General features: G+C 37.9%; 1 protein-coding gene across 2 annotated transcripts; it reads left to right on the top strand.

The window, feature by feature from the left end:
- Positions 1-11,417: 11,417 nt before the first annotated feature.
- On the top strand, positions 11,418-69,871 carry LOC101675778 (solute carrier family 5 member 4). 2 transcript variants are annotated; one of them, XM_004766355.2, is made up of 15 exons: positions 11,418-11,552; positions 12,261-12,332; positions 13,983-14,087; positions 15,942-16,001; positions 17,763-17,867; positions 22,287-22,392; positions 45,753-45,833; positions 48,209-48,429; positions 51,378-51,513; positions 54,090-54,197; positions 57,291-57,441; positions 60,544-60,712; positions 61,461-61,676; positions 64,923-65,025; positions 69,107-69,871. In XM_004766355.2, exons 1-15 carry the CDS (start codon positions 11,418-11,420, stop codon positions 69,319-69,321), a joined length of 1,983 nt encoding a protein of 660 aa, XP_004766412.1. In that variant the 3' UTR covers positions 69,322-69,871. The 2 variants fall into 2 exon arrangements, with proteins under 2 accessions (XP_004766412.1, XP_004766413.1); XM_004766356.2 differs by having other exon boundaries at positions 11,490-11,552; positions 64,923-65,046.
- The last annotated feature ends 2,218 nt before the right edge of the window (positions 69,872-72,089 follow it).

Below are 72,089 nucleotides of genomic sequence, written 5' to 3'. Positions count from 1 at the left end.
TCATGGTACTGGCACAAAAACAGACACATAGATCAATGGAACAGAATAGAGAGCCCAGAAATAGACCCTCAACTCTACAGTCAACTAATCTTCGACAAAGCAGGAAAGAATGTCCAATGGAAAAAAGACAGCCTTTTCAATAAATGGTGCTGGGAAAATTGGACAGCCACATGCAGAAAAATGAAATTGGACCATTTCCTTACACCACACACAAAAATAGACTCAAAATGGATGAAGGACCTCAATGTGCGAAAGGAATCTATCAAAATCCTTGAGGAGAACACAGGCAGCAACCTCTTTGACCTCTGCCGCAGCAACATCTTCCTAGGAACAACGCCAAAGGCAAGGCAAGCAAGGGCAAAAATGAACTATTGGGATTTCATCAAGATCAAAAGCTTTTGCACAGCAAAGGAAACAGTTAACAAAATCAAAGACAACTGACACAATGGGAGAAGATATTTGCAAACGACATATCAGATAAAGGACTAGTGTCCAGAATCTATAAAGAACTTAGCAAACTCAACACCCAAAGAACAAATAATCCAATCAAGAAATGGGCAGAGGACATGAACAGACATTTCTGCAAAGAAGACATCCAGATGGCCAACAGACACATGAAAAAGTGCTCCATATCACTCGGCATCAGGGAAATACAAATCAAAACCACAATGAGATATCACTTCACACCAGTCAGAATGGCTAAAATCAACAAGTCAGGAAATGACAGATGCTGGCGAGGATGCGGAGAAAGGGGAACCCTCCTACACTGTTGGTGGGAATGCAAGCTGGTGCAGCCACTCTTGAAAACAGCATGGAGGTTCCCCAAAATAGAACTGCCCTATGACCCAGCAATTGCACTATTGGGTATTTACCCTAAAGATACAAACGTAGTGATCCAAAGGGGCACGTGCACCCAAATGTTTATAGTAGCAATGTCCACAATAGCCAAACTATGGAAAGAACCTAGATGTCCATCAACAGATGAATGGATCAAGAAGATGTGGTATATATACACAATGGAATACTATGCCGCCATCAAAAGAAATGAAATCTTGCCATTGGGACAACATGGATGAAACTAGAGCGTATCATGCTTAGTGAAATAAGTCAAGCAGAGAAAGACAACTATCATATGATCTCCCTGATATGAGGAAGTGGGGATGCAACATGGGGGCTTAAGTGGGTAGGAGAAGATAAATGAAACAAGATGGGATTGGGAGGCAGACAAACCATAAGTGACTCTTAATCTCACAAAACAAACTGAGGGTTGCTGGGGGGAGGGGGTTTGGGAGAAGGGGGTGGGATTATGGACATTGGGGAGGGTATGTGCTTTGGTGAGTGCTGTGAAGTGTGTAAACCTGGTGATTCACAGATCTGTACCCCTGGGGATAAAAATATATGTTTATAAAAAATAAAAAATTTAAAAAAACAGACTATTATATGTTAAGATTATAACAGTATGGCACTGGGTAATAAACTACTGGAAGATTAAAAAAAAAGGAGTTATCTGCAATCTCATATTCATAGAGCATTATTCACACAGCCAGAATATAAGAAGAGTCTAAGTGTCCAATCTTTAGCTATGAATGGATAAAGAAAATGTGGTTCATGCTCACACCTATGCACACTGGAGTATTATTCAGAATTAAAAAAGAAGAAAATTCTGCCATTTGAGATAACATGGATGAATCAAAAGGATGTTCTGCTAAGTGAAATAAGCCAAACACAGAAAGATAAATAGGCCATTCACAAAAAGATAAATATTGCATGATCTCACACGTGGAACCTAAAAAAAATCAATCTTAGAAGCAAGGAGGCTTGGGGTTGGGGAGGGAAATGGGAAATGATGGCCAGAACTAACGAAGTTTCAGTTCTGTAGTATGAATAAATTCTGGGGTCCAACATTACATCACGGTGACCATAGTTAATAAAACTGAATAATATACTTTAAACTTGCTAAGAGAGTAGACCTTAATTATTTTTTTATTTTTGTCTTTTTAATTTAATTTTATTTTTTCAGTGTTCTAAGATTCATTGTTTATGTACCACATTCAGTGCTCCATGCAATACATGCACTCCTTAATTTTTGGAGGACTCTCCACACTGTTTTCCTCCACCAGTCTCACCCATCTCCCCATCCACTCTCTTCCAAAACTCCAGTTTGTTTCTCAGAGTCCACAGTCTCTCATGCTTCATCACCCCTTCCAATTTCCCCCAATTCACTTTTCCTTTCCTTCATAATTTTATTAATTTGGATCCTCTCTCTTTTCTTTTGGATTAGTTTGGTCAATGGTTTATTGATCTTACTGATTCTTTCAAAAAACCAGCTTCTAGTATCATTGATGTGTTCTACTGTATCTCTAGTTTCTTTCTCATTGATCTCTGCTCTAATCTTGATTACTTCCCTTCTTGTGCATGGGGTTGCCTTAATTCATTGTTGATTTTCCAGTTCCTTAAGGTGCAGAGTGTAATTGGGGTTATTCAATTTTTTTTAGTGAGGCTTGGATGGTCTTGTATTTCCCCCTTAGGACAGCCTTTGTCTTTTCCCATAGGTTTTAGACTGATGTATCTTCATTCTCATTGGTTTCCATGACCAGTTTAAGCTCTTCTTTCATTTCCTGCTTAATCCAAACATTCTTTTTTTAAATTTTTTTATAAACATATAATGTATTTTTATCCCCAGGGGTACAGGTCTGTGAATCGCCAGGTTTACACACTTCACAGCACTCACCATAGCACATACCTTCCCCAATGTCCATAACTCTACCACCCTCTCCTAAACCCCCTCCCCCCAGCAACCCTCAGTTTGTTTTGTGAGATTAAAAGTCACTTATGGTTTGTCTCCCTCCTGATCCCATCTTGTTTCATTTATTCTTTTCCTACCTCCCAAACCCTCCACATTGCATCTCCACTTCCTCATATCAGGGAGATCATATGATAGTTGTCTTTCTCTGATTGACTTATTTTGCTAAGTATAATAACCTCTAGTTCCATCCATGTCATTGCAAATGGCAAGATTTCATTTCTTTTGATGGCTGCATTATATATATATATATATATATATATATATATATATATATATATATATATCACATCTGCTTTATCCATTCATCTGTTGATGGACATCTGATTCTTTCCATAGTTTGGCTATTGTGGACATTGCTGCTATAAACATTCAGGTGCATGTGCCCCTTTGGATCACTATGTTTGTTACCTGTATCTTTAAGGTAAATGTGATCCAAACATTCTTGAGCAGGTTGGTCTTTAACTTCCAAGTGTTTGAATTCCTTCCAACCTTTTTCTTGTGGTTGAGTTCCAGTTTTAAAGCACTGTGGTCTGAGAATATGCATAGAATAATCTCAGTCTTCTGGTATCAGTTGAGCCCCAACTTGTGACCCAGTATGTGATCTATTCTGGAGCACTTCCATGTGCCCTAGAGAAGAGTAAGTATTCTGTTGTTCTAGGGTGAAATGTTCTGTATGTATCTATGAGGTCAACTGGTCCAATGTGTCATTCAAAGTTCTTGTTTCCTTGTTGATTTTCTGCTTAGATGATCAGTCTATTGCTGAGAATGGTGTTTCCAGATTCCCTACAATTAATGTATTCATATCAATATGACTCTTTATTTTGTTTAACAATTGGCTTATGTAGTTGGCTGCTCCCATATTGGGGGCATAAATATTTACAGTTGTTAGAGATCTTCTTGGTGGATAGACCCTTTAAGGATGATGTAGTGTCCTTCTGTTTTCTGTCCACAGTCTTTAGCTTACAATCTAATTTATCTGATATGAGAATCCCTACCCCAGCTTTCTTTTGAGGTCCATTTGTATGAAAGATGGTTTTCCATCCCTTCACTTTCAGTCTGGCTGTATCTTTAGGCTCAAAATGTGTCTCTTGTAGACAGCATATGAATGGGTCCTGTCATTTTATCCAGTCTGAAACCCTGTGCCTTTTTATGGGAGCATTTAGGCCATTCACAATGAGAGTGAATATTGAAAGATAAGGGTTTTTTTTTTTAAGATTTTATTTATTTATTTATTTGAGAGAGAGACAGTGAGAGAGAACATGAGCGAGGAGGTCAGAGGGAGAAGCAGACTCCCCATGGAGCTGGGAGCCCGATGTGGGACTCAATCCCGGGACTCCGGGATCATGACCCGAGCCGAAGGCAGTCGTCCAACCAACTGAGCCACCCAGGCACCCGAAAGATAAGTTTTTATTGACATTATGTTGCCTGTGAAGTCCTTGTTTCTCTACACTGTCTCTAACTTTCTGTTCTATGTCACTCTTGGGTTCTTTCTTCTTTTATAGAAACTCCCCCCCCCCCACCATCCCGCTTAGTATTTCTTGTAGCACCAGCTTGGTGGTCACATAATTTTTAAGACCTTGCCAGTTATGGAAACTCTTTATCTCTCCATCATTTTTGGATGTCGTCCTTTCTGGTTAAAGTATTCTTGCCTGCATGTTCCTCTAATTCAGTGCCCTGATTATGTCTTGCCAGCCCTTTCTGGCTTGCTAGGTTTCTATGGACAGGTCTGACATTATTCTGATGGTCCTTCCTCTGTACATAAGGAATCTTTTCCCCTAGCTCCCCTTAGGACCTCTTGTCTGACATTATAATTCATGAATTTCACAAATGTCTGGATGTCTTTCTAGACTCATTGATCTTGGGAGGAGGGGGCTGTGTTCAGATTTCCAGATTATGGAAAATTTCATCCAGTATTTTCATCCAGTATATCTTCTAGTCTTCTCTCTTTCTCCACCACCCCAGAGATCCCAAAAATTCTTACATTGGAAATTTTCATGGTGTCATTTATTTCCCTAATTCTGTTTTCATGGCTTCTAAGTTGTTTGTTCCAGACCTCCTCCTGGTCCTGCTTTTCTATCAGTTTGTCTTCTAGATCAATAATCCAATCTTCTGCCTTGGTTACCCTAACTGTTAGAGTATTTAGATTAGATTGGATCCCATTAATAACATTTTTTACTTCTGCCAGATCCACTTTCACTTTTGCCCATAGAGATTCTATGTTGGTCTTCTCCCACCTAGACATTGTCTGGACATTTTTTACTCTGAATTCCTTTTCCGACATATTGTTTATGTCCATATCCAATAGTTCTGTGACAGAGGCCACAGTCTCTAAACTTTTCCTCTGTTGTGTGTTCCTCCTCATGGTCATTTTGGTGAGAGTTGGTTGAGGGGATGTATAGCTGAATATATCAACCTCGATCCAGTCAAGGTGCCTCTTGGAAAGTTTCAGAGCAATCAGAAGTCACCACCAAAAAGAGAAAAAGGAAAGAAAGAGAAAAAGAAAAAAATGAGCCAATCATGAGTTCCAAAAATAAGATTTATAAGGCATGTAAACCAAAAATGAACAAACAAAAAGACTGACGAAAGTAAAAGATAAGGGGGAAAAAAGGAAAAACCCAGTCAAAATGAACCCCAAGAATAAGATTTATGTAGTACAAAAATAAAAACAAATACACAGAAACACTGACAGAAGAATAAGAGGGGAAGGTGGTTATAAACCATTGATGTGGGTAAGAAAGTTTATTTCAGTACTTCCTAGGAAGTTATTTCAGTACTTACCTTATCTTTGTTAAGGGACTTAACTTTCTAGAGATACAGGTAAATTAAACCTGCCTTATATATAGGGGTAATATTGAATAGGGAAAAGGATTACCTTGACGTTCACATCTATATATTAAAAAAGAAGAAAGAAAAAGAAACCCAGGTATATGTATGAAAACAGTTCAAGTTAAATAGTAATTATGTAATATGTTGTATTAAATATCTAGTTGTAATGGCGAGTAGGTTAAAAAAATAAAAGAAGAATTGTGAGAGCTAATTTTAAAAAAAAAGTTGTATCTCTGAAATACGCAGGTTTGGGGCAATATATTGTTTTCCCCTGATGTTGGGGTCTTACAGGGTTTTTTTTGTTGTTGTTCAATTTTATTTTATTTTTTCAGTGTTCCAATATTCATTGTTTATGCACCACACTCAAGTGCTCCATGCAATATGTGATCTGGTGGTGGGTATTAAGGAGGGCACATATTGCATGGGGATTTACAGTTTTATGTGAACCCTGGGGTTATTGTCCTCTTGTTCTTTGGGCTTGTCTTCTCGGGGAGGAGCCTGCAACATTGTTTTCCAGTCAATCTTGCTTAGGCTGAGTTGCTCTGCCCCCTAGGAAGGGGCTGGACTCTGTGAAACTGATTTTTCAGGTTTTTGTTCTCTGGAGGCATTTGTTCTAGGGCAGCTTTTTGCAGCTTTCCAGAAGGCTAGCGCAAAAGGTAAGCTGTCTTCAATAAATGGTGCTGGGAAAACTGGGCAGCAATATGTAGAAGAATGAAACTCGACCATTCTCTTACACCGTACACAAAGATAAACTCAAAATGGATAAAAGACCTCAATGTGAGACAGGAATCCATCAGAATCCTAGAGGAGAACATAGGCAGTAACCTCTCCGATATCAGCCACAGCAACTTCTTTCAAGATATGTCTCCAAAGGCAAAGGAAACAAAAGCAAAAATAAACTTTTGGGACTTCATCAAAATCAAAAGTTTCTGCACAGCAAAGGAAACAGTCAACAAAACAAAGAGGCAACCCACGGAATGGGAGAAGATATTTGCAAATGACAGTACAGACAAAAGGTTGATATCCAGGATCTATAAAGAACTTCTCAAAGTCAACACACACAAAACAGACAATCATATCAAAAAATGGGCAGGAGATATGAACAGACACTTCTCCAATGAAGACATACAAATGGCTATCAGACACATGAAAAAATATTCATCATCACTAGCCCTCAGGGAGAGTCAAATTAAAACCACATTGAGATACCACCTTACACCAGTTAGAATGGCCAAAATTAGCAAGACAGGAAACAACATATGTTGGAGAGGATGTGGAGAAAGGGGAACCCTCTTACACTGTTGGTAGGAATGCAAGTTGGTGCAGCTTCTTTGGAGAACAGTGTGGAGATTCCTTAAGAAATTAAAAATAGAACTTCCCTATGACCCTGCCATTGCACTACTGGGTATTTACCCCAAAGATACAGATGTAGTGAAAAGAAGGGCCATCTGTACCCCAATGTTTATAGCAGCAATGGCCACAGTCACCAAACTGTGGAAAGAACCAAGATGCCCTTCAACAAACAAATGGATAAGGAAGAGGTGGTCCATGTACACTATGGAGTATTATGCCTCCATCAGAAAGGACGAATACCCAACTTTTGTAGCAACATGGACAGGACTGGAAGAGATTATGCAGAGTGAAATAAGTCAAGCAGAGTCAATTATCATATGGTTTTACTTATTTGTGGAGCATAACAAATAGCATGGAGGACATGGGGAGTTAGAGAGGAGAAGGGAGTTGGGGGAAATTTGAAGGGGAGGTGAACCATGAGAGACTATGGACACTGAAAAACAATCAGGGGTGGGTATTATAGAGGGCACGGATTGCATGGAGCACTGGGTGTGGTGCAAAAATAATGAATACTGTTATGCTGAAAATAAATAATTTTTTTAAAAAATTAAAAAAAAAAAGTAAGCTGTCTGCATCCAGTCCTTGGCCTCAGAGAGAAGCCTCAGTCTGCTCCCCACAGATGATCCAGAACACACAGACTCACCCTCCACAATCTCTGCTAAACACTGCAATTCCCACAGGAGTGCACATTTCCAACCATCACTTCAGTGGTCGCCCAAGGCCTCTGCTTGTCTATGCACTCCAGTGCCACTAAAAATGCAAGCAATATTGGTCTGGGGGAGCCCGATCCTGATGGCTTTTGTGACTGCTGCCTGAGGTCCATGTCCATGACCCAGCAGCAGTGTAGGTCACAGAAAGCTGTGGGTTCAGAGACCACTGGCTGGGACCCACACCAGGCTTTCTCGTGGGAAGGCGGGAGTGCACCCAGCCCAAGCAGTGGTGCAAGCAGGGGAAAGCTGCAGCCTGGTCTTTGGAGCCCCTGCCAGATTCTCTCAGGCATAGGTGATTGCCAGCTATGACCATCCTGGGACCATGGGTTTGGCCACCCAATTCCACTAGTTGCCCCTTAAGACCTTTTGCTCTTTTTGAGTGCTTTTAACCAGACTCTAAGTTAATGCTGGTCACCAAGCACAGGGCAATTTCATACTGGGTTATTACTTTCCAGTGAGTCACTTCTGATGCTTCCTCCCCTTCTGTTTATCCCCTAATATCAGTCCAAGCATTCCCACTCCATTTTACCTCTTCACAGATGATCTGGCCCTGTAGAGATCCAGAAGTGTATAATCTTACATCTCAGGCTGATTTCATGGGTGTTCAGAGTGTTCTTGCAGATATTTAACTCACTTCAGGGGACCATTTGAAACGGGGTCTCCTACTTCTCTGCCATCTTGCCCCTCTTTCCAGATGAAACCCTTGTTTTCAAAATGTCACTTGGCTATCTTCTGAATGGAGGTCTGCATAAGGGATGGGTCCTGGATGCTGCCACCAGCCCTCCAGAACCTTGCATGCAATGCTTTAGCCTCCAGACCAGCCCATTCTGAGGTAAAAAAAGAGCCTTACCACATTGCCTTAAATGTGAATTTATTTAGACACAAGCACTGGGAACATGGTCTGTGCATATGGAATGGGCTGGTTTTGACAGCAGATCCTGTCTGAAGTGGCCTTCTTCCTTCATGGTTTTCCCCTACCTGTTCTATGATTGAACCCCAGATGTGTTCTTACTAGCCAAGCTAATATGTCTGCCTAAAAACCCCACACAACTGTAGGGTCAAATCCAGCTTGAGTGATGGTGTTGGGCAAATTCACAAATAAATCAGATTTCTGGAAAAAAAATGATCTCAAATCCAATAACTAAATTTTACACCGTAAGGAATATTAAAGACTAGATCAGAGATAAACAAAATAACAAATAGGGAGGAAAAAAACCCAGAAAATCAACTGAAGGGGCACCTGGGTGGCTCAGTTGCTTAAAAATCCAACTCTTGATTTCTGCTCAGGTCATGATCTCAGGGTTGTGAGACTGAGCCCAGCTACAGACTCCATGCTGAACATGGAGCTAGTTTAAGATTCTCTCTCTCCCTCTGCCCCTCCCCTCTACCTACATATGCACTCTCTCTCTCTCTCTCTAAGAAAAAAAAGAATAAAAAAGAAAGTACAAATCAAAATCACAATGAGATAGTTCACACCTACAAGTGTGGTTATAATTTTTAAAAAACGAAAATAACACATGTTGGTGAGTACATGGAGAAATTGGAAATCTTGTGCATTGCTGGTAGTAAAGTGAAATGATGCAGTTACTGTTGAAAACAATGTGGTGATTCCTTAAAATGTTAAATATAAATTTATCATAAGAACTAGCAATTCTGTTTCTAGGTGGGTACTCAAAAAATTAGATGCAGGCACTCAAAGAGATACTTGTCTGCCGTGTTCATAGCTGTATTATTCATAAAAGCTAAAAGATACAAATAACCCAAAGGATCATGAGCAGATAAATGGATAAACAAAATGTGATATATCCATGCAATGGAATATTACTCACTTTGAAAAAGAATGCAATGAGGATATATGCTACGACATGAATGAATGTCGAAAATGTCACACTAAGTGAAAAAAAATTGGACCCATAGGGACAAATATTATATGATTCCACTTATTTGAGGTACCTAGAACAGGCTAATTCAGAGGGACAGAAAGTAGAATAGAGGTTACCAAACACTGGGAAGAGGAAGGAACACAGAATTATCATTTATTAGTCGGAGAACTTCTGTTAGGGATGATGACAAACTTCTGAAAATGGATCATGGTAATAGTTGCACAATATTGAAAATATTCTTAATGCCACTGAATTATAGACTTAAAGTATGACAATGGGGGTGCCTGGTAGCTCAGTCAGTGAAGCATGTGATCTTGATCTTGGGGTCATAAATTCAAGCACCACATTGGGTGTAGAGCTTACTTTTAAAAGTGCCAACTATCTGCTTGTCATCTCTCTCTGTCGAATAAATAAATAAAATCTTAAAAAAAAAAGAATTTTAAAAAAGTGCCAACTATGGCAAATTTGATGTTATATAAACTTTACCACATTATTTTACCAAAAAATGTGGAGGGAAGAAAAAAGTTAAGGCTTTACTTTTAACTTTAATCAGCTGGTGTGGTTTTGGGTCCCCAGATAAACAAAATGTATTATACACATGCAATGATATATTATTCTTCAGCTTTAAAAAGAAATTTTTTTGAATTTTTTTAAAAATTTTTACATTATTTTAAAATTTCTTTCCAGTGTTCCAGAATTCATTGTTTATGCACCACACCCAGTGCTCCATGTAATACGTACCCTCCCTAATACCCACCACCAGGCTCACCCAACCTCCCACATTCCCCCCATCCAAAAACCTCAGTTTGTTTCTCAGAATCCACAATCTCTCATGGTTCATCTCTTCCTTAATTTCCCCCAACTCACTTCTCCTCTCTAACTCCCCAAGTCCTCTGTGTTATTCCTTGTGCTTCACAAATAAGTGAAACCATATGATAAATGACTTTCTCTGCTTGACTTATTTCACTCAGCATAATCTCTTCCAGCCCTATCCATGTTGATACAAAAGTTGGGCATTCATCCTTTCTGATGGAGGCATAATACTCAATAATATATATGGACCACATCTTCTTTATCCACTCCGTTGAAGGGCATCTTGGTTCTTTCCACAGTTTGATGGCTGTGGCCATTGCTGCTATGAACAATGGGGTACAGATGGCCCTTCTTTTCAGCTTTGAAAAGGGATGCATTAGAAGTACAAATCAAAGAATCATTATTACATGCTTTTAGGTTGATTCACTCATTGTCAAAACCTCTGGTTCAGTCCCACAACAGCCTTGCTTGTAGAGCAATTTCCCTTTCCTGCATTGGCTACCACAGTCCTAATGTGTCATATAAAACCCACTTAGATTACTTGTTCCAGAGAAATATGAGACTCTGGAACCCATTAAATGCACAATCAGCCTCACCTTCAAGAGATATATTCCTCCGTGAAGAATATTATCTGTCCCATGAAGGACCCTCACCCCTGTCCCTCTTGGCTCTTTTCTTGCCCCTTCACTCTGTCCTTCTTCCTTCTTTGTCCCCATGATCTCTCTTTAATCTTCATAAAACCTGGTCAATCTTAAAAACCCATCTTTCCACTTAGTGAACCCCCCACTCTTTACCTGCCATTCTTATCCTGTTTCTTATCTTTCACTGCTCATTCCCACAATCCACTTAATTCAACACTGACTGCTGGAGAACCAGGGTCTCAGAGCTTCAAAGAAAATGTTTAAAGGTCCAAATACCCAGGAGCTGGCTCTGATAGTGTGCTCCACCTGCTCAAGGCTGATTATTAACCCAGAGCTTATAAAAGGAAAGGGCCATCCCTGGGATGGGAAAGTATCACCTGCAGCCATGGCCAGCACATTAAGCCCCAGCACTGTGACTGGGACCCTGGGTCCTCCTGAGATGTCAGAGCGCATCCAAAATGCTGCTGACATCTCTGTCATTGTCATCTATTTCATGGTGGTGATGGCTGTCGGGCTATGGGTATGTAGGAGTCCAATGGGGTATTCATGGTAGGCACCACGCTTATGGTTAAAATGTCTGAGGGAGGGAGGGGTGTGGTGCGACAATATGATAAAACTAAGGGAACATTAACAGCTGTCAGATTTCATTATCCTTCCTTCAGAATCATTGTCTTTTGTGTGACATAAATAATGTTTATTCAGTTAATATAGTCTCCTACCAAACCCATTTGAACAAAGCCAGCAGTGAGAAGTTTGGACTTACTCAGTTCAGCATCTCCAACTCCTGGTATAATGAATAAAGATGTTATTTTTATTATCTCACTACTTTTATTTTATTTTTTTCTTTTGCTCACTTTCTAAATGAGTCAGTTGGGTGCTTAATTAATTTATGCTCATTCTTAATTTTTAGCAATATAAGGCTGAAATTTATATCCAAGCACAGCTTTAGTGTCACCCCTCATTGCTTTCATAAATGAAAAGAAACAGGGCAATTGGGACAGAGTTAAGGAAGATGGTTTTTAAAGTCCTTCTATTTCTATGAAACTATGATTTTGTCTACTGTGTTTAAAAAATTTAAAAATTGATGCTATATCACAGTTTCTAGGAAAATGTTTCTCTTCAAGAGTGCTGGAAGAGTGACCACTATGAACACTCTAGCCAGATCATCTATAGCACCATGGGTGATCTTGTGGTGGTTTGGCCCTCACATGTCTTCCCTTCTGCTTAGGCAATGCTGAAGACCAACCGGGGCACCGTTGGAGGTTTCTTCTTGGCTGGTGGAGATATAGCCTGGTGGCCGGTGAGTGGGTCAGAGTTTCCCAGAGACAAATTTCCTGTGTTTCCATGGTTTAGAGTCAATAAAGAGAACACTGGGAATGCTGAGTTTCTTATGTGCATTTGTTGCCTACTTGCTGCTGTCTTTTCCTAAACCCCTGACCCCAAATGATAGTGTGTCACCCATTATGAGAGCAAGTGTAATGTGGCATTTGAGAATATTCAGTTCAGCTCTGTGTCATATTTTTCCCCTGGTCCTCATCAAGAATCTTCTGCCTTGGCTCCTTAGCATCCCCAACACATTCCTTCTTTGTTCCCAATCCTGAACCAGGGCTGCCCCTCTTGTTTGGATGAGCATCCCCCTTTCTGCTTTCCTCCTTCAATGTTCAGCTCCAGCCGTGCCTCATTTGTGATGTCTCACCCTGCATTCTAGCCTGACTGTCTAGTCCTTATGATCCATGCAGTTATGATAGTGGTTGTGTATTCCCTGTGATGTTGTAAATCATGATGCCTCTTTGATTCTTGCCCAGTTGATCATTTCCTTGCTGGGTTTTTAATGTCTGACCTCCTTGACAAGAGTCCCATTGCACCAGAAGGTCCATCTTCTTTTCTGAATCCATACAGAGTCAGCAGAGTGTTGGGTAAGACAGTGGGTGCACAGTACATTCTTCCTTCATGGATCCGCTGATTAAGTTGTAGGAATGAAAATGGAGAGTGGAAAGTGATTTGGCCAGAGTGGTTGAAGCAGACCAACTGCAAGCTTGAGATGAATTGTTACTGAAGTGTCCAATCAGACATTACCTTCTTAAGACTGTTTATGAAACATTCAAGTCTCAACCAATCCCATAGCCACCAATGAGCTCAATCCCATCCCCTGGATCCAAATGTCTGAATAGAAAATGTGGTTTTACAAAGGGTTGGAAAGATGGGAATGAGTGAATGAGCATTGCAGCAGTCCCACATTCCAATTCTGTTTTGTCAAGACTCGTGCTTGCTCCTGCCTACTCACAAGATTTCTCTTTATCTTTGATACTTAAACACAGTAGACATTGGGATGGAAGAAGAAGTAGGTGAGAAGAGAGTCCTTAGGGCTGGGAGAATGAAGAAAAACTTCCTCCTATCCACGTTTGTAGTCCTTGAGGATGAGTGAGGGGGCCAACAGGAGGTCTGGCAGTTCTTGTCCAGGAACAGTCTCAACCCAGAGTATCTGGGTGGATAAATTAATGTTCCCCTGCAAAGTTCTCTGTAATGTTCTCTGTAAAGTGCCAGACTGTAAGTATTTTAGAGTTTTGAGCCATACAGTCCATTGCAGTCACACAGTGTTGTTTCTGCTGTTGCAGGACAGAAACAGCCAGGGTGAATATGTAAAACCAATAAGCCCAGCTGTGTCCCCATAAAACTATTGATGAACATTGAAACTTGAGTTTCATATAATTTCAAAAATATGGGTCTTCATTCGTCTTTTTAAACCATTCAAAAATGTAAATAAAATAAAATAAAATAAAATAAAGCATTTTTAGCTTATCAACCACACAAAAACTGGTGAATGGTTGGATTCAGCCCACAGAACTCCTGCCCTAAGGAGGCATGATGGTAACATCTCAACACTTGCCTGTTGTGAAGGAATCTGATTTGGATCTCTTAACTCATACTCATCTGTTTTCTTGGATTCCAGATGGGGGCCTCTCTCTTCGCTAGTAACATTGGCAGTGGCCACTTTGTGGGGCTGGCTGGGACAGGGGCAACTTCAGGAATTGCCACTGCAGCATTTGAATGGAATGTAAGTGACATCATAGGCTTTTTCCTTTAAATCCAAACTCTGTCCAGATATGTTTTTCTGGGAGTCCGTATAGGATAAGCTTCTCTTTGATTTGATTTCTATTTTTTCATTGTAACCTACCCAGTGTTTGAAACTCAAGGCCTTGCCTGTGTGGCCTCGCTCTGCCTGCCTGACCCAGTCCGGTCCCATTATTCCCCACCTCTGAGATTTTGCTCAAGCAGTATTCCCATCAGGAATGTCATTTCTATATGATTTAATCCCCACTTTCACTTGACTTTCTTAACCATTTTTATCTCTCACTTTTTAATTTCCTCCCTAAGCTAATACCCTATATGTCCAGCTCTGAATTAGATGCAGAGAATAGAAAAATACAAAAAGCAATGGTCCCTTCTTTTGGGAAACTTACATCCCAGTGGGACAGACAGGTGCATGCTCACTGTGGTGCAGAAAGTACAAGGAGAGAATTATGCATGAAATGTTGAGAGAACTCACACAGGAGGGACAACCATCTCAGATGATTGGTGAGACTTGGCACATATCAAAGAAGCCTCCTGGAACTGGTACCAGATAGATAGATGGACAGAAACTGACCAAGTAGGACCTAGATAAGTAAGTGACAGCAGAGTAAGGAATGAATGATTTAGACATAGTAAGTAGAATCTTCAAGGCTTGTGATTGAGTTTCTAATTGCTCTACTACTTTTTTGCCAGTAGAAGCTGTGCCCCCTTAATTAGACACTAAATCCTTTAAGGAAGAGACCATCTCCTCTCATGTCATGCATATCACCCTGTCATCTAGCACTTGGCTGGGCACATGCATTAATAATTCTTGAGTTGCCTAAGCTTTTTCTGTTCTTGTATCCTTTCTGATTTGCATATATATATGTGTGTGCATTTCAGTCAGAAGGAGATGCTTATGTGGAAAAAAGTCAGATCACAGTGAACATGTAAATAGATCATGCATGGATGAGCTTAGAAAATTACCTTGAGTCATCAAAATTCTTGTACCTCTCCCTTGTTGAAGATTTTGTCCCTAGCTTTGATTTATTAGTTTTGGGGCCTCCAAACCAGACCAAGTCTCCAGACATGCCCTATGGCCCAAGTTTTGTTCTGATAGTGCCATAACTCCAGGATGGAGCCAGCTTCCAGAGATGTGAACAACATGCCCTATGGCCCCAGTGTATGTGATTATCAGGTTGCCAAGAGCCTGGCCCTTTTAGCCTGTGACCTTGGACTTCTTTAATCTCTGTGAGGCTCAGGTTCCCCTTCCATTAAACAGGAATAACTGCTTATCATATCTGCCCCACTAATTGCTGTGAGGGCAGCATGAGTGATATATTATATATATATATATATATATATATATATATATATATATAGTTGAATATATATATTGTTGAATTATATTTTTATATAATAACATATTATATATATATATATATATATATGATAATATATCACTTGGGGGACAGTGGGAATAGTCTATCACCAAGTTGTTTTCTCATTGCTTTGTCACTCTGTATAATTCCTTCCATTCAAGAATTAATCCTTTTAGCAAAGATTGTATGACCTTTCAGGGGTCCACTTGTGCTTTTGGATGTCTTATTTTCTGTCCACCTTATATCAAACATCTTTTTCCCCACCTTAAACCCCAGGAAGGTGTAGTATCTGAATCATGGAAACAGAGGAAAGGAATCCACAGTTGTCTTGGGCTCATAATTGGTTGAGTGGGACAAGATCCATGCAAACTTATTTTATTTTCAGACTCAGAACTGTTGAAGTGATAAGTCCCACAAGCCAAGCCTCTTGAACTTTGTACTCTTTTTTGAATTTTTTTTTTTTTTTTTTTTTGCAGGCTTTGCTGTTGTTGCTGGTTCTAGCTTGGGTCTTTGTCCCTATATACATTAAGGCAGATGTGAGTATCTCCAAGTGTTCTCATACATCTGTCAGCATTCATTTAATTACTCATTCTTTCTGCTTAGTCATGAAACCTGGGTAATATCCCTTGTTCCAGGATCTCTGGGCTTATGTAAATCCACTAAACTCTATCAGATTGCTCTTGGAAATGGCTGCAGTCACCTCTCCTTTTGCTGATCATTATTGTGAGGGTTCCCATTTCCCCACATCCTCACCAACACATGGTAATTTTCTTCACTCTAATTTTTGCCATTCTGAGATTTGTAGTTTCTTTTTTAAATTAAGTGTAGGATATTTAGATACTCAAAAGTAGTAGACAGTTTTCCAACTGAATATAACATTTCCAAATGTATAGAAATAGAGAAAACCTGTATTTTTAGATCTCAAAGATATAGCAGAATTCCAAGGGAAAAAAAAATTAAGTGTAGGAAATAACCACAGCTATGTTAGCTCCTCTTCAGAGCCGGTGTTGCCAACCACTTCTGTGCTTCTCTGATCCTACTACCCACATTTATTCTTCTGCTGCTTGTGCTCATACCATGAGGTGCTATAACCTAGAATAATTCCTGAGATGAGTGTGCTCAGTGGATAAGCCTTCTGGCTTGTACCTCTGCAGGTCACCATATATTGTCTCTTTGCTCATCTTGGGTCCTTTCAAGTACCAGGTTTGAACAATTTCTGTTTAAGTGTGCTCTCCTTGGTGTAAGAACAAACGCCACAGAACTCATGCATGTATTTTTGGATGTGGTTTGCCATGTTTGAGGGGGTTCCACAGAGTTTCTGAGCCACCAAGTGTTCCCTTTTTTGCTTTTGATGTTATATAAATATGTATTCTTTTATACTGAAGGAGATTAACTCATGAGCTTAACCTGCTCTGGTACTACTTACACATCACATAGTTAATCCCATATTTCAGTAATGATAACCTCAGACTTTTCTCTCAGTAGGGATTTAATGTAATTGTCTTTTTTTTTTTTTTAATTCATCTCTTTGGCAGAGAGAGAGAGAGCAAAGACTCACTCCTGAGCAGGAAGCCATACATGGGGCTCAATCCCAAGACTTTGACATCATGGCCCTTTCTGAAGGCAGACACCTAACCAACTGAGCCACCCAGTCACCCCTTAATCTCTTCTTTTCAATAAAGATAATCAAATAGATGTGTATTGAGGATGAGCACTGGGTGTTATATGCAACTAATAAATCATTGAACACTACATCAAAAACCAATGATATACTATATGCTGGCTAACTGAACATAACAATAATTTTAAAAAGATAATCACATAAATATATACCCAAGTATATATTTGCAATTTGTTTAATTATCAATTTATTATAACCATTCATTGTGGTTCATTATTTATAAATAATGTTTTTACTAGACAGCAAAATTATTTTAGTGAAAATAATGAAAAGTATTTGTTGAGCATTCACCATGCATTAGGTGTTGTTGTGGGTATTTTACATCTACTTTCATATTAAACTCCCACTTTACAAATGAAAAAAATGGAGGTTCAGAGAGATTGTTGATTGCCAAAGGTCGCATTTCTAGTAAATGTCCTATATGGATCCTAAGTTTTCAATGTCTGTGTTTATTCCAGGCTCACTGTTCTCCCAAGGGACTGTTTTTCTAACCTTTGCATTCCTAAGGTACCATGCACAGTAATCATGTGCAGGTATACAAGTGCTTAGTAAGTGTTGAATAATATGAATGTGCTGGGCTCTGAAGGTGAATCTTTGTTGATGTCTGTCTCTGCAGGTGATGACTATGCCAGAATATCTGAGGAAGAGGTTTGGTGGGAAGCGACTACAGATATATCTCTCTGTCCTCTCCCTCTTCATATCTGTGGCTTTGAGAATCTCAGTAAGTTCAGTGCTCCTGGCATTTTTGGTTCTTAAGATTATTTTGGTGGGGCTAGAATGATAGAATCAGAGAAATGAGTGTAGAGACTATCATTAGCCTTTACATATCTGGTCATACGGATGTCTTAAACTACCTAGGATCTTTCTACCAAGTTTTTATGGGGGGGAAAGGAGCTTTAGGAATCCTGCATGCATAGAATAAAATAACTACAAGTCAGGAGAGGTTCCAGAGTGTAAACCCACCTATTCATTAAGTATATATATAAAAAAAAAAAAAACAGATGTACAGAAGAAACAAAATGTCTCATTCAAGAAATACATTTAGTAGTAGAAAGGAGGAGGATTCTCTAGTCCCCTGCCTTTCCACTGCAAAATAACCTCTTTATTCCCTTAGTTGGAAACAATCTGGGCTTATATTTTCATTTTCAGCTTGATTATCTGGCACATGAACCAGAAGGAAAATGCTTCATATTATTAAACTGACTTCTTACATTTATTCTGTTTTATTTTCTAAGACTGTCCTTAGTATACAGATGTCACAAATAAGTCTTAGAAGAATTCTAAAGCTTTTGGAAAGCTAAATTCCTTGGAGATAATCATTGAGGAGAAAGAAATGAATTACAAGATTGAGCAAAACATGTAGAAAACAGAGTACTAGGTGATATACCTAACATGTTATATTTAATCATTGAACACTGCATCAAGGACTAATTATGTAATATACAGTGGTTAACTGAACATAATAAAAAAATTAAAGAAAAAGAAAAGAAAACAAAGAGTTACATTTGCTCCTCGTGTTTGGTGACTAATAAAATCATTTCCTCCAAGTTTATGGTCTAGGAGTTCACGAAAGAAGCTGACCCTCATATTTGTTCTTCTGTTGAATCCTTGTTGTAAGTTAACAACAGCTGATCAGATTAGAAGGCATGAGCTTCCTAATGCAACATGAGCACTTTCCAATACTCACTGTATATTGCTGAGTATCTGTGCTAAAGATAATAAAGATTCCTGTGCATTAGGAGTTCATGATACAGTTAAGAATATAAAAATTTTACTCATGAAATCATAAAAACTTTATGACAATACATGAAAGTATATTAAGATGTGAGCTGGAATAGGTTTTGTGGACAAGTATAGGAGACATGCTACAGACATCCAGGGAAAGGGGTGATCCCAGCTGGGTGGAATTGGACATCACCCTCATGGTGGAAGAAGGGGTTGCTTAAACAAAACCTCAGGATGGGAAATTTAGGAGAGGGCAAGAGAAGCAGAGGAGCCTGTATGTTGCACAAATGGGTGGGATTCAGTGATCTCCCTCTTCTTCTCTGGCTCTGACATCTACAGTTTGTAGTTTTAAAGAACATGAATAAGGTGCTAGAGCAAAATGACAGTAACCAAAGGGACCTGAGGGATGCACTTCTGGAAGTGGAAGGTTCCTGGTGGTAGGGAGGGCATGGATTCTTAAGGAGATGGATAGGCAAGCAGGAAAGGCCAAGAGCCTGGATATAACTATGCAAAGTCTGTGGTTGGCTCGAAAGACACAATGGGCAAGGGTCCATTCTTACCTACAAGGTTATGTTTAAAGTGATATTAATTGTGATTAATCTTACACATGACATTTTGTGTATTATTACCCTTTGATAACAGAGTCATTTTAGTTATTCATTAAACAGATCATTATGAGGAGTTAGGACAGTGCTGTTTTCAGTCTCCCCTGTCCCAGGTTTGAAAGACATAATCTTATTCACTGGTTTTCAACCTCCAGTAATACCTATATGGAGAATCATTGCAGAAATGATGCACCTTGAGCTCTAAATATTTCAGTCTGCATGTCTTTTTTTTTTTTTTTTTTTGACAGACAGAGATCACAAGTAGGCAGAGAGGCAGGCAGAGAGAGACAGGAGGAAGTAGACTCCCTGCTGAGCAGAGAGCCTGATGTGGGGCTCGATCCCAGGACTCTGAGATCATGACCTGAGCCGAAGGCAGAGGCTTTAACCCACTGAGCCACCCAGGCGCCCCTCAGTCTGCATGTCTTAAACACACTGATATTCTTTTAGAAAATGCACTGCAAATTTTAAAATCAGAAACTTAATCTTTATACAAACTAATATGTAACTTATAGACCTTATTCATATATGACAATTGTCCTAATACTATCTTTTTTTAAAGATTTTATTTATTTGACAGAGATCACAAGTAGGCAGAGAGGCAGGCAGAGAGAGAGGAGGGGAAGCAGGCTCCCAGCTGAGCAGAGAGCCGGATGTGGAGTTCAATCCCAGGACCCTGGGATCATGACCTGAGCCAAAGGCAGAGGCTTTAACCCACTGAGCCATCCAGGTGTCCCATTAGTAATATCTTTTAACGGGGGGGGGGGAGCTGTTTTTTTTTTTTTTCATAAGAAATATTCATTTATGAGAAATACTTTATAATCATTGTAAATTTAATTAATCCCATTGAATTATACATACTAAAATTGCAAGTTGCATGTTATTTATTTTACCTCAAAAAAAATCACTGGTAATAGAGGCTTGCATATGTCAAAACTATAAACTTAATGTTTTAACTGTCCTAGATAAGAGAAATTAAAGTCAAGAAATGCATAATATGATAATGTGTGTTTAACATATAAGTTATTCAATATGAATATACAAGGCCTAATGCTGTGGTTAAATAACTATCACCACTGTGTAAAGCAGTATGAATGTGACAGCTATAAATCCAGGCAGATGCAGGTATGTTTTATGGCAACTCAGATACAATGAGTGGCATCTCAGTAAGTGATATCTTTTTTGAAATGGTAAATAATTTTTTTCCAAATACCCAATTTTATAAAAAGTTAAATCTTGCCTCAATTTACACAGCAGTTTAATTCCTTGAAAACCCAGTGATAAAGTTGCAGAAAGCACTTTGTGTGTAATTCAGAATCAGGTTCTAAGTTCAAATAATCAAGAACAGGATTTTCACTGACACAAATGTCTAGTGGGATGATAAAGCATCAGGTTTTATTTCAAATTAGGGGGGAAAGTTAACCATACCCTGTGAAACCCCTTCCAAATTCAAGTTCTACAAAAAAAAATTTAACTTTAATTCTTCGATTCTGAATCCTGATATCTTATTCTTTCCGTCACCTCACTCATGCTTTCCTTTTTCTTAGATTCCATGATCCATCCTTATAATCACCCTTCTGTCTCAGTTTCGTTGTCTATCTTTCCCTTCACTGAACTCCCCAAGAAGAACTCCAAAACTGGTTGAATACAGCTTCCCACTTACTCTGTGCATTCACCCAGAGATTTTACTTCTGTATATCCAACTATCATTCTTATGTGATGTGTTGAGGGTTTTGGTTTGGTTTAGGGTTTTGATATGGAACCTGGGAGGATCAGAGTTGATGGGGTGGATCCAAGTGGGGCCAGTCCAAGTTTGTGTTGAAGAAAGATCCAAGAAGCTGGTAAGCACACTTTATAGGCACAAGCATCCAGGTAATGCAGGGTGGACATGATCTCTTCAGGAGACTCTGCTGGCCTCTAAGCTTCAACCAACAATCTTTTTATCTGTGTTTATTATTTTCTCTGGTACTCTAAATAACTATTCTAAATGATCCACAATTTTTTTTATCTACTAGACCTCTGCCTCTTATCTAAAACCCTCATCTCACACTTTATCTAGAAAATTTAAGCATGAAGCACTAATCCCCCACTTAATCTACATTTGCCTCATTCTTTCCACCAGTCTGAAGATAGAGTCTTCTTTTTGTCAAAGACCAACCCCTCAACCTGTGCCTACTCGTCATCCCATCTCTTCTCAAGGTTTCTGAAATTTGCTTCATAATTACCCCTCTATCATGTTTTCTTTTAATTTTCTACTACCTCAAATGTGCTCAACTATCCTCCTCCTTAAAAACCGTTGCTTTGGAGCACCTGGGTGGCTCAGTGGGTCAAAGCCTCTGCCTTCAGCTCAGGTCATGATCCCAGGGTCCTGGGATTGAACCCCACATCCGGCTCTCTGCTCAGCAGGGAGCCTGCTTCCCCTCCTCTCTCTCTGCCTGCCTCTCTGCCTACTTGTGATCTCTGTCTGTCAAATAAATAAATAAAATCTTTAAAAAAAAAACATTGCTTTACTGTGCCTTTTATATCTAATATTCTAGTTTTAATCATTGTTTCTCTGCAGACAATCATGAAAGAGTAGTCTATGCAAGCTATAGTGTAGACATTTCTTATTTTCTGTTCACTCACTCATTGTTCCTTTTTATGGCCTGTCCAATAACTAATCCTCTGAGGATGAGATCTGACTTCCAAGGAGTTCATATTTGGATTGCAGAAATGCCATGTATAGGTACAGCAAATACCAGTGGGAAGTCATCAATGAAGAGCTAAGTGATGCAGTTCATGTTTCTTTCCCATTCTGACTATTTCCTTTTTAGTCAGATATATTTTCTGGAGCCATATTCATCAAGCTGGCCTTGGGATTGGACCTTTACCTGGCAATCTTCATCCTCTTGGCTGTCACCGCTATTTACACAATCACCGGTAAGTTTTTTGCCTGTTTAGTTCAGTTCTGCTGACCTCATACCAATCTTCAATTAGCAATTTCAGCCTTGTCACCACTAAGCTTATGGTTATCATTTTGTTCCCAATATGAGAGTCAGGCACAGGCCCAGAAACACAACTAGAACAAAGCAAATAGAATCCTCAGTATTATAGGATGACAGGGTGACTAAAAAACCAAGACTCATCTCTATGTAGCCTGCAAGAGACTCAGATTGAAAGTGACGAGATGAAGAAACATTTATCATGCAAACAATGTCAAAAGAAAGCCAGAGCAGCAATATTTATATTGGACAAAATAAACTTTAAAACAAAGACTGTAAAAAGAAATTTAAAAAAAAAACACTGTGTAATAATAAAGGGCACAATCCAACAAGAAGATATAACAATTGTAAATATTTAGGCACCCAACATGGGAGCACCCAAACACCTAAAATAGGTAATAAAAATCATAAAGGAACTAACTAATCAATTGTAAAACAATAATAGTAGGGAACTTTAACACCCCACTTACATTGATGGACAGATCATTCAAACAAAAAACAACCAGGAAACAGTGGATGAGGATTTAACAGATATATTCAGAGCTAAAACATCCTAAAATAGCAGAACACTTTTCATGTACAAATGGAATGTTCTACAGAACAAATTGCATATCAGGCCACAAAATAAGCCTCAACAAATTCAAAAATTTCAGTCATACCATGCATCTTTCCTGACCACAAAGCTAAGAAACTAGAAATCAACCACAAGAAAAAAATCTGGAAAAAGTTCAAATACATGGAGGTTAAATAAAATGCTACTAAACAATAAATGGGCCAACCAAAAAATCAGAAAGTACAGGAAATAAACAAAATGAGAACACAGTTGGGATGCAGCAAAAGTGGTTCTAAGAGGGAAATTTACAGCAATATAGGCCTATCTCAAGAAGCAAGAAAAATATCAAACAACTTAACCTTACACCTACATGAGCTAGAAAAAGAACAACAAGCAAAACCCAAAACCAGCAGAAAGAAGGAAATGATAAAAGTTACAGCAGAAATAAATAATATAAAAACAAAAACAAAAATGAAACCCAAAAAACTATAGAACACATCAATGAAACCAAGATCTGGTTCTTTGAAAAAAAAATCAATAAAATTGATAAACTTCTTGATAGACTCATCAAAAGAGAGAGAAAGGGAGCATTCAAAAACCACAAATTAAAGATAAATAACAATCAACATCACAGAAACACAAACTTTGTAGGAGAACATTATAAAATACGACATGCTGTCAAATCAGGCAACCTAGAAGAAATGGATAAATTCCTAGAAACATATAAACTACCAAAACTGAACAGAAAGAAACAGAAAATTGAAACAGACTGATTACCAGAAATGAAATTGAGTCAGTAATCAAAAACACCCCAACAAACAGAAGTCCAGGACCAGATAGCTTCACAAGCAAACTCTATCAAACTTTTAAGAAGAGTTAATAACTGTGCTTTTCAAACTATTCCAAAAAATTTAAAAAAAAAAAGAAAAGAAGGAAAATTTCCAAATTCATGCTATAAGACCAGTATCAATGTGACACCAAAACCAAAAAAAAGTACTCCAAAAAAAAAAGAAAAAAAAAGAATTGTAGGCCAATGTCTCTGATTAACATAAATGTAAAAATCCTCAACACAATACTAACAAACCAATTTCAATAATACATTTTTTAAAAATCATTCAACACAGTCAAGTAGGATTTATTCCTGGGCTGCAAGTGTGGCTCAATATTCATTAAACAATCAACATGATACATCACACCAATAAGAGAAAATATTTTTTTAAATGACCATTTCAATAGATGCAGAAAAATCATTTGACAAATTACAACATCCATTCATGATAAAAACCCTCAACAAAGTACATTTAGAGGGCACATACCTAAACATAATAAAGGCTACATGTAGAAAAAATCCACAGCAAGCATCACACTCAATGGAGAAAAACTGAGACCTTTCCCCTAAGATCAGGAACAAAAGAAGAATGTCCGTTCTCATCACTTTCATTCAATAAAGTACTGAAAGTTCTAGCCACAGCAACAATGAAAAGATATGAAATGTATCTAAATCAATAAGGAAGAAATAAAACTTTCACTATTTGTAGGCGACATGATATTATACATGGAAAACCCTAAAGAATCCACCAAAAAAATACTAGAACTGAATTCAGTAAAGTCACAGGATACAAAATCAATGTACAGAAATCTGTTGCATTTCTTTTTTTTTTTAGTATAGTATATTTTTTTATTTTATTTTTCCAGTATTCCAAGATTCATTGTTTATACACAGTGCTCCAAGCAATATGTGCCCCCCTTATTACCCACCAGGCTCACCCATCCCCCCACACCCTTTTCCTCCAAAACCCTCAGTCATTTCTCAGAGTCCACAGTCTCTTATGGTTTGCCTCCCCTCTGATTTCCCCCAATTCACTTTTCCTATCCTTCCCCTAACGTCTTTCATGTTAATCTTTATGCTCCTGAAGTAAGTGAAACTATATGATAATTGACTTTCTCTGCTTGACTTATTTCACTCAGTATAATCTCCTCCAGTCCCATCCATGTTGATACAGAAGTTGGGAATTCATCTTTTCTGAAGGAGACACAATATTCGATTGTACATATGAACTATATCTTCTTTATCCATTCGTTTGTTGAAGGGCATCTTGGCTCCTTCTTTAGTTTGGCGACTGTAGCCATTGCTGCTTTGAAAATTGGGGTACTAATGGCCCTTCTTTTTTTTTTTAAGATTTTATTTATGTATTTATTTACAGACAGAGATCACAAGTAGGCAGAGAGGCAGGCAGAGAGAGCGAGAGGAGGAAGCAGGCTCCCTGTTGAGCAGAGAGTCCAATATGGGGTTCAATCCCAGGACCCTGAGATCACAACCCAAGCTGAAGGCAGAGGCTTTAACCCACTGAGCCACCCAGGAGCCCCGCAAATGGCCCTTCTTTTCACTACATCTGTGTCTCTGGGGTAAATACCCTGTAGTGCAATTGCAGGGTGATAAGGAAGCTCTATTTTTAATTTTTTGAGGAATCTCCACACTGTTTTCCAAAGTGGCTGCACCAACTTGCATTCCCATCAACAGTGTAAGAGGGTTCCCCTTTCTCCACATCCTCTCCAACACTTGTTGGTTCCTGTCTTGTTGATTTTGGCCATTCTCACTGGTGTAAGGTGATATCTCAATGTGATTTTATTTATTTTTTTTTAAAGGTTTTTTTTTTTTTTTAAGATTTTTATTTATTCTTCAGAGAGAGAGGGAGAGAGAGCAAGCACAGGCAGACAGAATGGCAGGCAGAGGCTGAGGGAGAAGCAGGCTCCCTGCTGAGCAAGGAGCCCCATGTGGGACTCGATCCCAGGACGCTGGGATCATGACCTGAGCTGAAGGCAGCTGCTTAACCAACTGAGCCACCCAGGCGTCCCCTCAATGTGATTTTAAATTGAATCTCCTTGATGGCTAATAATGATGAGCATGTTTTCATGTGTCTGTTAGCCATTTGTCTGTCTGTCTTTGAGGATGTGTCTCTTCATACCTTCTGCCCATTTTTTGATGTGGTTATCTGTTTTTTGAGTATTGAGTTTGAGAAGTTCTTTATAGATCTTGGATATCAGCCCTTTGTCTGTAGTGTCATTTGCGAATATCTTCTCCCATTCCGTGGGTTGCCTCTTTGTTTTGTTGACTGTTTCCTTTGCTGTGCAGAGCTTTTAATCTTGATGAAGTCCCAAAAGTTTATTATTGCTTTTGTTTCCTTTGCCTTTGGAGACATGTCTTGAAAGAAGTTGCTGTGGCCAGTTTCAAAGAGGTTACTGCCTATGTTCTCCTCTAGGATTTTGATAGATTCCTGCCTCACATTGAGGTCTTTTATCCATTTCGAGTTTATCTTTGTGTATGGTATAAGAGAAGGTCGAGTTTCATTCTTAGTTTTCCCAGCACCATTTATTGAAGAGACAGTCTTTTTTCCACTATTTTTTCCTGCTTTATCAAAGATTATTTGACCATAGAGTTGCAGGTCCATATCTGGGCTCTCTACCCTGTTCCACTGGTCTATGTGTTTATTTTTGTGTCAGTACCATCCTGTCTTGGTGATCACAGCTTTGAAGTAAAGCTTGAAATCAGGCAACGTGATGCCCCAGCTTTGTTTTCCTTTTTCAATGTTTCCTTAGCAATTCAGGGTCTTTTCCAGTTCCATACAAATTTTAGGATTGTTTGTTCCAGCACTTTGAAAAATGCCAGTGAAATTTTTTTTAATTTTTTAAAAGATTTTTATGTATTTGACAGAGATCACAAGTAGGCAGAGAGGCAGGCAGAGAGAGAGAAGGGGATAAGCGGGTTCCCTGCCCAGCGAAGAGTCCAATGTGGGGCTTGATTTCAGGACCATGAGATCATGACCTGAGCTGAAGGCAGAGGCTTTAACCCACTGAGCCACCCAGGTGCCCCAACAGTGGAATTTTGATCAGGATGACATTGAAAGTATAGATTGCTCTGGGGAGTATAGACATTTTAACAATATTTATTCTTCTGATCCATGAACATGGAATGCTTTTCCATCTTTTTGTGTCTTCTTCCATTTCTTTCATGAGTGTTCTGTAGCTCCTTGAGTATAGATCCCTTACCTCTTTGGTTAGATTTATTCCAAGGTATCTTATAGTTCTTGGTGTTATAGTAAATGGAATTGATTCTCTAATTTCCCTTTCTGTATTTTCATTGTTAGTGAATAAGAAAGCAACTGATTTCTGTGCCTTGATTTTGTATCCTGCCAGAGTACTGAATTGATGTTTGAATTCTAGTCATTTGGGGGTGGAGTCTTTTGGGTTTTCCATATAAAGTATCATGTCATCTGTGAAGAGAAAGAGTTTGACTTCTTTGCCAATTTGAATACCTTTTATTTCTTTTTGTTTTCTGATTTTCCTTGCTAGGACTTCTAGTACTATGTTGAACAAGAGTGGTGAAAGTGGGCATCCTTGTCGTGTTCCTGGTCTCAATGGGAAGGCTATCAGCTTTTCTCCATTGAGAATGATATTCACTGTGGGTTTTTCATAGATAGATTTTATGAAGTTGGGGAATGTTCCCTCTATCCCTATACTTTGAAGAGTTTTAATCAGGAACAGATGCTGTATTTTATCAAATGCTTTTTCTGCATCAGTTGAGAGAACCATATGGTTCTTCTGTCTTCTCTTATTGATTTTTTTCTATCACATTGATTGATTTGCGAATGTTGAACTGTCCTTGTATCCCAAGTACAAATCCCACCTGGCCATGGTGGATAATCTTTTTCATGTACCATTGGATCCTATTAGCTAGGATCTTATTGAGAAACTTGGCATCCATAATCATCAGAGGTATTGGTCTGAAATTCTCCTTTTGGATGGGGTCTTTGTCTGGTCTGGGGATCAGGGTAATGTTGGCTTCATTGAAAGAGTCTGGGAGTTTTCCCTCTGTTTCTATTTTTTGAAACAGCATCAGGAGAATATGTCTTATTTCTTCTTTGAATGTTTGGTAGAATTCCCCTAGGATTCCGTCATGTCCTGGACTCTTGTTTTTTGAAAAGTTTTTGGTAACTGCTCCAATCTCATTACTAGATATTTCTCTATTCAGGTTGTCATTTTCTTCCTGTTTCAATCTTGGAAGTTTCTAGGTTTCCAGGAATGCATCCATTTCTTCTAGGTTGCTTAACTTATTGGTATATAGCTGTTGCTAATAATTTCTGATGATTGTTTCTATTATCTTGGTGTTAGTCATGATCTCTCCCCTTTCATCCATAATTTTATTAATCTGGGTCCTCTCTCTTGTCTTTTGGATTAATTTGGCCAGTGGTTTATTGATCTAATTGATTCTTTCAAAGAATCAGCTTCTAGTTTTGTTGATGTGTTCTACTGTATCTCTTGTTTTAACTCATTGATCTCTCCTCTAATCTTGATTATTTCCCTTCTTGTGTGTGGGGTTGCCTTAATTTGTTGTTGATTTTCCAGTTCTTTAAGGTGCAAAGAGAACTGGTGTGTTTTGGATTTTTCAATTTTTTTTTAGGGAGGCTTGGATGGCCTTGTATTTCCCCCTTAGGTCTGCCTTTGCCTTATCCCATAGGTTTTAGACAGATGTGTCTTCATTCTCATTGGTATCCATGAATAGTTTAAGCTCTTCTTTCACTTCCTGGCTGATCCAATCATTCTTGATCAGGTTGGTCTTTAGCTTCCAAGTGTTTGAATTCCTTCCAACCTTTTTCTTGTGATTGAGTACCAGTTTTATGGTCTGAGAATATGCAGAGAATAATCCCAATCTTTTGTTATCAGTTGAGTCCTGATTTGTGACCCAGTATGTGGTCTATTCCGCAGAAAGTTCCATGAGTGCTTAAGAAGAATGAGTATTCTGTTGTTTTAGGATGGAATGTTCTGTATGTATCTATGAGGTCCATCTGGTCCAATGTGTCATTCAAAGCTCTTGTTTCTTTATTGATTTTCTGCTTGGATGATCTATTACTGAGAGTGGCATGTTAACATCCCCTACAATTAATGTATTCATACCAATATGACTATTTTGATTAACAGTTGGTTTATGTAGTTGACTGCTTCCATATTGGGAGCATAAATATTTTCAATTGTTTGATCTTCTTTGTGGATAGACCCTTGAATTACAATATAGTAATAGTGAAGCAGCAGAAAAAGAAATAATAAAAAAAAGAAATTATGGAATGAATCACATTCACATTGCACCAAAAAAATAATAAGATACCTAGGAATCAATCCAGTCAAAGAGGTAAAGATCTATTTTCAGAAAACTATAAAACATTGATGAAAGCAATGTAATGGACTGGAAGAATGAATATTATTAAAATTTCTATATTACCCACAGGAATCTACACATTTAATGTAATCTCTATCAAAATACCAACAGCATTTTTCACAGAACTATAACAAGCAATCCTAAATTTTATATGGAACTAAAAAGACCCTGAACAGCTAAAGCAATTTTTAAAAAGAAAAGAAAAACTGGTTACATCATAATCCCAGATTCAGTTTATATTACAAATCTGTATTTTCAAAACAGTATGATACTGGCACAAAAAAGACACATAGATCAATAGAACAGAATAGAAAACCCTGAAATAAACTCATAATTCTATGGTCAATTAATGTTTACCAAAGCAGCAATGAATATCCAATGGGAAAAAGATAGTCATTTCAAATGGTGTTGGTAAAACTTGTCAGATACATGCAAAAGAATGAGACTGGACCACTTTCTCACACTATATACAAAAATACTCTAAAAATGGATTAAATGTCTTCACTACAAGTGAAGATAATCAGGTTCACAGCAGATCAGTTCACAGCATATCAGTCCACAGACACTTGGCAGGTCAGAAGAAAGTGGCAGGATATATTCAACATGCTGAATGGGAAAAAATTACAGTCAGTAATTCTTTATCCAGCAACCCTGTCATTCAGAGTAGAAGGAGATATAAAGAGTTTCCCAAATAAACAAAAACTAAAGGAGCTCATAACAACTAAATCGGCCCTGCAAGAAATTTTAAGGGGACTCTTTGAGTGGATTAAAAAAAGACCAAAGCAACAAAGACACACCAACTCTACAGCTAACACAGTGACACTAAAATCATATGTTTCAGTAATCACTCTGAATATAAATGGCCTAAATGCTCCAATAAAAAGACTTAGGGTATCACAATGGATTAAAAAAAAAACAAGATCCATCTATATGTTGCCTATAAGACACTGAATTTAGACCTAAAGACACCTGCAGATGGGAAGTGAGGTGATGGAGAATCATTTATCATGCCAATGGATGTCAAAAGGAAGCTGGAGTAACCATACTTACACAGACAAGCTAGATTTTAAATCAAAGACTGTAACAAGAGGTGAAGAAGGACATTATACCATAATTAAGGGGTCTATCCATCAAGAAGATATAACAATTGTAAATATTTATGCCTACTTTGGAGCACACAAGTATATAAATCAATTAATAATAAAAATAAAAAATTAAAATAAAGAAATATAATAATAGGAGGAGGCTTTAACACCCCACTGACAAGAATGGACAGATCATCTAAGTGGAAAATCAACAAGAAAATAATGACTTTAATGATACACTGGGCCAGATGGACTTAACAGATATATTTAGAATATGTCATTCTAAAGCAGCAGAATACACATTCATTCTGAGTGCACACAGAATAAATTATATACTGATCAAAATTAGCCCTCAACAAATACAAAAATATTGAGATCATACCATACATATTTTCAGACCATGATGCTATGAAACTTGAAGTAATGACAAGAAAAATTTGGAAAGACCTCAAATACATGGAGGTTAAAGAGCATCACTAAAGAATGAATGAATTAACCAGGAAATTAAAGAACAAATTTAAAAAATACATGGAAGCAAATGAAAATAAAAATATGACTGTCCAAAACCTTTGGAAGGCAAAAAGGCAATCCTAACTGGGAAACATATTATAATAGAGGCCTACCTCAAAAGCCAAGAAAAGTCTCAAATCCACAACCTAACCTTACAACTAAAGGAGCTACAAAAAGAACAGCAAATAAAGCCTAAAGCCAGCAGAAGGAGAGAAATAGTAAAGATTAGATGATAAATAAATGACATAGAGACAAGCAAACAAAAAACAATAGAACAAATCAATGAAACTAAGAGCCAGTTCTTCAAAAACAATTAATAGAATTGATAAAACCCTAACCATACTTATCAAAAAGAGAAATGACCCAAATAGATAAAATCATGAAAAGAAATAGGAGAGCTCACAACCAACACCAAAGAAATACAAACAAAGAGAATACTATGAAAAATTATATGCCAACAAACTGGGCAACCAGGAAGAAATGGACAAATTCCTAGAAACATACAAAATACTAAACTGAAACAGGAAGGAATAGAAAATTTGAACAGACCCATAACCAGTAAAGAGATTGAATCAGTAATCAAAATCTCTCAACAAACAAAAGTCCAAATTTCTTAAGAAATTAAAAATAGACCTACCCTATGATCTTGTAATTGAAATATTGGGTATTTACCCCAAAGATACAGATGTAGTGAAAAGAAGGTCCATATGTACCCCAATGTTCATAGCAGCAATGGCCACAATTGGTCAAACTGTGGAGAGAGCTGAGATGCCCTCCAACAGACCAATGGATAAAGAAGATATGATCCATCAGAAAGGAGGAATACCCAACTTTTATATCAACATGGATGGGACTGGAGGAGATTATGCTGAGTGAAATAAGTCAGGCAGAGAAAGTCAATTGTCATATGGCTTCACTTACCTGTGGAGCATAAAAAATAACATGAAAGACAATAGGAGAAGGAAAGGAAAAGTGAATTGGGGGAAATTGGCAGGGGTGATGAAGTATGATGGACTGTGGACTCAGAAACAAACTGAGGGTATTGAAGGGGAGGAGGGTGGAGGGTGTCTGTGAGCCTGATGGTGGGTATTAAGGAGGGCATGTATTTCATGGAGCACTGGGTGTGGTGAATAAATAACAAATCTTGGAATACTGAAAAAATAAAATTAAATTTTAAAAAAATTCCAGGGCCAGATGGCTTCCCAGAGAAATTCTACAAGACATTTAGAGTTAATACATATTCCCAAACTGTTCCAAAAAAAAACGATATGGCCCAATACCTTCCATTTCCAATATGGAAGTGGAAGGAAATGTTCCAAACTCATTCTACAAGTTACCTTGATTCCAAAACCAGACATAGACCCCACTAAAAGTAGAATTACAGACGGTTATCCAATTGGCATCCAAATTGGCAAATAAGAAGTCAAACTTTCACTCTTTGCAGATGATACTCTATGTAGAAAACCCAATGACTCCACCAAAAATTGCTGGCACTGATGCAGAAATTCAGCAAAGTCTCAAGATATAAAAATCAACACACAGAAGTTGCATTTCTATACACTAACAAGAACACATAGAATACTTATGAAAGAAATTGAGGAAGATACAAAAAAATGGAAAAGTATTTCATGCTGATGGATTAGGAGAAAAAACATTGTTAAAATGTCTATGCTAGCCAAAGAAATCCACACATTTAATGCAATCCCTACCAAAATACCACCAGCATTTTTCACAGACCTGGCATAAACACTTCTAAAATTTGTATGAAACCAGAAAAGACCCCCAATAGGCAAGGTGATGTTGAAAAAGAAAAGCAAAGCTGGAATCATCACAATTCTGGACTTCAAGCTATATTGCAAAGCTGTAATTATCAAGACAGTATAACACTAGCACAAAAACAGACACACAGATCAATGAAACAGAATAGAGAACCTAGAAATGGACCCTCAATTCTATGGTCAACTAATCTTTGACAAAGCAGGAAAGAATATCCAATGGGAAAAAGACAGCATCTTCTACCAGTGGTGTCAGAAAAACTAAAAGATACATGCAGAAGAATGAAACTGGATCACTTTCTCACACCACACACAAAAATAAATTCAAAATGGATGAAAGACTTAAATGTAAGACAGGAAACCATCAAAATCCTATAGGAGAACACAGGCAACAACCTCTTTGACCTAAGCTAACAACAACCTCACACTAGACATATCTCCAAAGGAAAGGGAAACAAAAGCCGAAGGAACTATTGGGACTTCATCAGGATAAAATCTTTTTCACAGCAAAGGAAACAGTATGGAGTTTCCTCAAAAAGTTAAAACTAGATGAATGAGTCAAGATGGCAGAGAAGTAGCAGACTGAGATGACATCAGGTAGCAAGTGATCAGCTAGATAGCTTATCAAACCATTCCAAACACCTACAAATCCAACAAGATATCCAAGAGAAGAAGAGCAGCAATTCTAGAAACACAAAATCGACCACTTTCTGAAAGGTAGGATTGGCAGAGAAGTGAATCCAAAATGACAGGAAGATAAACTGTGGAGGGAGAGGCTGGCTCCTGGCAAGTGGCACAGCAATGAACACAAAATCAGAACTTTTGAAAGTCTGCTCCACTGAAGAACATTGCTCCAGAGGCAAAGCCAGGGTGAAGCCCACGTGGGGACAGCATGGCCTCAGGTCCCATGGGGTCACAGAAGGATTGGGGCTGAGTGTTGCAGAGCTCACAGGTATTAGAGCAGGGAAGCCAGCTACAGAGACAGAGCCAAGGAGTGAGTTCTCAACTCAGGGTTACCTTGAACCATAATCCATGGCACAGGTCACTGCTCAGTGAGTAGGGTCCCCACAAGATCCGGGGAGACCCCCCTGGAAGAGCTCAGGGATCTGCAGGGTTCAGAGACTCCAGGTGGAGCTGTGTGCCAGAGTCAGAGATGCTTGGTCTCAGACTGGGTGAGCTTGGAGAATCGCTGGAGGCCAGAGAGACAGGAGTGATTGAGTGCTTTTCTCTAAGGGTGCACTGAAGAGCGGGACCCCAAGCTCTCAGCTCCTCCAGGCTGGAAATTGGGAGGCTGCCATTTTCATTCCCGTCCTCTGGAGCTCTACAGAAAGCGTTCAGGGAACAAAAGCTCCTGAAAGCGAACTGAGAGAGCTCTAACCCTGAGAGTGGATTACTTAGTCTGGCCCCTGGTAAGGGTGGTGCAATTCTGCCTCGGGCAAAGACACTTGAGAATCACTACAACAGGCCTCTCCCCGAGAAGATCAGCAAGAAATCCAGCCAAGACCAACTTCACTTACCAAGGAGAACAGCGGAATCCAGAGGAGGAGAAAACAAAGCATGGAATTCATGGCTTTCTCCCCATGATTCTATAGTCTTGCAAGTTAACTAATTTTTTTTTTCTTCAGCTAAGATTTATTTAACTTTTACCCTTTCCTTTTTAATGTTTTTTAACTAGTTTATCTTAACAATACCTTTCATTTAAAATCATTTTTTAAACCTTCTTATTATATGCATATTTTATCCTTCATTGTATCTAACTTATTTTGTATACACATAGGGTTTTTTCTTCTAAAAAAATTTGGGGTACAACTTCTTCTAATAGATCAAAATATACCTAAAATCTAACACAGGGCTTTGTTCTAGTCTTTAGCATGAGCAAATTCTCTCCACTTTCTTTTTCTTAATGCTCCCAACCATCTTATATTATCAACTCCTTTTTTAGAAATTTTTAAAAATTTTTCATCTTTATTTTTATGCCAGTACCATGCTGTCTTGGTGATCACAGCTTTGTAGTAAAGCTTGAAATCAGGTAACGTGATGCCCCCAGTTTTATTTTTGTTTTTCAACATTTCCTTAGCGATTCAGGATCTATTCTGATTCCATACAAATTTTTGGATTATTTGCTCCAGCTCTTTGAAGAATACCGGTGGAATTTTGATCGGAATGGCATTAAAAGTATAGATTGCTCTAGGCAGTATAGACATTTTAACAATGTTTATTCTTCCGATCCAAGAGCATGGAATGGTCTTCCATCTTTTTGTGTCTTCAATTTCTTTCATGATTGTTCTGTAGTTCCTCGAGTATAGATCCTTTACCTCTTTGGTTAGGATTATTCATCTTTATAGTCATATTCCATCCCTTCATTGTGTTTACCCTTATATATGTTTTCCATTCTTTAAAATTTTGGGAGGCTGTTTCTTCTAAGAGACCAAAATATTCCCAGAATTAATTGGGTGACCATATTCTATTCACCAGTCTAATATATATTTTTTTCTTTTTATATTTTTTCTTTATTTGTTTTCTTTTTAAAATTTTTTCTGAACTTTTAAAAAAAGATTTTATTTATTTATTTGACAAACAGAGATCACAAGTAGGCAGAGAGGCAGGCAGAGAGAGAGAGGAGGAAGAAGGATCCCTGCTGAGCAGGGAGCCTGATGTGAGTCTCGATCCCAGGACCCCAGGATCATGACCTGAGCCAAAGGCAGAGGTTTTAAACCACTGAGCCACCCAGGTGCTCCTGAACTTCCCCCCACAATTTGGTTAAAGCATTTTCCTGGGATCCTTGCCACCCTTTTAGTATTTTATTTACTCTTTCATATATTCATATCTGGATAAAATGACAAGGCTGGAAAAACTCACCACAAAAAAAAAAAAAAAAAAAAAAAAAGAAGAGGCAGTACCGAAGCCTAGGGAACTAATCAATACGGAAATTGGTAATATGTCAGATCTAGAGTTCAGAGTAACAATTCTCAAGGTGATAGCTGGGCTTGAAAAAGGCATGGAAGATATTAGAGAAACCCTGTCTGGAGAAATAAAAGCCCTTTCTGGAGAAATAAAAGGACTGAAACCTAACCAAGTTGAAATCCAAAAAGCTATTAATGAGGTACAATTAAAAATGGAGACTCTTCCTGCTAGGATAAATGAGGCAGAAGAGAGAATTAGATATATAGAAGACCAAATGGCAGAGGATAAATAAGATAAGCAAAAGAGAGACAAACAACTACTGGACCATGAGGGGATAATTCAAGAGATAAGTGATACCATAAAATGAAACAACATTAGAATAATTGGAATTCCAGAAGAAGAAGAATGAGAGAGGGGAGCAGAAGGCATATTGGAGAGAATTATTGTAGAGAATTTCCCTAATATGGCAAAGGAAACAAACATCAAATTCTAGGAAGTGCAGAGAACCCACCTCAAAATCAATAAGAATAGGTCCACACCCTATAATCTAATGGTAAAATGTAGAGTCTTAGCGACAAAGAGAAAATACTGAAAGCAGTCCAGGACAAGAAGTCGGTAACATACAATGGTTAAAATATTAGATTGGCAGCAGGCTTATCCACAGAGACCTGGCAGGTCAGAAAGAACTGGAATGATATATTCAGAGCACTAAATGAGAAAAACATGCAGCCAAGAATACTATATGCAGCTAGGCTATCACTGAAAATAGAAGGAGAGATATAAAGCTTCCAAGACAAACAAAAATTAAAGAACTTGTAAACAACAAACCAGCCCAACAGGAAATACTGAAAGGGGTCCTCTAAGCAAAGAGAGAGCCTAGAAGTAGTAGATGAGGAAGTAACGGAGACAATATACAGTAACAGTTACCTTATAGGCAATACGATGGCACTAAATTCATATCTCTCAACAGTTACCCTGAATGTACATGGGCTAAATGTCCCAATCAAAAGACACAGGGATGTCAGAATGGATAAAAAAATACTAAACTCCTCAATATGCTATCTTCAAGAAGCTTGTTTTAGACCCAAAGACACCTCCAGATTTAAAATGAGGGGGTAGAAAACAACTTATCATGCCACTGACCATCAAAAGCAAGCTGGGGTGGCAATCCTTCTATCATATAAATTAGATTTTAAGCCAAAAACTATAATAAGAGATGAGAAGGGATACTGTATCATACTCAAAGGGTCTATCCAACATGAAGACCTAACAATTGTAAATATCTATGCCCCTAACATGGGAGCAGCCAATTATATAAACCAATTAATAACAAAATCAAAGAAACACATCCACAATAATACAATAATAGTAGAGGAGTTTAACACTCCCCTCCCTGAAATGGACAGATCATCCAAGCAAAAGATCAACAAGGAAATAAAGGCTTTAAATGACACACTGGACCAGATGGACATTACAGATATATTCAGAACATTCCATCCCAAAGCAACAGAATACACATTCTTCTCTGTTGCACGTGAAACATTCTCTGGAATAGATCACATCCTGAGGCAAAAATCAGGTCTCCACCAGTATCAAAAGACTGGAATCATTCCCTGCATATTTTTAGACCACAATGCTCTAAATCTAGAACTCAACCACAAGAGGAAATTTGGAAAGAACCCAAGTACATGGAGACTAAGGAGCATCCTTCTAAAGAATGAATGGGTCAACCAGGAAATTAAAGAAGAATTTAAGAAGAAGAAAAAACTCATAGAAACAAATGATAATGAAAACACATGTCAAAAATTGTGGGACACAGAAAAGGCAGTCCTGAGAGGAAAACAAACAAGCCTTTCTCAAGAACCAAAAGGGTTTCAAATACACAACCTAACCCTATACCTAAGGGAGCTGGAGAAAGAACAGCAAATAAAACCTAAACCCAGCAGGAGAAGATAAATAGTAAAGATCAGAGCAGAAATCAATGAAATAGAAACCAAAAAAAAAAAAAAAATAGAACAAATCAATGAAACTAGGAACTGGTTCTTTGAAAGAGTTAACGATTGATAAAACCCTTGCCAGACTTATCAAAAAGAAAAGAGAAAGGACCCAAATAAATAAAATCATGATTGAAAGAGGAGAGATCACAACTTACACCAAAGAAATGCAAACTATTATAAAAACATACGATGAGCAACTCTACGCCAACAAATTTGACAATCTGGAAGAAATGGATGCATTCCTAGAGACATATAAACTACCACAACTGAACCAGGAAGAAATAGAAAGCCTGAACAGAACCATAACCAGTAATGAGATTGAAACAGTCATCAAAAATCTCCAAACAAACAAAAGCCCAGGGCCAGACAGCTTCCCGGAGGAATTCTACCAATCATTTAAAGAAGAACTAATTCCTATTCTCCTGAAACTGTTCCAAAAAATAGAAATGGAAGGAAAACTTACAAACTAATTTTATGAGGCCAGCATCACCTTGATCTCAAAACCAGACAAGGACCCCATCAAAAGAGAGAACTACAGACCTATATCCTTAATGAACACAGAAAAATTCTCACCACATACCAGCCAATAGGATTCAACAGTACATTAAAAGGATTGTTCACCAGACCAAGTGGGATTTACTCCTGGGCTGCAAGGTTGGTTCAACATCCACAAGTCAATCAATGTGATAGAACACACTTATAAAAGAAAGAACAAGAACCACATGAGACTCTCAATAGGTGCTGAGAAAGCATTTGAAAAAGTACATCATCCCTTCCTGATCCAAACTCTTCAAAGTATAGGGATAGAGGGCACATACCTCAATATCATCAAAGCCATCTATGAAAAACCCACTGTGAATATGATTCTCAATGGAGAAAACTGAAAGCTTTTCGACTAAGGAACACAGCAGGGATGTCCATAATCACCATTGTTATTCAGCATAGTCCTAGAAGTCCTAGCCTCAGCAATCAGACAACAAAAAGAAATTAAAGGCATCCAAATCAGCAATGGAGAAGTCAAACTATCAGTCTTTGCAGATGATAAGATACTATATGTGGAAAACCCAAAAGACTCCACTCCAAAGCTGCTAGAACTTATACAGGAATTCAGTAAAGTGTCAGGATATAAAATCAATGCACAGAAATCAGTTGCATTTCTTTACACCAACAAGACAGGAGAAAGCGAAATTAAGGAGTCAATCCCATTTACAACTGCACACAAAACCATAACATACCTAGGAATAAACCTAACCAAAGAGGCAAAGAATCTATACTCAGAAAACTATACAGTACTCATGAAAGAAATTGAGGGAACACAAAGAAATGGAAAAAATGTTTCATGCTTTTGGATAGGAAGAACAAATATTGTGAAAATGTCTATGCTACCTAAAGCAATCTACATGTTTAATTCAATCCCTATAAAAGTACCATCCACCTTTTTCAAAGAAATGGAACAAATAATCCTAAAATTTATACAAAACCAGAAAAGACCTCGAATGGCCAAAGGAATATTGAAAAAGAAAGCCAAAGTTGGTGACATCACAATTCCAGACATCAAGCTCTATTACAAAGCTGTCATCATCCAGACAGCATGGTACTGGCACAAAAACAGACACATAGATCAATGGAACAGAATAGAGAGCCCAGAAATTTACCCTCAACTCTATGGTCAACTAATCTTCAACAAAGCAGGAAAGAATGTCCAGTGGAAAAAGGAAAGCTTCTTCAATAAATGGTGTTGGGGAAATTGGACAGCCACATGCAGAAAAATGAAATCGGACCATTTCCTTACACCACACATGAAAATAGACTCAAAATGGATGAAGGACCTCAATGTGAAAAAGGAACCCATCAAAATCCTTAAGGAGAACACAGGCAGCAACCTCTTCGACCTCAGCCACAGCAACATCCTCCTAGGAACATCACCAAAGGCAAGGGAAGCAAGGGTAAAAATGAACTATTGGGATTTTATCAAGATCAAAAGCTTTTGCACAGCAAAGGAAACAGTTAACAAAACCAAAAGATAACTGACAGAATGGGAGAAGATATTTGCAAATGACATCTCAGATAAAGGGCTAGTGTCCAAAATCTATAAAGAACTTAGCAAACTCAACACCCAAAAAACAAATATCGAATCAAGAAATGGGCAGAAGACATGAACAGACATTTCTGCAAAGAAGACATCCAGATGGCCAACAGACACATGAAAAAGTGCTCCATATCACTCGGCATCAGGGAAATACAAACTAAAACCACAATGAGATATCACCTCACATCAGTCAGAATGTCAAAAATTAACAAATCAGGAAATGACAGATGCTGTAGAGGAGAAAGGGGAACTCTCCTACCCTGTTGGTGGGAGTGCAAGCTGGTGCAACCACTCTGGAAAACAGCATGGAGGTTCCTCAAAATGTTGAAAATAGAACTACCCTATGACCCAGCAACTGCGCTATTGGATATTTACCCTAAAGATACAAACGTAGTGATCCGAAGGGGCACGTGCACCCAAATGTTTATAGCAGCAATGTCTACAATAGCCAAACTATGGAAAGAACCTAGATGTCAACAGATGAATGGATAAAGAAGATGTGGAATATATACACAATGGAATACTATGCAGCCATCAAAAGAAATGAAATCTTGTCATTTGGGACGACGTGGATGGAACTAGAGGGTATCATGCTTAGCAAAATAAGTCAAGCGGAGAAAGACAACTATTATATGATCTCCCTGATATGAGGAAGTGGAGATGCAACATGGGGGTTAAGCAGGTAGGAGAAGAATAAATGAAACAAGATGGGATTGGGAGGGAGACAAACCATAAGTGACTCTTAATCTCACAAAACAAACTGAGGGTTGCTGGGGGGAGGGAGGTTGAGAGAATGGGGGTGGGGTTATGGACATTGGAGAGGGTATGTGCTATGGTGAGTGCTGTGAAGTGTGTAAACCTGGCGATTCACAGACCTCTACCCCAGGGGATAAAAATATATTATGTGTTTATAAAAAATAAAAAAAAAATTTAAAAATTTAAAAAAATTGTAGGACACAGTAAAAGCAGTCCTGAGAGGAAAACAAACAAGCCTTTCTCAAGAACCAAAAGGGTCTCAAATACACAACCTAACCCTACGCCTAAAGGAGCTGGAGAAAGAAGAGCAAATAAAACATAAACCCAGCAGGAGAAGAGAAATAGTAAAGATCGTAGCTGAAATCAATGAAATAGAAACCCAAAAAACAATAGAACAAATCAATGAAACTAGGAGCTGGTTATTTGAAAGAGTTAATGACTGATATGCCCATGGCCAGACTTATCAAAAAGAAAAGAGAAAGGATCCAAATAAATAAAATCATGAATGAAAGAGGAGAGATCACAACCAACACCAAAGAAATATAAACAATTATAAGAACATATTATGAGCAACTGTATTCCAGCAAATTTGACAATCTGGAAGAAATGGATGCATTCCTAGAGACAAATCAACTACCACAACTGAACCAGGAAGAAATAGAAAACCTGAACAGACCCATAATCAGTAAGGAGGTTGAAGCAGTCATCAAAAACATCCCAAAAATAAGACCCCAGGGCCAGACATCTTCCCAGGGGAATACTACCAAACATTTAAAGAAGAATTAATTCCTATTCTCCTGAAACTCTTCCAAAAAATAGAAATGGAAGGAAAACTTCCAAACTCATTTTATGAGGCCAACATTACTTTGATCCCAGAGCCAGCAAAGACCCCTTCAAAAAGAGAATTACAGACCAATATGCTTGATAAACACAGATGTAAAAATTCTCACCAAAATAGTGGACAATAGGATCCAACAGTACATTAAAAGGACTATTCACCACGACCAAGTGGGATTTATTCCAGGGCTGCAAGGTTGGTTCAACATCTGCAAATCAATCAACTTGATACATTAATAAAAGAAAGAACAAGAACCATATGATACTCTCAATAGATGTTGAAAAAGCATTTGGAAATGCATTTGACAAGCATCCTGATCAAAACTCTTCAAAGTGTAGGGATAGAGGGAACATACCTGAATATCATCAAAGCCATCTATGAAAACCTACCACAAATACCATTCTAAACGGAGAAAAACTGAGAGGTCTTCTGCTAAGGTCAAGAACACGGGAGGGATGTCCATTATCACCACTGCTATTCAACATAGAACTAGAAGTCCTAGCCTCAGCAATCAGACAACAAAAGGAAATTAAGGGCATCTAAATTGGCAAAGGAGAAGTCAAACTATCAGTCTTTGCAGATGATATGATACTATATGTGGAAAACCCAAAAGACTCCACTCCAAAGCTGCTAGAACCTGTACAGGAATTCAGTAAAGTGTCAGGATATAAAATCAATGCACAGAAATCAGTTGCATTTCTTTACACCAACAAGACAGGAGAAAGCGAAATTAAGGAGTCAATCCCATTTACAACTGCACACAAAACCATAACATACCTAGGAATAAACCTAACCAAAGAGGCAAAGAATCTATACTCAGAAAACTATAAAGTACTCATGAAAGAAATTGAGGAAGACACAAAGAAATGGAAAAATGTTCCATGCTTTTGGATTGGAAGAACAAATATTGTGAAAATGTCTATGCTACCTAAAGTAATCTACATGTTTAATGCAATCCCTATCAAAATCCTATCCACTTTTTTCAAAGAAATGGAACAAATAGTCCTAAAATTTGTATGGAACCAGAAAAGACTTCGAATAGCCAGAGGAATGTTGAAAAAGAAAGCCAAAGTTGGTGGCATCACAATTCCGGACTTCAAGCTCTATTACAAAGCTGTCATCATCAAGACAGTATGGTCTGGCACAAAAACAGACACATAGATCAACAGAACAGAATAAAGAGCCCAGAAATAGACCCTCAACTCTGTGATCACCTAATCTTCAACAAAGCAGGAAAGAATGTCCAATGGAAAAAGGACAGCCTCTTCAGCAAATGGTGTTGGGAAAATTGGATAGCCACATGCAGAAAAATGAAACTAGACCAATTCCTTACACCCCACATGAAAATAGACTCAAAATGGATGAAGACCTCAATGTGAGAAAGGAATCCATCAAAATCTTTAAGGAGAATCAGGCAGCAACCTCTTCAACCTCAGACACACCAACTTCTTCCTAGGAATTATTGCCGAAGGCAAGGGAAACAAGGGCAAAAATGAACTATTGGGACTTCATCAATGTCAAAAGCTTTTGCACAGCAAAGAAAACAGTTAACAAAACCAAAAGACAACTGACAGAATGGGAGAAAATATTTGCAAACGGCATATAAGATACAGGGTTAGTATCCAAAATCTATAAACAGCTTATCAAACTTAACACCCAAGGAACAAATAATCCAATCTAGAAATGGGCAGAGGACATGAACAGACATTTCTGCAAAGAAGACATCCAGATGGCAAACAGACACATGAAAAAGGGCTCCACATCACTCGGCATCAGGGAAACACAAATCAAAACCACAATGAGATACCACCTCACACCAGTCAAATTAACAAGTCAGGAAATGACAGATGCTGGTGAGGATGCAGAGAAAGGGGGACCCTCCTACACTGTTGGTGGGAATGCAAGCTGGGGCAACCACTCTGGAAAACAGCATGGAGATTCCTCAAGAAGTTGAAGATAGAGCTACTCTATGACCCAGCAGTTGCACTGCTGTGTATTTACCCTAAAGATCCAAATGTAGTGATCTGACAGGGCACATGCACCCAAATGTTTATAGCAGCAATGTCCACAATAGATAAACTATGGAAAGAACCTAGATGTCCATCAACAGATTTATGGATAAAGAAAAAGTGGTATATATATACAATGGAATACTGTGCAGCCATCAAAAGAAATGAAGTCTTGCCATTTGTGATGACATGGATGGAACTAGGGGGTATTATGCTTAGCAAAATAAGTCAATCGGAAGAAGACAATTATCATATGATCTCCCTGATATGAGGAAGTGGAGATGCAATGTCGGAGCTGTGGGAGATAGGAAAAGAATAAATGAAACAAGATTGGATTGGGAGGGAGACAAACCATAAGTGACTCCTAATCTCACACACACACACACACACACAAATAAATAAATAAATAAAAACTGAGGGTTGCCAGGGGAAGTGATGGGGAGGAGAGGGTGGTGGGGTTATGGACACTGGGGAGGGTATGTGCTATGGTGAGTGCTGTGAGGTGTGTAAACCTGGCAATTCACAGACCTGTATCCCTGAGGCTAATAATACATTATATGTTTATTTTTAAAAATTATAAATGTCTTTAAAAAACATTTAAAAAGTTAAAACTAGGACTACCTTATGATCTAGAAATCATACTACTAGGTATTTACCCAAAAAATGCAAAACACTGATTCAGAGGGATATATGAACCTCTATGTTTATAGCAGGTTTATTTACAATAGCCAAATTTTGTAGGTAGCCCAAGTGTCCATCAATAGATGAATGGATAAAGAAAATGTGATATGTATCTATATATCTACATATCTATATATACATATGTCATATATATATATATATATATAAACTTTCCATTATATATACATATAATGGAATATTATTCAGCCATAAAAAAGAATGATATTTTGCCATTTGCAGATATATGAATGGAGCTAAGCAAAATAAGTCAGTTAGAGAAAGACAAATACCATATTATTTCATTCATGTGGAATTTAAGAAATGAAACAGAGCAAAGGAAAAGAAAAGAGAAAGAGAGAGAAACAAAGAAACAGTCTCTTAACTATAGAGAAAAAACGGATGTTTACCAGAGGGAGGTAGATTGGGGGATAGATGAAATATGTGATGGAGTTAAGACACTTTTTTTAAAGATTTTATTTATTTATTTGACAGACAGAGATCACAAGTAGGCAGAGAGGCAGGCAGAGAGAGAGAGAGAGGAGAAAGCAGGCTCTCCGCAGAGCAGAGAGCCCGATGCAGGCCTCAATCCCAAGACCCTGGGATCATGACCTAAGCCAAAGGCAGAGGCTTTAACCCACTGAGCCACCCAGGTGCCCCCTAAGGCACTTTTTCTAATGAGCACTGGGCAATGTATGGAATTGTGGAGTCAATATATTGTACAACTGAAAATAATATAATACTGCATGTTAACTAATATTGGAATGAAAATGTTTTTATATTAATTGAGGAAAGAAGAATTTGACTGCACATCCAGAACATTTCCATTTCCAAAATAAAAAAATCTTTAGTATTAGGTGTGAATACCTTGACTGAAGATAATCATGTAGTAGTTGAAGTGGAGAAATGGTGATTTGGCTCAGCTATGTGTTCAGTACCCAGACTGACATTTGGAATCCATCATATCATACACATGCAAAGTCAGAATGAAATAGCAGCTCAGACATGAGACTGGCAAATTCAAGGCAGGATGCAAATGAATGCAAGTTGCCTGGGTTCTGAATGGCAGAATCAGGAGAGGAGAACTGGAGCAGTGTATTGTAGAGAAAAAGTATCTGACAACAGTCCAAGCAGGCTCCCATGGACCACATCCACTCCCCTAGTGTCCAACCCTTACTAACTTATGAAAATGAAACTAGACCAGCTCAGTTGGAAAAAATAGAGAAAAATAACAGCTAGAACAGTCAAGACAGCTCTAGAGCCATTTTCATACATTTAGTTTATGTTTCAAAAATAAATAAAATATGAAGACTTGAGTCTTTTCCTTTACAGAATCAGTCTTGTTTTCCAATGACACTCTCATAAGAAAATAGCTTGTTCACTGAGAGACTAGCAAGTCTAGAGTTGAAAAAGAAGTTGTTTGTACAACACTGAAGCAAAACACAAGTGAATGACTGACTATATAACTGGCATTCAACTTATGAATCAATGATGTGTTTCAACACTAGAGTAAAAATGGCTGTGCCCAAATTTTTGAGAAACAGTATGCATGGAGTATTACATGGAGTGAATTAAAGGATTGTTAAGGGAAACTTTCATGATCATAAACTTTTGCTTTTTCTACTATTTAATATTGAGAAACTCACATGAGTGTGGAATTTCACTATGGTTCATAGAAATTTGAGTTGAGGCCAGGCAAGGGAGACAGGAGGGTCAATGAAACACATAATTAAGAAGATAATGATACCAAGAGAAGCTTGTGGCCAAGCCAAGAGCTTTTCATATGTTCTTTGCTGAGTTTCTAGGGTTTGGTTTTAGGAGAACCTAAAGGTGAAGGCAAAGAGATGAGGGGACAAAGATAAAATGTCCTGGTTCTTTTCTTTCTCTCCACAGGGGGGTTGGCCTCAGTTATCTACACAGACACCCTCCAGACCATCGTCATGCTGATAGGTTCTTTTATTCTCATGGGGTATGGTAAGTAATGACAGTATGTGCAGTGCCTAGGGCTGGAAATGGTGAGACTGCTCTTTACTGCTGCCTCCCTGCTCTACATGGTTACACTTTCTAACCATTTATATAATTTATATCATTGAAACATCTGCTTAACTTCTTTCTTGCTATACTGTCTCAGCATGAGGGAAGAACTTCCCTTTCTTTAAAAAAAATTCTTGCTCAGGTTTAATCTTAATATGTTTGTGTTTGGAATCAACAAAATCAGTTTCACTGAGTTGGTTCTTTGCAAAAATATTGGTGCACTGAATTCAAGGCACAGAAACTATTTACATAAAACCTTCATAAAATGAAGGATTAAAAATAAGAATGGTTTAAGATAATGATAACTGACTATTAACTTCGTTATGACTGATGCCATGGAAATTGTTAAAGTATGTTACTCCCTCTCCTGCTGGAATATACAAGCAGAGGTTGGATTTTCCTTTATGACTCTCACTTAATTAGTATCAGTTCATTCTTTTAAGTCATGCAGCAAGCACTATTAATGAATTTAATTTACAGTTTGCCTATTTTTGTTTTCTTTTATTATGGTATCTGTTTACCTTTGCCCAGGAAATCCATGTGCAAAATCAAAAGGATATAAGATGAAAATAAGTGTCTTTTCATTCCTCCCCTGTCCTGCAGCCACCATGATCCAACCACTCAAGCTGCACTGAATACAATTCTGAATATGCATGCACCTAATCACAAGCCACAGTAAATACAATTCTAAATATGCAGGTACCAATTACAGAGCTTGAAGATAATGTGAAGCAAAAACTGATAAAACTGTAAGGTCAACAAATCCGCAAAGAGAGTTGGTGATTTTGACACAACATGGGTACCATTAGTCACATATGGCTATTTAAATTTAAATTAATCAAAATTTAAAATTCATTTTCTCATTTGCCTAGCCATATTTCTTTTTTTATTCCGTTTATTTATTTGACAGAGAGAGAGAGATCACAAGTAGGCAGAGAGGCAGGCAGAGAGAGAGGGGGAAACAGGCTCCCTGCTGAGCAGAGAACTCAATGCAGGGCTCAATCCCAGGACCCTGAGACCATGCCCTGAGCTGAAGGCAGAGGCTTTAACCCACTGAGCCACCCAGGTGCCCCTGCCTAGCCATATTTCAAGTGCTCAATATATGGCTAGTAGTTTTCATATGGGCAGCACAGATATAGAACTGTTCCATCATAGCAGAAAGTTCTATTGAGAGCAGCTCTAGAGACAACTGCTAGTAACCAATTACTTGCAAACTTTCTATTTAGCAAATTTCTATGCTGTTCTTACTTGTGTTTCTTTTTGTCTAGTTTTGGTGATGTACCTCTAGAGTCACCTTCTCCTAACCTTGTAAGAAGAGAGGAGGTTCACATCTCCTAGCATCATTCCTTTATTGCTGTTAAAAACCGTATTCCCCTTAGCAGAAAAATTTCTTTGTAAGTTCTGTATCCTCCATTGGATTGAATTCCTGTCCTGCACATTTATTTTGCACATAATCCTAGCACAATGCTTGGCACATACAAACACTTTGGTGCTAAACGAAATAAGTAATGGAGAAGTAAATTAATGACAACCACAACACTAAGGATGTATGACACTCTGATGAATTTTGTACTACTTTATTTAACTTATCCTAGGTGGGCCCAGATGCCTGGGCTCATCCTTCTTTCTAGGGTTTCTATACATTATTGCTCTTTTCTACATTTCTCTTGCCTTTCCAGACCCCCAGTGGGCTCTCACCATTTCACCTCACTACATATAATCTGCTGCCTCCAATATCTGTTCCTTATCTTCTCATTTTTTTTATTCTAGCATGAGTAGAATACAGTATTGCATCAGAAAAACCAGACTGTGCATAAGGTCAGAATAGCCAGACTTTGTGTCAGCAAGAGAGACCATTGCTCTGGTTTTTTCAGAGGAGTTGGGGCTTTCTCATGGCTAATTCTGCTAGTCTCACTCTGTTACCTCACCTTCAGGCTTATTTCTGTTCTGGATGGTTATGAGACATCAACATAAGTCTGTTGCATAACAGTTTTATTTTTACTGTAAACCTAGGCACTAAAAACTATTTTCAAAAGTGACATAAGGAGAAAGGTTAAAGGGTGATTTGCTTTGTGTACCTTGTGAAAGCATGATAGAATTGCCAATGCCAGTGAAAGTACTAGAAAGACATGGATCCGAGAACACTGAAGATTTGACTAGGCTGATTGGAGATGCTTGGATACCTCCACCACAAAGGAATAACTATGAACAGATTCCTATTAAATTATATTTAATAATAGATTTAGTTCTATTAAATTAGATTTAATATGATTAGATTTCTATTAAACATTTCATGTTATCCAATACCTTTGCAGCATTTACCGAAGTGGGAGGCTATGAGAGTTTTACAGAAAAGTACATGAACGCCATCCCAACCATAGTTGAGGGGGACAACCTGACAATCAGCTCCAAGTGCTACACTCCTCAGGCTGACTCCTTCCACATTTTCCGAAATGCTGTCACAGGGGATCTTCCTTGGCCAGGAACAATATTCGGAATGACCATAGTAGCTCTGTGGTACTGGTGCACAGATCAGGTAAAGTATGTGTGTGATGTATAAATATGTTTATGTTGCTCTTTTTCTACTCATAGAAAAGCATCTAGTTTCTAATTTGTACACACATAAACACACGTGCATGCACACACATTGTTTAAACAGCCAAACACTTCTACAAGGGTTGTTATGAAAAATAAATGTCTGTTGTCCTGCTCTCTATCCTATTTGTCTCTCAAAGCAAACATTTTTGGCTCCTTCAGTTAAGTATTTTGGTTTGTATTTCTCTTCTCTAAATCTTTGTACAGCATGGTTGTACAAACCTCCAGGGTCATGGACTATGGAGTTTAAAGGGGCAAGTCTGGCCTTTCCTGGGTCAGCAGTGGGGTATCCATGTAGAGGCACAGGTGGAGGCCAACAGCCCAGGCTTCCCACCTGTCTGCAGTCTAGTTGTGTTTGGAAAAGTATTCTTTGCTGTCGTCCACGTTAGGCTTGATTGTGTCACTGCCTGGCTTCCAGCCAGCAGGACAGACTTCCCCATGCTCATGCATGTACTGGAAGGCCTGAACCAGCTGTAGGACTTCATCCACAGAGTGCCCCACAGGCAAATCAGTATGGTTGGTGAACCATTGGAGTGTCATCACCTTGGAGCACATTAGAAATAAATGCTCTCAGATGTTACCCAGACCCACTGAATCAGAATTTACTTGTAAATTTGATCCCTAGGTGATTTAAATAAATTCTTGCATTGTTCCCTTTTGGTTTTTCAGTTTTCAGATTTTTATATTGTCTTCCAATAATTGAATTCTCCAGCAATTCGTGAGGAAAATAAGAGATAAATTTGTCTTCATGTTTGAAAATGTCTTCACTTCAACTTTTCTTAAATTGATCCTCTGGCCATGTACACATTTCTAAGTTGGAAATAATTTTCCCAAAGACATAAATTCATTGTCTTCTGACTTCTACCATTACTGGTGAGAAGCCTGAAGTTATTCTTGATCCTTTGGATGTAACCTGTCTTTCCTCTATGGAATTTTGTGTTTTCCTTTGGAAACCTTCTGCTGTTGGATGTTGGCCTTCTACAACTGGTTTTCTAGTGTTCTTATCTTTCATCCCCCATCTTTCATCTCTTGGTCTTTTTGCTCTACTTTCTAAATTTCCTCAATATTATCCTCCAGTTTCCTGCCTTTGTATTTATAACTCTCAAGATCTTATTTTTTGTTTTTTGGATGTTCCTTTTCATAGCACTTGAGTTTGTTTTTGTTTTTTATTTTGAAGTTTTCATCACCGTGCTTGCTTCAGCAGCACATATACTAAATTTGAATGAAGTTTTCATCACTATCTATAATCTGTCAACTCAAACCTATAATTTCACAATTTTAACCCATCTTGGGCCAGTGGTCACTTGTGTCAGTGAGGAATCAGTTCTCTTCTCTATATAAAATAAACTGATTTTCTCAACCTCTCTACCAAAGAGTGCATCCTTTCATTGATTTCTGTAACTATCTTTATTATTTACATTTGTCTCTGACCATCTGATTTATCTCCTGTAAATGGCCTCACATTCACCCTTCGATTTGATATCTGACCTTGCTTGTCTGCTGACAGGCCTCCACTCCTCACCTTTGTGTTGTTCTTCCAACTCTCTGTTTCAAGCCCTCTGTCTAAAGATGGCACTGCTCCCCCAGCACTGAGTGACACTGTTGCTATCCTTAACAGATCTATCTCTCCAAACAGAATGAAACATTAAAAGCCATCCCTATATTCTGACATTCCTTGAGAAGAAAAATGTCAAGAAGTTATGGCATTATAGGTAGAAATCCTGCTTTACTAGAAAATTCTTAGTTAAGGGATTGCACAACTTAAGTGGAATGGTAAAATTATACACATTGAATTTCCCAGGACCACTATTTTTGCTCCATAACTCAATGAGGTCCTCAGAATATTCTGAAGAAATCTAGAGATTAGTGTCTCGGGGTTCTCTTCTGATGGCTGCCTGACTCTGATGTTTCTATGCCAATGAGTTTGATTTCCCAAGGAGACAATTCTTTTCTAATGGTGAAGAGATACTGATGAGTATGTGGCTTATTTGGTGCTTACAACACTAAAAGCAAAACTTAATCACACAACTGGTGGCAAAGACCAGCAGTGACAGCCTTCTACTTGGAGGAGCACATGGCCATGGTTTCAGTGCAGCCTAGGAGCTGTAAATATTTTAATAGTACTGATGTGTATTGACTTGTATGTATCAAGAGTCTTACAAACATTATACCAAATATTCAACTGTCCTGCAAGAAATAACCCTTTTATTTATTTTTTATAACAAGTTTTTTTATTATATTCAATTAGCCAACATACAGTATATCATTCGTTTTTGATGTAGTGTTCAACAATTCATTAGTTGCATATAAAATGTGAATTGTATAATGCAATCACAAGTTTAGTGATTATTGAAGTTAGTAATTATTTTTTTTTTTAAAGATTTTATTTATTTATTTGACAGACAGAGATCACAAGCAGGCAGAGAGGCAGGCAGAGAGAGGGGAGGAAGCAGGCTCCCTGCTGAGCAGAGAGCCCGATGTGGGGCTCAATCCCAGGACCCTGGGATCATGACCTGAGCCGAAGGCAGTGGCTTTAACCCACTGAGCCACCCAGGCGCCCCGAAGTTAGTAATTATTGACATTTCAGTTGACCCATTTATATCCTTCTCTAAGTTAAAGTTATCATTAATTCTTTTTTCCATTTTTTAATTTATTTTTTATGTTCAATTGAAGATAACCTTTTTAGAGATGAAAAATCTGCATGTCACAAGGCCAAATACTCAAAGAAGTAGAGCAGAGATTCGAGTTCTGATTTCACTCTGAAGTCCATGATTATCCATTACTCATGGCCTCATATCTTATTGTAACATTAATCCCTTAAAAGAAGCACTCACCTTCTTTTACATCATCCTCAAGTTGTTTGATGACTATGTCATGTTTTCCTGGCAGGTAATTGTGCAGCGCTGCCTATCAGGTAAGAACATGTCTCATGTGAAGGCCGCCTGCATCATGTGTGGGTACCTGAAACTGCTGCCCATGTTCCTCATGGTGATGCCAGGAATGATCAGCCGCATCTTATACACAGGCAAGCCATTGATTCATAAATCCTCTTTCTTTTATTCTTGAACTCTGAGTAGTGGTTTTAAGATGTATTAAAACCTTGATAAGATAGAAAACCCATTATGGGGCACCTGGGTGGCTCAGTGGGTTAAGTCTCTGCCTTTGGCTCAGGTCGTGGTCTCAGGGTCCTGGGATCAAGCCCCACATGGGGCTCTGCTCAGCAGGGAGCCTGCTTCCCCCCTCTCTCTCTGCCTGCCTCTCTGGCTACTTGTGATCTCTCTCTCTCTCTCTGTAAAATAAATAAATAAAATATTTTTAAAAAAAAAGATAGAAAACCCATTATGAATGGAAGTAAAAACACAATTCCAGGTGGCAAGAACAGTTTTTGCAGGGGCTCAGAAACAGGAAATTCTGGCATATTTGACACCTATATATCCAATTAGTAGGGAACAGTGAACAAAATTATTGTATACCCCCTTTATGAAAATTACACACAAGAGACCAAAAACTTTCTCAAAACTTAGTAAAATTGTTATTATGTTTAAGTATAAAAAGCAAACTACAAGGGGCACCTGGGTGGCTCAGTGGATTAAAGCCTCTGCCTTCAGCTCAGGTCAGGATCTCAGGGTCCTGGAATCAAGCCCTGCATCGGGCTCTCTGCTGAGCAGGGAGGCTGCTTCCCTTCCTCTCTCTCTCTGCCTGCCTCTCTACCTACTTGTGATCTCTGTCAAATAAATTAATAAAATATTGTTTTAAAAAGCAAACTACAAAATATGATCTCAACAATTACTACAGTTTTGCAAAAGAGACATTTCTCTGTGGGAAAAGATTAGAAAATAATTAAAAGAAAAAACAAAGAGGTTCCTGAGTGGCTCAGTCAATTATCTGCCTTCAGCTCAGACCATGACCCCAGGGCCCCAGGATAGAGCCCCACATAAGGCTTCCTGCTCAGTGGGGAGTCTGCTTCTCCCTCTGACCCTCCCCTTTTCATGCTCTCTCTCTTTCACTCTCTCTCTCTCAAATAAATAAATAAAATCTTTTTTTAAAAAGAATTAAAAAACTAAAAGCAGCTAATGTGTTATGGTGTTAGTATTCTGGGAGATTTTTTTTTTAATATATGGACCATACTGTTCATCTTTTGAAAGGGCATCTTGGCTTTTTTCACAGTTTGGTGATTGTGGCCATTACTGCTATGAACATTGGGGTACAGATGACCCTTCTTTTCAATACATCTGTATCTTTGGGGTAAATACCCAGTAGTGCAATTGCAGTGTCATAGGGTATCTCTATTTTTAATTTCTTCTTTTCCCTATTAAAATTACATTTTATTTATTTTATTTTTTAAAACTTTTTCAGTGTTCCAAAATTCATTGTTTATGCACCACACTCAGTGCTCCATGCAATACATGCCCTCCTTTATCTGCCACCAGGGTCACCCAATCCCTCCAACCTCGTCCCCTCCAAACCCTGTTTGTTTCTCAGAGATTTTTTTAAGTCTTTTTTTTTTTTTTGCTATCTGTTGTCATAATGATGAAGTTCTAGAATCTAGGTGAGGTTCGGTGGGCTGAGGTCTGGAGCCGATGACCAAAAAAGAATTCTTGAGACATCTTTGGTGCAAAATGGTGGTTTATTAAAGCATGGGGACAGGACCCATGGGCAGGAAGAGCTGCTGCCCTGGGTTGTGAGGGGTGGCAGGTTATGTACCCTGTGGTTGAGGGAAAGTGAGGGAAAGGGAGGTTTCAACGGAGTTTTCATATGCTAAAGAGGGCCTACAAGGTGCCAGGATGTCAGAGGCCTACCTGAGGCCTTGCCCTGGCGGCTTGATCAATGTTGTCTTTAGACCAGCCATTAACATTAAGATAGTTGGGAGACTTTTTGGTGGGATGTCACAATCGTCTTTGTTAGTGAGATTTAGGACATTTGTAAACCAAGGGAGACTCCTGTCTAGCAGGATTTTGAGCTCTGCAAGTTAACTATTTGCTTATTGTTCATGGCAGTCAGGGCTGCCTGAGGGATGCTACATATAGGACTGAGGGGGAGCAGATGAGGGGTGGGTACAAGGCACCAGCTTTTGCTTTGTCTTCAGCCAGCCTCGTGCTGCCTCATCAATAATATTAAGCAAAAAAAAAAAAAAAAAAAAAAAAAAAAAAAATTTGCCAAGGTGTTGTAAAACTGCCATAGTGAAGGGAGACCTCATCCCACATGAGCAATCATCCCTGAGAAAAATCACAAGTGACACCTCTTCTTAGATGCAGGTGGAAAGCACTGGGCTAAATGACTGGACACGGAACTAACTTCCTGAGTATTGTTTGGCTGTTATGGTTATTTTATCTCAGGAGTTCTGTGCCTCTGGGAGGATTTATGCTTTTGCAACTTCTCTGGAGGATGGAATCAGTTCCTCCTGTTTGCTCTCATGTTCTAGCTGGGCCACAACCCCAAGAGGAACCCTGCTCCTTAGGTCAGTGCAAAGGGAGCTAAATGTTCCCAGCAAATGTCTTTCCTCTCACCCATAATGTACAACTTGTCTCTATGTTCAATGGTTGTAGATCTTACCTGTTTGGGCCGCACTCACTGAACATACTTATATGAATCCTTCCGCAGAGAAAGTGGCCTGTGTTGTGCCTTCTGAATGTGTGAAACACTGTGGTGTTGAAGTTGGCTGCAGTAACTATGCCTACCCAATGATGGTGCTGGAACTGATGCCTGATGGTAAGAAAATGTCCATGCCCAAATGAATGGAGAAAATGTAATGATAGTTAGATAAATGATAGAGATAGATAGATGATAGGTGGATAGATAGATAGATAGATAGATAATAGACAGTAGATAGATGACAGATAGATGATGATAATAGATAGATAGATGATAGATGATAGAATGATTCCATTAATTTGTGGAACATAAGGAATGGCATGGAAGATATTAGGAGAAGGAAGGGGAAAATGAAGGGGGTAGGAATCTGAAGGGGAGATGAACCATGAAAGACTATGGACTCCAGGAAACAAACTAATAGTTTTAAAGGGGAGGGGAGCTGAGGGATGGGTTAGCCCCGTGACAGGTATTAAGAAGGGCCCATGTTGTGTGGAGAACTGGGTATTGATGAAGTTCTAGAACCTAGGTGAGGTTCGGTGGGCTGAGGTCCAGAGCCGATGACCAAGAAAGAATTCTTGAGATATCTTTGGTGCAAAATGGTGGTTTATTAAAGATCGGGTGGTTTATTAAAGGACCCATGGGCAGAAAGAGCTGCCCCGGGTTGTGAGAGATGGCAGGTTATGTACCTTGTGGTTGGGGGAAGGTGAGGGGAAGGGAGGTTTCAACGGAGCTTTCATATGCTAAAGAGGGCCTACAAGGTGCCAGGATACCTGAGGCCTTGCAGCTTGATCAATGTTGTCTTTTGGCCAGCCATTAACATCAAGATAGTTGGGAGATTCCTGGTGGGATGTCACAATCCTGCTATCAAAGCGTCTTTGTTAGTGAGATTTAGGTTCAGAAGAGATTCAAATATATTTACATTTCCTTCTACCTCAGCCTCCTTCAGTTTTGTTTATGGAGTGGAGGGTGACATTAGGGCTTGAGGAACTGAGTTATTTGTCTCCGGAAATTGTGCTATTGATAAGGTAACTTCTTTGTTTGTAGATCTCTAGGACATTTGTAAACCAAGGGAGACTCCTGTTCTTGTAGGATTGTGATCTCTGCAAGTTAACTATTTGTTTCTTATTTATGGCAGTCAGGGGTGCCTTAGGAATGTCACATATATTACTGAGGGGAGGGGAGCAGGTGGAGAGGGGGTGCAAGGTGCCAGCTTTTGCTTTGTCCTCAGCCAGCCTCCTGATCCCTCATCAGGTATTATACACAAACAATGAATCATGGAATGTTACATTAAAAAATAATGATGTACTGTATGGTTACTAACAGAATTTTTAAAAAGATAAATGATAGATTAGATAGATAGATGATAGATAGAAGTGTAGAAATGAAAATGAAAACCTGCCATTTGCAACAGCATAGATGGACTTAGAGGACATTATGCTAAGTGAGATAAGCCAAATAATGTCACTTATATGTGGAATCTAAAGAAGTGGAACTCATGCAATAGAGTAGAATGGTGGTTGCTGGGGCTGGGGGTCGGGGAAATGGGAAGATGTTGGTCAAAAGATACAAACTTTCAGTTATAAGATGATTAAGTTCTGGAGAACCAGTGGACAGCAGGGAAATTATAGTTAACAAAAATGTATGCTTAAAATTTGCTAAGAGAATAGATCTCAAGTGTTCTCACCATAAAACCAGAAAACCATAACTATGTGAGGGGATGGATATGTTAATTAGCTTGATTGTGGTAATCATATCACAGTGTACAGTGTACATAAACATCACATTGTACACCTTAACTATATGCAATTTTTATTTGTCAATCATGCCTCAATAAAGCCGGAAAAAAAAAAGAAAAAGAAAAACGTTAATGCTGGGACTGCCTCACAGACCTGGTCTATAGATGGGCCATGAGGAAAGATGGTGGTATAACCCTCAATAATTCTAACTTCCATTAATTCAGTTGTCTTCATCAGACATTTCTTGAGCACTTTACATAGGTTATCAGCCCTGAGCTGACCCTGGGGAATACGGAGATGAATCAGATATAATTCCTATTAGAAGAATTTTACTCCTTTGGATTTAAGATGTCTTCCAAGGCAATCAAGAGAATTTAAGTGATGGATTTGTCAATAAAAGTGTTGCAACTAAAGCCTTCTCATCTTTGATGCCTGGGTGGTGTAGTTGGTTAAGTGTCTCTTTGGCTCAGGTCATGATCCTGAAGTCCAAGGATCAGCGGGGAGTCTGCACTGTCTCTCACTCACTCTCTCTCACTCTCTTTTTCAAATAAATAAATAAAATCTTTTTTAAAAGGAGTTGCATAGACATAAACTTATAAATTCAGAAAACTAGAAGTTAACTATTTATCCTGCTTTCTTTAGACCAATTATACCCAAATAATAGACCCCAACCTATGCAATTTACAACTATTTATTTAGTGCCTATTATGTGCCAGATAGTGCCCTGATGGTTAGAAAACATCAGTGAAATAGGCACAAAATCCCATATATGTTGGAACTTGCATTGTAGTTTCATGAGATAGAAAATAAATTACACATGTGAAAAGGAAGTAAATTACTAGGATACTAAAAGGTGATCTGGGTTGGTCAGAAGCAAAGCAGAATATGCAGGTGCTCTTGTACCTTAGGTCCATCAAAAGTCAGCTAACACTTCTGTGATCTTTCTCCTTCCTGACACACATAAGCATTGTCAGGACGAAGGGAGCACCACCCACAAATGACATCACCCATCCATCTCATTCCAACTTGGTCCTAGGAGTTTTAGGGGCATTACTCATAAGCAGAAAGAATTGGAGGATGAAGTGACCATAATATCTCAAAATTACTTGCTTTTCCCACCAAAAACTTCAACAGAACTACCTACTATTGTATTCCCTCTCCAGTTCCCTAAGTCTTCAGGAAACCAAGAGGTTCTTGCCCAAAGAAAGATGGCCCAACACTGTTTCCTCTCTCCAAAATTTAAGTTCCAGCAAATTATCTCTAAATTTATATTTATAACTAAAATTATATACTGGATTATTCTAAAATCACCAGGAAATATGCAGGAAATGCCACATGATGATACAGATTGACAGAAGCATCAGTTAGTAAATGTTCCAGGTGACACTTTTCAACAACTCTCTGGTTTGGCAAGGTCCTCATTGATCATGGAGTCCCATTTCTAGCTAATGTTTGCACTCTCATCTGGCCCTAGGACTGCGAGGTCTGATGATGTCAGTCATGTTGGCCTCTCTCATGAGCTCCCTGACCTCCATCTTCCACAGTGCCAGCACCCTCTTTACCATGGACCTCTACACCAAGATTAGGAAACGGGCATCAGAGAAAGAGCTTCTTATAGCAGGACGGTGAGCGCATCCTGATTTTTGTCTAAAATTTCTCTGGAAAAATGCAGAAATAAAAGTGAACTAGAGCCTTCTCATCTTTGGTTTCAGTGAAATAAATTATAGAATTCTAGAATGGGGAAGGTACGCTAAGAGGACGTTTAACCCAACTTTATCTCTTTCCAGATACAAAACTTGGGACCATACTTTTAAATGAAATAGTTGCTTTCTCAGACTTTCAAATGCCTCTCTGATTTTCTCTTATTTCTTCCTCTCATCACACTCTCTTCCACTTACATCTTCATTAAACTCTAGTGTTTTTCGTGGGGTATAAATTTCCCACCTACTCCCATAGGCTAATACATTGTCTGTAGAAGTTTCCATGTACATCTCATGAAGCAATCCAAATTGTCATCCACACACTACTACAGGGTGGTTTATCAACTGCATTCATTAAGAAATGGGTTGTTATAGGATAGCTTTATTTTTAATTCTTTCCTTTTTTTTTTTAAATTCCTTTTCAGTGTTCCAGAATTCATTGTTTATGCACCACACCCAGGGCTCCATACAATATGTGCCCTCCACAATACCCACCACTAGACTCACCCAACCTCCCACCCCCTTTTAAGGAATCTATACACTATTTTCCAAAGTGTCTGCACCAACTTGCATTCCCACCGACAGTGTAAGAATGTTCCCCTTTCTCCACATCCTCTCCAACGCTTGTTGTTTCCTGTCTTGTTAAGTTTTTGCCACCCAAAGATACAGATGTACTGAAAAGAAGGACCATATGTACCCCAATTTCATAGCAGCAATGGCCATGATTACTAAAATGTGGAAAGAGCCAAGATGCCCTTCAACAGACAAATAGATAAAGAAGATATGGTCCATATATACAATGAAACATTATGCAGCCATCAGAAAGGATGAATACCCACCTTTTGAATCAACATGGACAGGACTGGAGGAGATTATGCTGAGTGAAATAAGTCAAGCAGAGAAAGTCAATTATCATATGGTTTCACTTACTTGTGGAGCATAAGGAATAACATGGAGGATATTAGGAGAAGGAAAGGAAAATTGAATTGGGAGAAATTGGTGAGGATGATGAAGCATGAGAGACTATGAACTATGGGGTAGGGGGTGAGCCTGGTGGTGGGTATTAAGGAGGGCATGTATTTCATGGAGCACTGGGTATGGTGCATAAACAATCTTGGAACACTGAAAAAAAAATTAAGATGTTAAAAAATAAAGAAATGGGGCATCAAGAGAAACTGACTACATATATAACAGATAGTAGTTTACTGAAGACAGTAAAAATTGCTTAGTAAATTAAGCACTTCCAGGTAAAATTCCAAGGACTCACTTGGTCCAGGTTTTGACTCTGGAAAAATGCTATAGAAGAAGGACAGTAAGGGATCTAAGTTTTTTGGTAGAGAAAGTGTTAAGACCTGAATTCAGTAAGCCCAAGAAGCAGAAGTCCACTAATAGGCATATGATCTCGGGTATGAATACTTTTTAAGTTTCAATAATAAATTAATGAATTTTTCTCTCTCTCTCATTAAATGCCTCCTAGGTCCCAGAATACAAATATAAAAAAGGACATATACATGAAAAATAATTTCCTGCTTTGTAGAATTTATGCCTTTGTTGGGAAGATAGACAATTAATAAACATATTCTATGTCTAATGACAGAGAGTGCTAGGGAAAAAAATTAAAGCAGGATTAACCACTCAGATAGCTGTTCAGGGTGTCTTCCCTGAGGAGGTGGCATTTGAGGGAAGCCCTGCGGGAAGTGTGGGAGTAAACCCAGTGGCTTTGTGGGAATGGAATAGTAAGTGTTGAATTCTTACTACAGTCATGTGTGCAGTGTATTTAAGGACAGCAGGGGTGAGGTTGGCACATGATGAGCAAGTGGAAGCATGATAAGAACCAAGGTCTAAAAGGTAACTAGAAGTGAAATTATGTAGGACCATATAAGCTATAACAAGACTTTGGATTTTATTCCACATATGATGGAAAACAACTGAAAATAAGATAAGGTAGGTACATTATTTGCTTCCCAACGATGATAACAAGGAGAACGAGGGTAGTGGGCATTATTTGTTCATTAAAGTTTATTATCTAGGAATCATGTTCAGACTTTCCATGGTTTATCATATTTAATTACTGCAAGGTTGCAGAAGTTTGGCAAAGCTTCAGTGAGACACTTGTGCCTCAGTCTCTTGCCCAAATGCTTGTCCCTCATGTCTCCCCCACAGCTCTATTTCTGGTGAGCACAGAAAGTAATGAAAGTCCAATAAATTGTTCATTTATTTATACAATAAGCACAGAATACTGTGAAGTTTAACCTTAGTCATTCTCCCTGGACCCCAGGAACCTCTAAGCAGTTTTTAGCAATATTTTAACCAATTCTTTCTACCTGCCAATGTACTCAAGTAGTAAAACACACAAATTAACATTTCTGGCCAATTCACTCAGCATTTTGGAATAAAGGATATTTTAATTAACCTGGGAAGCTTGACTTAGTTTTCCTCAAGCTAGGAAAAAAGATTAAAATGGAAATCACTTTCTTTATCATACAAATAATTACTTACTCATAGAAATACTTTGATTTTTTTCTAATTGATATATTACATAAATTGTGTTAGAGAATTATTAACAAGTTGGTGACATTTGAACTGTTATGAATGGATGTTTAACCTTATAGTTAAAGCTGCTGTTACTAATTATAGACAAGAAATTTTTTTATTGGCATTTTGCTAACCAATGGTCATTAAACATGGCATGGCTTCACATGAGGTCATGGAGTTTGATTTTTTTAAGATTTTTATTTATTTGACAGAGAGAGACATAGTGAGAGAGGGAACACAAGCAGGGAGAGTAGGAAAGGAAAAAGCAGCCTCACCGCTGAGCAGGGAGCCCGATGTGGGGCTCAATCCCAGCACCCTGAGATTATGACCTGAGTAGACACGTAATGACTGAGCCACCCAGGTGCCCCTGGGAGTTTGATTTTATTTGGAAAATCAGTGAATGACCGCAAGAATGAATTCAAGAACAAAAACACAATAGAAGTACCCATAATACTTTTGTTTAATATTTAAATCATGTTGTTTTCTCCCCAGGCTATTTATCATTCTATTAATTGTCATCAGCATTTTGTGGGTCCCATTAGTGCAGGTATCTCAAAATGGACAACTGTTCCATTATATAGAAGCAATTTCTAGCTACCTTGGGCCTCCTATTGCAGCTGTCTTCCTGCTTGCCATCTTCTGTAAAAGAGTTAATGAACAAGTAAGTAAAAATCAGAAAACTTCTTTCAAACTAGAGTGAGAAAATTATTTCTTTCACTGGTAGAAAAATGCATTCTTTCCACCCTGTTTATACAACTCAAAGCCCATCTCAATTACAATCATAGTCAGTTACAATTCCTCATTCTCACTGAAGTGTGTAAATATATAGGGCACACTTATAGTACAGTCTTTACATTTCTCACAAAATATTATACAGGACATGATGATGAGGAACACAAGTTTTGAAGTAAGACTGACAGGACCCAATCTTGGCTCTACCATTTTATATCATTGTGATCTTAAGCAAACCATTTTGTTTCTGGGTAGAACAAAGATCATCATAGTGCCTAACTGATAGAATTCTTGTGAGAATTAAAAGAGATTTTTTTAATGTGAAGTGCTCCAGTTCCTTCTATGCTGATGCAAATGTTGGGTATTCATCCTTTCTGATGGCTGAGTAATATTCCACTGTATATATGGACCATCTCTTCTATACCCATTTGTCTGTTGAAGGGCATCTCAGCTCTTTTCAGTTTGGCTCTTGTAGACCTTGTTGCTATTAACATTGAGGTACATGTAGCCATTCTTTTTACTACATCTGTATCTTTGGGGTAAATGCCCAATAGTGCAATTGCTGGATCATTATTGATTCTTAGTGAAGAAAGCAGGTAGGATAATAAATATGGTCTATTCAAATGAGCTTCTCATCTTTTCTAAATATTCTGATTTTATTCTTATTTTCTTTGCAGGGGGCCTTCTGGGGTCTAGTCACTGGACTTGTGATTGGCCTCGTTCGCATGATTGCAGAATTTGTCTATGGAACAAATAGTTGTTTGGCTACCAGTGATTGTCCCAAGGTCATCTGTGAAGTGCACTATCTGTACTTTGCCATCATTCTCTTTTTTGTTTCTGTGCTGGTCATCCTGGGAATTTCCCTGCTAACAAAACCCATTCCAGATGTACATGTGAGTAATGAGTAGTAGATACATGCTTATTTTAAAATAAGAGTTCTTTGCCTTCCAGGGAATTGGGAAATGGGCTTCAACCTCAAAAAAACTTCACAATGCATTTGGGAGGTAAATCTTCATCTTTATTTTAGGATACCAAGAAGAGAGTAATTAGTGTTGCCTAAGAGTTTGGAAAAGTCTTCAAAGCAGAGCTCTCATCTGAGCTGGTACTATTTAGTGGCAAGTAGAATTTCATATGCAACACAAACACTGACACAGATTTTTTATTAAAAAAAAAAAAAAGGCAGGTACCAGTTGTCAGGAAAAAGAAAAATAGAACAATGAGATGCCTTTCAAATTAGCATAAATGTTTAATATTAATATGTCAAGTTTTGGTAAGGATGTTGGGAAATGTCCACTCTCCAAAATTGTTGGTGAATGTATGAATTTTGTAATTTGTAGGAAGGTAATTGGGCAGTATTTATCAATTAAAATTCTCATACCCTATGAACCAACAGCCACATTTCTAGGAGCTTATTGTGTAGAAATACTTGCACAAGCAGGAAAAATAATATGTATAATGATTTTCTCTACCAAAGGCTTTTTGTAGAAAAAAGATGAAGACAACTCGGATTTCTCTCACTAGTGGAATGGATACACAATAGAACACTGAACTTGAGAAGAAATTGAGAAGCTCTATTATTTGCTTTTTCAAGAACTTGAAAAGCTCTATTATTTGCTTTTTTAAATGCCCACGATATGGTTAAGGGGGGAAAACACTTGCAGAAATATATACTATTATATAATACCACTTTTTGAAAACAAAATACACATATATAAGTTTGTCTAAGCATAGACAGAATACCTTAAAACACATACACCAGAAATTCTCAGTAAAAGGTATCTCTGGGGAAGACACTATAGAAGACCAGAAAATATTAGTCTGGTTTTTTTTTTTGTTTTTTTTTTTTTTTGGAGAAATGTCTGTTCATGTCTTCTGCCCATTTTTTGAACATGATTATCTGTTTTGCATACAAATGGCTAACAGACACATGAAAAACTATTCATCGTCACTAGCCATCAGGGAGATTCAAACCAAAACCACATTGAGATACCACCTTACACCAATTAGAATGGCCAAAATTAACAAGACAGGAAACAACAAGTGTTGGAGAGGATGTGGAGAAAGGGGAACCCTCTTACACTGTTGGTGGGAATGCAAGTTGGTGCAGCCACTTTGGAAAAGTGTGGAGATTCCTTTTTTTTTTAAAGATTTTATTTATTTACTTATCAGATAGAGATCACAAGTAGGCAGAGAGGCAGGCAGAGAGAGAGGGGGAAGCAGGCTCCCTGCTGAGCAGAGAGCCTGATGTGGGGCTCAATCCCAGGATCCTGGGATCATGACCTGAGCTGAAGGCAGTTTAACCCACTGATCCACCCAGGCACCCCCTGAAAAGAAATTTTAAAAATAAATAAAAAATTTTTAAAAGGTAAAAAAAAATTTAAAATACTCATTTTAAAAGATATATTGCTTATATACTAATATTTTTAAAATTTATTACATTTATTTTGCATTAATCAATCTTTGAAGTAATATTTATTTGCATATTTCCTTGGAAAGTAGTAAATATTAATTGTGGAAGAAACCTGAAGTACAGAATGGCTCAAACTACTTTACCTAAGACATGTCACCAGAAGTCATAACTAAATATTTATGTTGAATATTGGGAATTGAGTGAAAAAGACACTAAAAAACATGCTAGTTTTCAAAAATATATAAATATTAAGCTCTTTTATGGCAATAAAAATAACTACAATTTATTATAATTTTTAGAAAATATGTATCTGAAGGTTCAACGAGACCCTTTATCTAATTTATGTTTCAGTTTCATAAATACACTGTGTGGTTTGAATTTTCAAAATCAACTGATAAAAATCAATAGTCATTTCAGAGGAAGGCATGAGGAGTGTTGTAGACCTAACCTAACAGAGACAGAAATTTCAGAATGATAATTTTTTACCTTGGGAAGACTACAAATTGCCTTGTCCAAGTTAAAAATTCAATAAAGAGTTTCAGTAAAGAAAGTAGATATTGTTTAAGAAGTATTAGGATTTAAAAAAATCTTATGAAGTATATTTAGGAATCTTAGTGGTAAGGTGCATGTGCCCGCTATGCCAACAACAAACAAAAAAGCCAATTACAAATCCTGGTAAATCTGTACAAGAAAGTCATGAGCTAAATATGAAGTCAATTAAAATGAAGCATGACTTAGAACATATGATAGGTTATAATTTTGAAACCCATTTGACATTTGGAACCATTTCCTTGAAATGACTTAGAGCTGATATTTATTCATTGTGTCCAAGCACATGTCTTGAATCTATGGCACTAAAAAAAGTTATATAATAATATAAATAGCTATTTGTTTTCAAATTCTAATCAACATATAAAGCATGGAAGTATTAATCACATTTGCAGAAAATAATTAAAATTCTATTAAGCTTATAACACTTTAAAATAATGACACAGTTGACAGAAGTTTGGAGGTTGGCTGGGAAATAGATGTGTAAGAGCATAAATTGTTATCAGAACTTAATAGCAGTACATAGATACTACCTAAACATGATAAATTTAAAAATGAAGCTTAAGAAGATATTTTAGGGACACCTGAGTGGCTCAATCAGTGAAGCATCTGACTTCAGCTCAGGTGATGGAATTCTCAAAGTCCTGGAATTAAACCCCAAGTCTGCTCTGTGCTGGCCAGGGAGTCTGCTTCTCTCTCTGTTCTTATCCCTGCCCATGCTCGCTCTCTCTCCTCAGATAAATAAATAAAATCTTTCTTTAAAAAAAGAAGATATTTTACAAGTTACAAGAGTAACCACTAGACAAACTGAAAGTAATAATTATGCAGCTAATAACAGCTGAATGATAAGGACAATGAGTGAAGCAGGGGTATATGTAAGTTAGATAAACCTTTGACTTTAATAAAATTATAAACCCAGAAGTAAGAATTTTAAGCATATTACTTAAAAGTGTTTAAGAACTACTGGAAGAGTTAAAAAAAAAAAAAACAATTTTAAATGGTTAGTGTGTTTTTGTGAATTAGTGTGGTAGAAGACCTTTTTTTGTTACATACACTATTAAGTGCCATTTGATTTTTTTTTTGCACTACACAATAAACAATAAACAATAAACAAATGTACCATCATATTATTGTAAAGATTTTCCCATCACTAATGTGCTTGTCTTTGGTTTCTGTGCAGCTGTATCGCCTATGCTGGGCTCTTCGGAACAGTACAGAGGAACGAATTGATTTAGATCCAGAAGAGATAAGACATGAAGAAGCTGATGGTGATGTTGATGAATGTAATACCTGGTTTACATTTGGTTTTCATGTGGAAACTTTATGTACCTGAATTACTTATGCTTGCTTTATTTTTTAATACCAGTAAATTCAGTTTCTGAAAAAGCTATTAGGTTTATGGCAAACTGAGACTTTAAAATCTTACCACCCCAAAACAAAGCTATTAGGTTTATGGCAAACTGAAACTTTAAAATCTTACCAAAACAAAACAAGACAAGACAACTCTTTACAAATAAAATATCCCCATAAATCTGCCTATCTATCAGTCTGTCTGTTGATTCATCCATCATCCATCCATGGATCTGTGTTATAGCTCTGAGGTGAAAATCAATTCCAGTATCTCCTGTTCCTGGTCACGTATTAAATGTTCAACCAATCAAACTTGATTGATCATGATTAGGTGTACCTAGCATCTAGTCCCACCTTTTTCTCCAAAATTGTTTCTCACTATTCTCTTCAATATACCCTGCACTCCAGCCAACCAGATTTCTTCACTTTTCCCCCACATATACCAAGCTCTTTAGAATATTTTTACCTCTCTTCTCTAAGAGAAAAAAGTTATCCTTTGAAACTAGGTTCTAATCTCATTTCCTTCAAGGAAACTTCAACAAACATCCCTGTGGATCTTTGTTTACCTGTTTGTGTTTGTTTTCGTTTTGTTTTTTTGAAAGTCTGCTTTAGTTTTTTATTTTGATTGTGTGGTTAGAATGACAACCATTGTATTAATCTGGTCCTGGAAGTGATGTGCCTTTGTTGTAAAGTGAATTTGTTTCTTTTTATTATTATTGTTATGTTCAATTAGCTGAGATATGTTCTAGAAAATCCTGTTTTGTTTCAGTAAGAAACAAATCAGAGTGGAAGATATACCTGGCATTTTTAAAACCATTGACAAAGTTTAGCACTTCAGGAAATGTTGTCTTGAACTATACGTAATTGTTTCATTTGGCTTGGTGTAGATTCCTCAAATCTAGGGGAGGATAAATGTCTTCTACTCCTTTTAGATTTTTATATTAGTGTTCCTGAGTTATACTGTCTTGTATAGTTTTCCTTTTTTATACTTTGTTTGATTATATTAAAATCATAGTGTTCTATAGAATGAATTAGAAATATTTCAATAAGATTTAAATGATTTCTGCATTGAAACTTTGGTATTTTGCTAATTATACCATTAGGCATTAGGCCTAGTGAATGTGTGTGTGTGTGTGTGTGTGTGTGTGTGTGTGTGTGTAAGAGAGAAAAAGAGAGGCTATAGAGGTATTTAGATGTTTCATTTCTTGGTTAATCAGTTTGGGAAAATTATATTTTCTAGGATTGCGTCAGTTTAGTACACATTTTAAATATATTGACATAAAGCTATTTATACTATTTATTGGCTTTTCCATCTCTATTACCTCTGTAGCTATGCCTTCCTTTTGACTCAATATAATTTTTTGTGATTTCTCTTTTTTCTTGATAAATCTTAATAAAGGATTGACTATTTTACTTTTCTTTTACTTTTTTTATTATATTATGTTAGTCACCATGTATACACCATACTTCATTACATTTCTTTAAAAAAATATATTTATTTAAGAGAGAGTGTGTGAGGAGGGGGAGGGGCAAAGGAAGAAGGAGACAAGCAGACTCCCAGCTGAGCAGGGAGACCTATGTAGGGCTTGATCTCATGACCCTGAGATCATGACCTGAGCCACAATCAAGAGCTGGACTCTTAACTGACTGAGCCTCTCAATTCCCCCTATTTTACTTTTCTTAAAAAACTAATTTTGGGTTTTGTTATTATTCTCTATTGTTATCCTTCTTTTCTATTTTATTACCTTCTTTTCTCTTTTGCATACCCTTCCATTTACATTATTTGGATTTGTTCTGTTGTTATTTTTTCTAATTTATTTTTTAAGACTGTATTTATTTATTTGAGAGAGAGAAAAAGAGCATCTGAGAGAGAGAGTACGAGTGGGGAATGGGGCAGAGGGAGAAGGAGAAGCAAATTTCCTGCTGAGAGAGCCTGAAGCTGATGCAAGGCTTGATCCCAAGACCCTGAGATTATGACCTGAATGGAAGGTAGATACTTAACAAACTGAGTACCCAGATGTCTCTATTTTTTCTAATTTAAATTTAATATTATTTCATTAATTTTCAGGCTCCCTTCTTTTATAATGTAAGTAAGTAAAGCTAGGCATTTTTCTCAAAGTAATGCTTTGCTACATTTCACAGCTTTTAATTTGTAGAATTTTCTTTACCATTTGTTTACAAGAATAGTCTTACCTTCATTATGGTTTTTCAAAGACATTTGAATTTAGAATTATGTTCTAAATTTTTTTTATGTTCTAAATTTTCTAATGCAAGAACAAATAACCTTGTACTTAGAGCTTTTTGTATTTTTACCAGTTTACCTTTGGGATAGATTTTGAGAAGTTGAAGTTTTGGGTCAAAGGGTTAATAACTAAGCAATTTTGCTGTACACTACCAAATTCCCATCCATAAGAGTTGAGTCATGGTTTCCTAGCACCAATGTGTGGGAGTACCTGCTTCCACACAAACTAATAAAGTATATTGTGAAATTTTAAAATTTTTGTCACTGACAGATTAGTAGTGGTATCTCAGTATCATTTTATTTCAAAGTTCTATTTTTTTGTTGTTTCACATTTTTATTTAAATCCTAGTTAGTCAGGGTGGCTGGGTGGTACAGTCAGTTAATTGTTCAACTCTTGATTTTGACTCAGGTCATGATCTCAGTGTTATGAGATTGAGCCCGCTGTGGAGCTCTGTGCTCAGAGCAGCATCTGCTTAAAATTCTCTCTCTCTCCCTCTGCCATTCCCACTTGCACTTTCTCTCTTTTTAAAATAATTAAATAAAATCTTTTTTAAAAATTAATAAATTCTAGGGTACTTGGGTGGCTCAGTCAGTAAAGCGTCTGCCTTTGGCTTAGGTGATGATCTCAGGGTCTTAGGGTAGAGCCCCACATCAGGCTCTTTGCTCAATGGGAAGTCTGCTTCTCCCCCTCCCTCTGCCTGCTGCTCTTCCTGCTTATGTTCTCTTTCTCTCTGTCAAATTCATAAATAAGATCTTTAATAATAAATAAATTTATTTAGTGTATAAATTACTAATAAATAATAATTGTTTATTTAAGAGTGTGATTTATTTATTTATTTATTTATTTGTTTGTTTATTTATCTGTTTGTTTAAGAGAGAGTGTGTTTATTTAAGAGAGAGTGTGTTTATTATATAAATTAAAAACCTAAATTTATTAGTTTAAAAATTAATAAATTATAGTTAGTCAACATATAGTGTAATACTGATTTCTGGTGTAGAATTTAGTGACTCATCACTTACATATAACACTCAGTGCTCAACATAACAAGTGCCCTCCTTAATACTCATCACCCATTCAGGCCATCCCCCACCCACCATCCCTCCAACAACCTTGAGTTTGTTCTCTATGGTTGAGCCTCTTATAGTTTGCTTCCTTCTCTTTTTTTTCCTTTCCCCCATGTTCATCTGTCTTGTTTCTTAAATTCCACATCTGAGTGAAATAATGTCATATTTCTATTTCTCTGACTGACTTATTTCACTTAGCATAATACACTGTAGCTCCATCCAAGTCATTGCAAATGGCAAGATTTCATTCTTTTTGATGGTTGAGTAATATTGCATTTTATATATATCTCTATAATAGATAAATGATAGATAAATAGGTATAGTCACATCTTTATCCTTTCAAATTTCTCTTTTTTGAGTGAATTTAATAACTATTTATCTATGTATGCACATGTGTCTACATGGAGTTAATGGAAGTCTTCTTTATTTTTAAAGTCCATTGTTCATTAAGAATATTAAACCCTTCGTGGTATAAGATGCAAATGTTTTTCTCCAGTTTGTCACTTGTTTTGACTTTATTGAACTTTATGCAATGCAAGTTTTCTCTTTTTATATAATCAAGTTATCTATGTTTTTCTCAAGGTTTCTTCTAACACTTAAAAGTGGCTGTAATCATTCATTACAGTCGTCTGTACTACATTTACAGAGGTTTTATTTCCCATGTTCTGTGATCATTTGTTTGTCCTTTTTTTGTTTGTTTGTTTCAGATAATCCTGAGGAACCCCGGGGATGCCTCAGGAAAGCTTTTGACTTATTCTGTGGTTTGCAGAAGACAGGCCACAAACTGAGCAAAGAGGAGGAAGAAGCCCAGAAAAAGAAGCTGAGAGACACATCTGAGAAGCCTTTATGGAGAACTATAGTGAATGTCAATGCCATTCTCCTCCTGGCAGTGGCTGTCTTTGTCCATGGCTATTTTGCCTGAACTCTGAGCCACTAAATATTTATTAAGCAAAGGATAATTTTATTGATTTTTTTTCACTTTTTGAGTTTGCTATGTTTAAAAAGGGAGGTAATTTCAAAAGGGAGAAAGAAATTGGTAATTTTATCATATGAGATGACTACAGACCTGATTTTTATCTTTTGTTATTTCTTTGTGTCAATAAAGAAACAGTCAACTTAGAAAGCCAGGGAGCTGACTCTATATGTGTGTGTAAACTAGGAGGATTTGGTCTAAAAAGATTTTTTATAGTTCACCTAGTAGATTACCCTACCTTATTCTTGCTTTCTGTTTCCAGAGATTATCAGAAAGAATGCCTCTTCCAATTCGGCCTCATGTAGTGACCTCCTCGTCTATAAAACAGTGACCTCCCAACCTCACTTTATTGACCTCAAGGAAAATAGAAATATTTCCTAATGGTTGAGGGGAGGTGAGCCACAAATGTCTGTTGTAAATATTTTTGTCAATTTCCTGGAAATCATTAGCTTATGTCTCAAATAATACTTTAAATATTTTTTTAATATATTTGTGAATTTACTGGAAACTATCAATATTTTTGTGAATTTACTGGAAATTATTAGCTTATGTCTAAAAGCCATCATCCAATAAATGTTAGCATATTAAGTCGTTGATCTGATAAACTACTTTATAAAATTAATTCACATATCATAAAATGCATCTATTTAAAGTTTACAATTCAGTGGGACTCCAGGGTGCCTCAGTTGGTCAAGCGTTTGACTCTTGGCTACAGCTCAGGCCATGCTTTCAGGGTTGTGGGGTCCAACTCCAACCTTAGCATAGAGTCCGCTTCTCTCCTTTCCACCCTCCCTCTCCCTCTGCCTCTCTCCAACTTGCATCCTCTCTCTCTGTCTCTAAAATAAGTAAATAAGGGGAACCTGAATGGCTTAGTTGGTTAAGTGTTGGACTTTTTGTTTCAGCTCAGACCATGATCTCAGGGTCATGAGACCAAATTCCACACTGGGCTTTGAGCTCAGCTCAGAGTCTGCTGGAGAGTCTCTGCCTCTCCCTCTCTCTCTGTTCCTTCCCCCACTCTCTAACTCTCTCTCAAAAAAATAAATAAATTATTTTACCTTCTTCAATTATTTTTTATTTAATTTCTTTTCAGTGTAACAGATATCATTGCTTATGCACCACACCCAGTGCTCCATGCCATACATGCTCTCCATAATACTTACCACCAGGCTACCCAAACTCCCATGCACCCCCCTTCAAAGCCCTCAGATTGATTTTCAGAATCCATAGTCTCATGTGATTCATCTCCTCCTCCAATTTCCCTCAACTCCCTTCTCCTTTCCATCTCCCCATGTCCTATGTGTTATTTCTTATGCTCCACAAATAAGTGAAACCATATGATAATTGACTCACTCTGCTTGACTTATTTCACTCAGCATAATCTCTTCCAGTCCCATCCATGTTGATACAAAACTGGGTATTCATCATTTCTGATGGAGGCATAATACTCCATAGTGCATATGGACCACATCTTCCTTATCCATTCGTTGGTTGAAGGGCATCTTGGTTCTTTCCACAGTTTGGAGACCATGGCTACTGCTGCTATGAACATTGGGGTACAGATGGCCCTTCTTTTCACTACCTCTGTATCTTTGGGGTAAATACCCAGGAGTGCAATTGCAGGGTCATAGGGAAGTTCTATTTTTAGTTTCTTAAGGAATCTCCACACTTCTCCAAAGTGCCTGCACCAACTTGCATTCCCACCAACAGTGTAGGAGGGTTCCCCTTTCTTCACATCCTATCCAACACACGTTGTTTCCTGTCTTCCTGATTTTAGCCATTCTAACTGGTGCCACGTGGTATCTCAATATGGTTTTTCTTTTTTTTTTTATTTTTTATTTTTTATAAACATATATTTTTATCCCCAGGGGTACAAGTCTGTGAATCGCCAGGTTCACACACTTCACAGCACTCACCAAAGCTCATACCCTCCCCAATGTCTATAAACCCACTCCCCTTCTCCCAAAACCCTCCCCCCGGAAACCTCAGTTTGTTTTGTGAGATTAAGAGTCACTTATGGTTTGTCTCCCTCCCAATCCCATCTTGTTTCATTTATTCTTCTCTTACCCACTTAAGCCCCCATGTTGCATCACCACTTGGTCATGTCAGGGAGATCATATGATAGTTGTCTTTCTCCACTTGACTTATTTCGCTAAGCATGATACGCTCTATCTCCATCCACGTTGTCTCAATTGGCAAAATTTCATTTCTTTTGATGGCTGCATAGTATTCCATTGTGTATATATCCACTTCTTCTTGTTCCATTCATCTATTGATGGACATCTAGATTCGTTCCATAGTTTGGCTATTGTGGACATTGCTCCTATAAACATTCGAGTGCACGTGCCCCTTTGGATCACTACGTTTGTATCTTTAGGGTAAATACCCAGTATGCAATTGCTGGGTCATAGGGCAGTTCTATTTTCAACATTTTGAGGAACTTCCATGCTGCTTCCCAGAGTGGTTGCACCAGCTTGCATTCCCACTGACAGTGTAGGAGGGTTCCCCTTTCTCCGCATCCTCGCCGGCATCTGTCATTGCCTGACTTGTTGATTTTAGCCATTCTGACTGGTGTGAGGTGATATCTCATTGTGGTTTTGATTTGTATTTCCCTGATGCCGAGTGATATGGAGCACTTTTTCATGTGTCTGTTTGCCATCTGGATGTCTTCTTTGCAGAAATGTCTGTTCATGTCCTCTGCCCATTTCTTGATTGGATTA

The sequence above is a fragment of the Mustela putorius genome, unplaced genomic scaffold, assembly GCF_011764305.1.
Source record: "Mustela putorius furo isolate JIRA1106 unplaced genomic scaffold, ASM1176430v1.1 tig00000081_pilon_pilon_pilon, whole genome shotgun sequence".
In the NCBI taxonomy this organism is placed as follows: Eukaryota; Metazoa; Chordata; class Mammalia; order Carnivora; family Mustelidae; genus Mustela; species Mustela putorius.
The sequence above is the reverse complement of the archived record's forward strand: the minus strand, read 5'-3'. Positions and strand labels throughout refer to the sequence as shown.

Bases quoted from the DNA above. Each gene is read 5' to 3' on its own strand.
- LOC101675778 (XM_004766355.2), top strand. From the start codon at position 11,418: ATGGCCAGCACATTAAGCCCCAGCACTGTGACTGGGACCCTGGGTCCT. The intron at 22,393-45,752 runs GTAAGTTTTTTG...TTCTCTCCACAG, and splicing joins CGCTATTTACACAATCACCG to GGGGGTTGGCCTCAGTTATC. The intron at 57,442-60,543 runs GTGAGCGCATCC...TTTTCTCCCCAG, and splicing joins GAGCTTCTTATAGCAGGACG to GCTATTTATCATTCTATTAA.